General features: G+C 48.2%; 17 protein-coding genes across 24 annotated transcripts in view; 12 read left to right on the top strand and 5 right to left on the bottom strand.

Annotated features, from left to right (window-relative positions):
- Window positions 1–3,092: 3,092 nt before the first annotated feature.
- Window positions 3,093–19,364, top strand: LOC104066213 (feather beta keratin). Of its 2 annotated transcripts, XR_008447334.1 has the most exons (3): window positions 3,093–3,299; window positions 3,598–4,284; window positions 19,300–19,364. XR_008447334.1 is itself a non-coding variant. In XM_009568787.2 (2 exons), exons 1-2 carry the CDS (start codon window positions 3,108–3,110, stop codon window positions 3,910–3,912), a joined length of 507 nt encoding a protein of 168 aa, XP_009567082.2. In that variant the 5' UTR covers window positions 3,093–3,107; the 3' UTR covers window positions 3,913–4,349. The 2 variants fall into 2 exon arrangements, 1 of the variants encoding a protein (XP_009567082.2); XM_009568787.2 differs by lacking the exon at window positions 19,300–19,364 and having other exon boundaries at window positions 3,598–4,349.
- LOC104066212 (feather beta keratin) lies at window positions 6,102–7,284 on the bottom strand. The gene is made up of 2 exons (XM_054050697.1): window positions 7,129–7,284; window positions 6,102–6,856 (listed from the first exon to the last, which is right to left on the bottom strand). Exon 2 carries the CDS (start codon window positions 6,833–6,835, stop codon window positions 6,542–6,544), a length of 294 nt encoding a protein of 97 aa, XP_053906672.1. The 5' UTR covers window positions 6,836–6,856; window positions 7,129–7,284; the 3' UTR covers window positions 6,102–6,541.
- On the top strand, window positions 7,825–9,049 carry LOC104066211 (feather beta keratin). Its single transcript, XM_054050694.1, has 2 exons — window positions 7,825–7,978; window positions 8,290–9,049. Exons 1-2 carry the CDS (start codon window positions 7,847–7,849, stop codon window positions 8,602–8,604), a joined length of 447 nt encoding a protein of 148 aa, XP_053906669.1. The 5' UTR covers window positions 7,825–7,846; the 3' UTR covers window positions 8,605–9,049.
- LOC128849330 (feather beta keratin-like) lies at window positions 10,929–12,157 on the bottom strand. Its single transcript, XM_054050693.1, has 2 exons — window positions 12,004–12,157; window positions 10,929–11,691 (listed from the first exon to the last, which is right to left on the bottom strand). Exons 1-2 carry the CDS (start codon window positions 12,151–12,153, stop codon window positions 11,377–11,379), a joined length of 465 nt encoding a protein of 154 aa, XP_053906668.1. The 5' UTR covers window positions 12,154–12,157; the 3' UTR covers window positions 10,929–11,376.
- On the top strand, window positions 13,259–14,481 carry LOC128849332 (feather beta keratin-like). 2 transcript variants are annotated; one of them, XM_054050698.1, is made up of 2 exons: window positions 13,259–13,412; window positions 13,723–14,481. In XM_054050698.1, exon 2 carries the CDS (start codon window positions 13,744–13,746, stop codon window positions 14,035–14,037), a length of 294 nt encoding a protein of 97 aa, XP_053906673.1. In that variant the 5' UTR covers window positions 13,259–13,412; window positions 13,723–13,743; the 3' UTR covers window positions 14,038–14,481. The 2 variants fall into 2 exon arrangements, with proteins under 2 accessions (XP_053906673.1, XP_053906674.1); XM_054050699.1 differs by having other exon boundaries at window positions 13,289–13,408; window positions 13,720–14,481.
- LOC128849331 (feather beta keratin-like) lies at window positions 16,232–17,454 on the bottom strand. 2 transcript variants are annotated; one of them, XM_054050695.1, is made up of 2 exons: window positions 17,305–17,454; window positions 16,232–16,986 (listed from the first exon to the last, which is right to left on the bottom strand). In XM_054050695.1, exon 2 carries the CDS (start codon window positions 16,963–16,965, stop codon window positions 16,672–16,674), a length of 294 nt encoding a protein of 97 aa, XP_053906670.1. In that variant the 5' UTR covers window positions 16,966–16,986; window positions 17,305–17,454; the 3' UTR covers window positions 16,232–16,671. The 2 variants fall into 2 exon arrangements, with proteins under 2 accessions (XP_053906670.1, XP_053906671.1); XM_054050696.1 differs by having other exon boundaries at window positions 16,232–16,989; window positions 17,309–17,428.
- LOC104066210 (feather beta keratin) lies at window positions 18,164–19,364 on the top strand. The gene is made up of 2 exons (XM_054050700.1): window positions 18,164–18,310; window positions 18,627–19,364. Exon 2 carries the CDS (start codon window positions 18,648–18,650, stop codon window positions 18,939–18,941), a length of 294 nt encoding a protein of 97 aa, XP_053906675.1. The 5' UTR covers window positions 18,164–18,310; window positions 18,627–18,647; the 3' UTR covers window positions 18,942–19,364.
- Window positions 19,365–21,530: 2,166 nt separating this feature from the next.
- LOC128849419 (feather beta keratin-like) lies at window positions 21,531–22,721 on the top strand. The gene is made up of 2 exons (XM_054051233.1): window positions 21,531–21,666; window positions 21,963–22,721. Exon 2 carries the CDS (start codon window positions 21,984–21,986, stop codon window positions 22,278–22,280), a length of 297 nt encoding a protein of 98 aa, XP_053907208.1. The 5' UTR covers window positions 21,531–21,666; window positions 21,963–21,983; the 3' UTR covers window positions 22,281–22,721.
- A 1,677-nt stretch (window positions 22,722–24,398) lies between these two features.
- Window positions 24,399–25,664, top strand: LOC104066208 (feather beta keratin). Its single transcript, XM_054051122.1, has 2 exons — window positions 24,399–24,566; window positions 24,906–25,664. The coding sequence occupies exons 1-2, from the start codon at window positions 24,414–24,416 to the stop codon at window positions 25,221–25,223; spliced, it is 471 nt and encodes a 156-aa protein (XP_053907097.1). The 5' UTR covers window positions 24,399–24,413; the 3' UTR covers window positions 25,224–25,664.
- Window positions 25,665–27,264: 1,600 nt separating this feature from the next.
- Window positions 27,265–28,466, top strand: LOC128849392 (feather beta keratin-like). The gene is made up of 2 exons (XM_054051123.1): window positions 27,265–27,410; window positions 27,707–28,466. Exons 1-2 carry the CDS (start codon window positions 27,303–27,305, stop codon window positions 28,022–28,024), a joined length of 426 nt encoding a protein of 141 aa, XP_053907098.1. The 5' UTR covers window positions 27,265–27,302; the 3' UTR covers window positions 28,025–28,466.
- Window positions 28,467–30,879: 2,413 nt separating this feature from the next.
- LOC128849424 (feather beta keratin-like) lies at window positions 30,880–32,094 on the top strand. Of its 2 annotated transcripts, none has more exons than XM_054051240.1 (2): window positions 30,880–31,035; window positions 31,335–32,094. In XM_054051240.1, the coding sequence occupies exons 1-2, from the start codon at window positions 30,895–30,897 to the stop codon at window positions 31,650–31,652; spliced, it is 459 nt and encodes a 152-aa protein (XP_053907215.1). In that variant the 5' UTR covers window positions 30,880–30,894; the 3' UTR covers window positions 31,653–32,094. The 2 variants fall into 2 exon arrangements, with proteins under 2 accessions (XP_053907215.1, XP_053907216.1); XM_054051241.1 differs by having other exon boundaries at window positions 30,927–31,031; window positions 31,332–32,094.
- A 1,346-nt stretch (window positions 32,095–33,440) lies between these two features.
- Window positions 33,441–34,619, bottom strand: LOC128849335 (feather beta keratin-like). 2 transcript variants are annotated; one of them, XM_054050762.1, is made up of 2 exons: window positions 34,486–34,619; window positions 33,441–34,200 (listed from the first exon to the last, which is right to left on the bottom strand). In XM_054050762.1, exon 2 carries the CDS (start codon window positions 34,177–34,179, stop codon window positions 33,883–33,885), a length of 297 nt encoding a protein of 98 aa, XP_053906737.1. In that variant the 5' UTR covers window positions 34,180–34,200; window positions 34,486–34,619; the 3' UTR covers window positions 33,441–33,882. The 2 variants fall into 2 exon arrangements, with proteins under 2 accessions (XP_053906737.1, XP_053906738.1); XM_054050763.1 differs by having other exon boundaries at window positions 33,441–34,203; window positions 34,490–34,594.
- Window positions 34,620–35,695: 1,076 nt separating this feature from the next.
- On the top strand, window positions 35,696–36,848 carry LOC104066207 (feather beta keratin). Of its 2 annotated transcripts, none has more exons than XM_054050779.1 (2): window positions 35,696–35,800; window positions 36,103–36,848. In XM_054050779.1, the coding sequence occupies exons 1-2, from the start codon at window positions 35,696–35,698 to the stop codon at window positions 36,418–36,420; spliced, it is 423 nt and encodes a 140-aa protein (XP_053906754.1). In that variant the 3' UTR covers window positions 36,421–36,848. The 2 variants fall into 2 exon arrangements, with proteins under 2 accessions (XP_053906754.1, XP_053906753.1); XM_054050778.1 differs by having other exon boundaries at window positions 35,697–35,804; window positions 36,106–36,848.
- Window positions 36,849–40,895: 4,047 nt separating this feature from the next.
- LOC104066220 (feather keratin 2) lies at window positions 40,896–43,117 on the top strand. The gene is made up of 2 exons (XM_009568797.2): window positions 40,896–41,002; window positions 42,326–43,117. The coding sequence occupies exon 2, from the start codon at window positions 42,347–42,349 to the stop codon at window positions 42,695–42,697; it is 351 nt and encodes a 116-aa protein (XP_009567092.2). The 5' UTR covers window positions 40,896–41,002; window positions 42,326–42,346; the 3' UTR covers window positions 42,698–43,117.
- Window positions 43,118–48,071: 4,954 nt separating this feature from the next.
- Window positions 48,072–48,416, top strand: LOC104066219 (feather keratin 4). Its single transcript, XM_009568796.2, has one exon. It carries the CDS (start codon window positions 48,072–48,074, stop codon window positions 48,414–48,416), a length of 345 nt encoding a protein of 114 aa, XP_009567091.2.
- A 4,363-nt stretch (window positions 48,417–52,779) lies between these two features.
- LOC104066218 (feather keratin 2) lies at window positions 52,780–54,961 on the top strand. 2 transcript variants are annotated; one of them, XM_054050810.1, is made up of 2 exons: window positions 52,780–52,932; window positions 54,128–54,961. In XM_054050810.1, the coding sequence occupies exon 2, from the start codon at window positions 54,148–54,150 to the stop codon at window positions 54,496–54,498; it is 351 nt and encodes a 116-aa protein (XP_053906785.1). In that variant the 5' UTR covers window positions 52,780–52,932; window positions 54,128–54,147; the 3' UTR covers window positions 54,499–54,961. The 2 variants fall into 2 exon arrangements, with proteins under 2 accessions (XP_053906785.1, XP_053906784.1); XM_054050809.1 differs by lacking the exon at window positions 52,780–52,932 and adding an exon at window positions 52,987–53,901.
- Window positions 54,962–63,938: 8,977 nt separating this feature from the next.
- Window positions 63,939–64,222, bottom strand: part of LOC104066216 (scale keratin) — a 1,777-nt gene continuing 1,493 nt past the window's right edge. Inside the window, exon 2 of the mRNA XM_009568792.2 lies at window positions 63,939–64,222. This exon is cut by the window's right edge and continues 733 nt beyond it. The gene's annotated coding sequence lies outside the window, so the exon portion shown is untranslated.

Here is a 64,222-nt window from a genome sequence, read left to right on the forward strand (position 1 = left end):
TAACTTTGAAGTTCTTTCCTTTAAAGAAGCCAGGGGAGAAGCTTCAATCTTGTTGCGCAGCCCTAGGGTGCAGACAGACACACCTCAGTGGCTTCGAGATGGGTAATGGAGGTAAATGAAAGATGAAGATTCATAGAATCATTTTGTTGGAAAAGACCTTTGAGATCATGAATGAACCATACCTATCCACTACTAAACCAGATCTCTGGGCACCTCATCCACCTCTGTTTTAGACACCTCTGGGGATGGGGACTCCATGACTTCTCTGGGCAGCATGATAGCCTTTTTGGTGAAGAAATGGTTCCTGATGTTTAATCTGAACCAACCCTGGTGCAACTTGAGGCTGTTTGGATAACACTAGGTAGAAAACTTCAAATGGAATTGGTGATTCTTCCCCTTTACTCCGCTCTCATGAGACCCACCTGGAGTACTGCGTCCAGTTTGGAATCCCCAATAAAAGAAGCGTATGGAACTGTTGGAACAGGTCCAGAGGAGGCCCACAGGTGATCAGATGTCTGGAGCACCTCTGCTATGAGGACAGGCTGAGAGAGTTGGGGTTGTTCGGTTTGAAGACGAGAAGGCTCTGAGGAGACCTTAGAGTGACCTTCCAGTGCCTGAAGGGGCTACAATAAACCTGGGGGGGACATTTTCCAAGGGCTTGTAGTGACAGGACAAGGAAGAATGGCCTCGAATTGGAAGGGGGAATATTTAGGTTAGACATTAGGAGGAAATTCTTCACAATGAGAGTGGGGAGGCCCTGGCCCAGGCTGCCCAGAGCAGTGGTGGCTGCCCCATCCCTGGAGGGGTTCCAGGCCAGGTTGGATGGGGTTTGGAGCCCCTGATCCAGTAGGAGGTGTCCCTGCCCATGGCAGGGGTGGGACTGGATGGGCTTTGAGGTCCCTTCCAACCCAAAACATTCCATGATTCTGTGATTTTTGAATGAAAGAATGTTTTAGGAAAACATTTCCATTGCTGCTGGAATGGATTCCTTCTTCTACCTCTACCATTGCATTCCAAATGAATTTTCTTTTTCGCTGTACTGAAATCTTAAAATAATAAGCATAAGTATCACCAATCTGGGTGTGATGTTTTGTAGGGTGGATAATTCTATCCCTTCACAGACAGTTTAATTCTTGGTTTGCTGTGGCAGTGGTGCATTAGGCTCTGCTTACATGAATAGAATTAAACACTTCTCTCTTCAGAAACATTTCACACAACAGTATAAAAGATTAAGCGTCAGTCTTCCTTCATCTTTCTTCATTTGGTTTGCCAAAATTACCAACTTAAATTGTATGAATATAGTATAAATGATTGCTTGCTACAGCACCTAAGCAAAGCGTTTGGTTTTCTGTGTTTGGGTATGGTAATAAATCCACCTAAAGTATGTAGCCAAGCAATTGCATGGGGATCATCTCCTCATCTGTTCTCAATTGCTTTAATTTCTTTCCTGAAGGAGAACTGTCTGAATGCTGGAAGTGGACATTCCGGATACCAAATTGTTATCCCAGAACATAAAAACTTAGCATATTACATCCCTAATTAGACCAAGGGAACAAGTTGGGAACAGCTTGTCCGATAGATCCTATCCAGCACCAGACGCTGAACAATGTGTTTCTACTGACAAATGCTTTGTAGAATTATTCTGGTTTGCGTTCAAAGAATCATCAAAGAATCAACAAACAATCATGTTTGTTGTACTAAATTCCTAAGTCAGCATCTCTCAGCACCTGCAGCATTTTTCCCATTGAGTTTCATCTCAAACATTTAATGGGGTGTTTATGGGTCTCGTGCTATCACATTCTTCGCTGCTGTCAGTGCATGGATGATGCAAAGTCCGGTTGTCAAAAGAGTTTTTTCTGTGCTTAGAATCATGGAAAGGTTTGGGTTGGAAGGGACCTCAAAGCCCATCCAGTACCACCCCTGCCATGGGCAGGGACACCTCCCACTGGCTCAGGGGCTCCAAACCCCATCCAACCTGGCCTGGAACCCCTCCAGGGATGGGGCAGCCACCACTGCTCTGGGCAACCTGGGCCAGGGCCTCCTCACCCTCATAGGAAAACATTTCCTCCTAAAATCTCATCTCAATCTCCCCCTTTTCAGCTCAAAACCATTCCCCTGGTCCTGTCCCAGCACTCCCTGACCAAGAGCCCCTCCCCAGCTTTCCTCGAGCCCCTTTCAGTGCTGGAAGCTGCTCTGAGGTCTCCCCAGAGCCTTCTCTTCTCCAGGCTGGACAATACTTCGTAGATGTCTGGACTGTCTAAGGTTTCACAGTGGATTTTAATTGGTATCTTGAATGGGCAATTCACTATGTGCCCAGATGGAAACAACTGACCTTTCTATCTCATTGTCCTTGAACATGAGTTCATAAAGTCTGTAAGCTTTCAGTCTCAGCTCGGTTAGACAGTTCTCAACCTGACTGACGTCAGGAAAGGATTCTCCATTAAAGTAGTTGATTCATTTTCTGAGTCCATGTAAAAACATAAGATTGCCTCCAAGTAGACCTCAGCTTCCTATTGTAAGAAGGAAAAGAAAAAATACTCTGAGTTTCTACAGAAATTACTCTGTGGCTCAAGGGGCAAATATTTCTAAATGTGGCTTGAAGTGAGAAGTTGACTTTGAAGAACACACTTAAAAACATTCTGAAGGGACTGTGTTATGTGTTGAGAATTAAAAGTAGGTGGAGATTCTACAAAATCAGAAGAAAGTGACACAATAAGTTAGAACCCATCACGTGGTTTCTGAAATAAAATGGTTAATGCACACTGAAACTAAATATTTGTTACTATGCAGGGTATGTGACCTATTTAGGCTTTTGTTCTCGACAAGAGATTCAAACTAGACACATAGTGAAATCCTAACAGAGAAAAATACCTGGAAGTGTATTTTCATAAAATGTATGAATTTCCCAACTCTCCACTATTTAAGATGAGCCTCAGGTAATTTGTAAATGACCCTGTGAAAGACAAGCCGGTGACTACAATGACTGAGAAGAAAAAAGGCATCACTTCCTGGGATCACCATAAATGTCTCAATTACCTGAACCAACATGAAATTCATTTAATCTGTATGTCACATAGAAAAAGGCCCTAAGGTGGAGTGGGCATGCCATGGGCAAGGAAATGGGGAGGGAGCATTCCAAGGAGCAAATCAAAGCCTGCTTCAGTAGTAGGGAGCATTTTCCACACATCATTCGCACAAAAGGTGCCCCTTGGCCTGGGGCAGTCTCCACTAGTATAAAAGCCAGTCCAACTGCAGCTCCCTCATCCACTTCTCTTGCCTTCTCCTCCTTGGTGAGCAAAGTAAGTAGCAAGAGCCTTCATCTCTTTCTCTTCTTTGCCCTTTCTGTCTTTCTCTTCTGGCTTCGGTGTAGCTTTTGCTGAGACACCCAATTCCGTACCAAGATCCATCCACTCAGCTCTTTGCCACCATCATGGGAACTGGGAGAAGGTCTTTGGCTTTTGTTTCAAAGTAAAACTTGGGCACCAAGGCTCTGAAATCTTTCTTCTTCCCTATGCAGGCTGACTCTGCGTACAACCCTCTGTGTTTTCTCTCACTAAGCAGGGTGTCAGGTTGTATTTTTGTTACCCTCTCTCCCAGGTGCACCTCCGTCCCACAGCCATGTCCTGCTACGATCTGTGCCGTCCCTGTGGCCCAACCCCACTCGCCAACAGCTGCAACGAGCCCTGTGTCAGGCAGTGCCAGGACTCCCGAGTGATTATTGAACCGTCTCCCGTGGTGGTGACCCTGCCCGGACCCATCCTCAGCTCCTTCCCCCAGAACACCGCTGTGGGATCCACCACCTCTGCTGCTGTTGGCAGCATCCTGAGCCAGGAGGGAGTGCCCATCAACTCCGGGGGCTTCAGCCTCTCTGGCTTTGGTGGTCGCTACGGCAGAAGATGCCTGCCCTGCTAAGGTCGGGCTGGGCGTGCAGTGAACACATCGACCAGGAAGACCAAAGCCACTCACCAGACTGAGGATGGAGCTGCTGGACAGGGTTTCCAGAGTATTTGAGCATCTTCACATCCTCCTATGAAATAGGGAGACAAATACAAGTGTCATCCTGTACTCTCTGGAAACCCAGCCAGCTGATGTTGTCTTCTCCTGCTTTCTTCTCTGCATCATGAGCTCCCCTTGTCTCCTGCTGTCCTGTTCCATGGGTTCATCCTGAAGCAAGTTGAGAAGGGTCCTGTTCATCACCCTCTGTATATGTGTGTGGATTGATGTGTGTCCCATCGCTTTGAAGGGCTGCCTGAGTGTCAGCTGCCCTTGGAGCACCTCGCTCGGGTTCCTTCCAGCACACCCTGCTTTGTCTCTGTCTTTAGACCCATTAAAGTTTATGCTGCATTGTAGCTTGAGTCTCGTTGTGTTCCTTACCTTCTGAGATGCCCAACCAGAACGCTCGATGATATATCACAGTATCACAGCATGACCGGGGCTGGATGGCACTTGCAGAGCTCATCTGGTCCAATCTCCTGCTCAAGGAGGTCAGCCTAGAGCCAGTTGCTCCATATCCAGATGAGTTTTGGATACATCTAAGGATGGAGGTTCCATAATCACCCTGGGCAAGGTCTTCCACTGCTTGGTACAACACACAGTTCAAAAAGTCTTTCCTGGAGCTTTCTGGGTTTCCTTCTGTGCCCATCGCCTCTGGTCCTATCAATGGGCAGCCCTGAAATGAGCCTGACTCCTTCCTCCTTGCACCTTCCTGTGGGGAGAAAGTTCTAGAAACAAAGAATTGTAAGTGAAAACATAGAAAGGGGAATTGTCGTGTAGGAAAATGTAAATGATGTAATTTTGTAAAATGGTGTAAAGTATAAAATGATGTAATGTTGTAAATGTAAGAAAATCGTGGGTTGTAAACAAGAGATAATTGTAGGGCTGCTGAGCTCCTCTAATTGCTGCAGCTGTGGGATCCTGAGAAGTGGCCAATCCCGGGGCAGGTGCTAACGAGGTGATAAGGGTGTAGAAAGCCTGGCATGGCAGGGCAGCTAGGAAAAGCACTCGAAGGAGGAGGAGCTCAGAGTTAGAGCAGCACCCAAGGTAAGATAATTGGCTGCTTCACAAATGGGATCCCATACAGGGGAAAGGTGTGGCTGAATGGATGTGGTGCACTGCTGTGGCTCCGAGGAGATGCCTCACTGAAATGGATTTGTAATCCCTGGAGGAGGCCACAATTTACCTGTGACAAATCCTTCCAAAGTCACCCACGTCCCTCTATCCTGAACTCCAGGCTGGTTGGGTCTCTCCGCAAACCCTTGTGATGCCTTCCGTGGCACCAAAAGGGTTGTGGTGTGCAAGAGAAGCCCAAGGAGCTGCAAAACCAACAACATAGGAGAGAAAAGTAGCCTTGTTTGTAGGTGGAGGTGGCATGTAGTTGGTGATGTAGGAGAGGATGAGCTGCCACATGCTCCACTCCTCTAGAAATGATGTTTAGGCAGTGCATCCCCACTCCTACTTCAAGCAGAGTGAGGGGCACATCATATGCTGCCCCATGTGCTGTGGGAAAGCCTCCAATATCTTTCCCCAGAGCTAAAGCCTTGGCTTGCTAGTCAAGGTTAGCTCCCACCAGGTGTTGATGGTCTTGCAGCCCAGGGCAGAAAGGCAGGAAGACACAGTGGCTTCAGCCTGGATGGATTCTTGCTTTCCTTCCATCCTCTGGTTTTCCAGGGGTGGAGAAGGACTTGTTAAATGGCCTCATTTCGCTGTAATGGGACTTGCAGAGCACTTCAGGGAGGTCGGTGAGTGGCACAGAGAGGTGGTCCGGGTGCAGAAGTGAAGAGTTACAACTCCATGGGAATCTCTCTCACACCGCACATGCATTGAAGCCATGGAGGACATCACTGGGGTTTACAGAGACATGCAACAATCCCGGTGCTCAGGAGCAAAGGAATATGGGTGACTTTGGATGGAGTGGTCACAGGTAAAGGGCAGCTCCCTCCAGGTGACCATTCCAGCTGGACACACACTCCTCATCCACCAAGACTGATGCCAGAGCACCACATCCCTTCAGCCGTGCCTTTGCACTGCACAGCAACCCGGATGCCCCGGGCAGCCCAGGTGAGCGTCCCAGGAGAAAAGGAACACGAGGAGACATCAAGCTCCAATGCAGCATAAACTTTAATGAGTCTAAAGACAGAGACAAAGCAGGACATGCTGGAAGGGACCCGAGTGAAGTGCTACAAGGGCAGCCGGCACTCGGGCAGCCCTGCACAGCAATGGGACACACATCTTCAATCCACACACATATACAGAGGGTGAGGACCCTTCTTGATTTGCTTCAGGATGAACCCACAGAACAGGACAGCAGGAGACAACTGCACTCAAGGACTCAGGATGAAGAGAAGAGAGCAAAAGAAGACAACAACATCAACTGGCTGTGTTTCCAGAAGCAAGGATGGCACCTGGGTTACCTTCCTCTTTTTACAGGAGGGTGTGAAGGTGCTCAGCTCCTCTGGAAACTCTGACAAGATGCTGTGTCCTCAGTCCGGTGAGTGGCTTCGGTCTTCCTGGTCGATGTGTTCACTGCACGTCCAGCCCGACCTTAGCAGGGCAGGCATCTTCTGCCGTAGCGACCACCAAAGCCAGAGAGGCTGAAGCCCCCGGAGTTGATGGGCACTCCCTCCTGGCTCAGGATGCTGCCAACAGCAGCGGAGGTGGTGGATCCCACAGCGGTGTTCTGGGGGAAGGAGCTGAGGATGGGTCCGGGCAGGGTCACCACCACGGGAGACGGTTCAATAATCACTCGGGAGTCCTGGCACTGCCTGACACAGGGCTCGTTGCAGCTGTTGGCGAGTGGGGTTGGGCCACAGGGACGGCACAGATCGTAGCAGGACATGGCTGTGGGACGGAGGTGCACCTGGGAGAGAGGGCAGGGGAAGAACAGGCAGCGTGTGAGGCACAGCCTGACACGCTGCATAGGGAGGAGAAGAGCTTTGGATCTGCAGTCCCCAAAAGTGGCTGCAAATAGAGGCAAAGACCCTCTCCCATGTTGTCCCCCAACAACAGAGAGAACGGAGATGTTTGGCCACCATTTCGGAAGAACAGAACTAAAGTGAAGTCTCGTTTGAATCCAGAAGACAAAGAGTAAAAAGAGAAATAAGAAAAAAGAAGAAGGCTTTTCCTGATTACCTTGTTCAGAAGAAGGAGAAAGCTGGAGAAGTGGATGAGGAAGCTGCAGTGGGACTGGCTTTTATACTGCAGGAGACCACCCCAGGCCCAGCAGCACCCTTTGTGCTTGTAATGTGTTTCCCAACAGGCTCATCTTGCATGCAAAACACAATCATTAAAGAAATGTGGCATTTATTTGTGCCCTGCAATGCTGCCCTTTCATTTCCTTCTCCATGACACATCCTTTCAGCCACACAGGCTCCTTTCAAGTCACAGAATTAGAGTCCTAAATGTTTCCAGGGGTCGTAACACGTCAGCATGGCACAGGCAGAGATGACGAGTGTCCCAAGCAGGAAGGTGGTGCCAAACCCTTGCCTTGAGGGCCTCCAGACCATGAGGATGAGGGACTGATGTTGCTGACCCTTGCATGTGGCAGTCCAGGCTGAACAAGTCTCAGGGTTATGAGGATATGTGCCAAATTCTTCAGGAAAGACTTTAAAGTGAGGCCCTGGAGGCAAGGGTCTGCCACCACCTGCTTGTGTGGGACACTCCTTGGCTCTGTCTGGACCATCCACCTGTGCTGACACGACGTCCCCTGGAAACATTTTAGCCTTTATGAGTGTGACTTGAAAGGAGCCTGTGTGGCTGAACGCGCGTCATGGACAGGGAAATGAAAAGGCAGCTTTGCAGGGCACAAATAAATACTCCTTTTCTTTAATTGTGATGTTTTGCATGCAAGATGAGCCTCTTGGGAAACACATTACATGCACAAAGGGTGCCTCTGGGCCCCGGGGCGGTCTCAATGAGTATAAAAGCCAGTCCAGCTGCAGCTCCTTCATTCACTTCTCTTACCTTCTCCTTGGTGACCAAGGTAAGTAGCAAGATCTTTCATCTCTCTTCTTTCTCCTTTTGCTCTTTGGTTCCTGCCTCCACTGTGTCTTTACCTCAGTTATACCATTCTGAGACATTGCCAGTCTCTTCCTTTCTCTTTGCCACTCTCGGGGGAGAAGGGAGAACATCTTTTTCTCTCTTTGCAGGTCTCTATTGGGGACTATGGCTGTAAAACCTTTTTTCCTCCCTATGCAGCTGTCGCTGCTCCAAGCCCGTGCTCTTTCTCTCACCCATCAGGCTGTCAGGCTGTGCCTCACACGCTGCCTCTTCTTTCCCTACCTTCTCTCCCAGGTGCACCTCCATCCCACAGCCATGTCCTGCTACGATCTGTGTCGCCCCTGTGGCCCAACCCCACTCGCCAACAGCTGCAACGAGCCCTGTGTCAGGCAGTGCCAGGACTCCCGAGTGATTATTGAACCGTCTCCCGTGGTGGTGACCCTGCCCGGACCCATCCTCAGCTCCTTCCCCCAGAACACCGCTGTGGGATCCACCACCTCCGCTGCTGTTGGCAGCATCCTGAGCCAGGAGGGAGTGCCCATCAACTCCGGGGGCTTCAGCCTCTCTGGCTTTGGTGGTCGCTACGGCAGAAGATGCCTGCCCTGCTAAGGTCGGGCTGGACGTGCAGTGAACACATCGACCAGGAAGACCAAAGCCACTCACCGGACTGAGGATGGAGCTGCTGGCTGGGGTTTCCAGAGTATTTGAGCACCCTCACACCCCTCCTATGAAATAGGGAGAGAAATGCAGGTGCCATCCTTGCTTTCTGGAAACCCAGCCAGCTGATGTTGTCTTCTTCCTGTGCTTTCTTCTCTGCATCATGAGTCCCTGTTGTCTCCTGCTGTCCTGTGCCATGGGTTCATCCTGAAGCAAGTAAAGAAGGATTCTGCTCATCAGCCTCTGTATACATGTGTGGAACAAAGACGTGTGTTCCATTGCTGTGAAGGGCTACTTGAGTGTCAGCTGCCCTTGCAAGTAGTCTGGCCCGGGTCCCTTCCAGCACATCTTGCTTTGTCTCTGTCTTTAGACTCATTAAAGTTTATGCTGCATTGTAGTTTGATGTATCCTGTGTTCCTTTTCCCCTGGGGTGCGTAGCGAAGCTCCTGAATGGGACAACACAGAATCACAGTGTGACTGAGGCCTTAAGTGTTTTCTGGAGTTCCTTTGATCCAACAGCTTTGCTCATAGAGGTCAATCTAGAGCCAATTGCTCCAGGTCCAGACAGCTTTTGGTTAAGTCCCAGGATGGAGATTCCATAACACCCCTAGGCAAGGCCTTCCAGTGCTTGGTGCCTCTCACAGTGCAAAGTGTTCCCTGATGTTCAGTTGGAGCTGTCAGTGTTTCCTTCTGTGCCCATTGCCTCTACTCCTACCAATGGATGACTCATAAAAGAGGTTGACTGGCTCCACCTCAAACCTTCCCTTCAGGTATTTAAATACTTGAATGAGGTCCACCTCCCCGAGGCTGCTCTTCCCAGCTCTCAGTCATTCCTCATGGGTGCAAGGCTCCAGTCTTTAATCTGTGTGGCCGTTTGACTCTCTCAAACATGTCCTGCACTGAACATGGCGCAATACTTCTGGTGTGTCCTCATGAGTGCTGAGTGAAGGGGAAGAATCAACTCCCTCAGCCAGCTGGCAAGACATGGCCTAAAGCCGCCCAGGGTACCATAGTCGGCTGCGTTCCAAATGAGATCCCACATGGGGTAAAGGAGTGGCTGAAAGGATGGGGTGCACCTGTAACCTCTTGAGGTGATGCCCAACTGAAATGGTCACCTGGAGGGGACTGGCCTTTATTTGCAACAAATCTATCCAAAGTCACCCACACACCTGAACACCGAGATTGTTGGGTCTCTGAGCAAAGCCTTCAGATGCCTACTGTGGCACCAAGAGGTTTGTGGAATGTCAGAGAAGCCCAAGGAGTTGTAACCATTCACTCTGCTCCCAGGCCACCACTCTGTGCCACCCAACAGTCACTCCTTGGGCGTTCCCACAACCTATGGCCCTCGACAGTGAAGTCACGGCACTTAGCAAGTCCTTCTCCATCCCTGGCACACAGAGGAAAGAAGGAAAGCAAGAAAGGAAGGAAGAAAAAGGAAGAAAAAGGAAGAAAAAGGAAGAAAAAGGAAGAAAAAGGAAGAAAAAGGAAGAAAAAGGAAGAAAAAGGAAGAAAAAGGAAGAAAAAGGAAGAAACCACCCAGGCTGCAGATATTGTGTCTTCCTTTCCTGTCTCCCCAAACTGCAAGACTGTGGACATCAAGGAGGGAGGTGTCCTTGCTTGTGGGTGAAGTTGACATGTAGCTGGTGATGTAGGAGAAGACAAGCTGCCACATTCTCTAGAACTCCACAGGTGTTCTTTTGCCCAGTGCACGCAACTCCTGCTTCAGGCAGAGTGAGGAGCACCTCATGTGCCGCCCCATGTGCTGTGGGAAGCCCTACAGTGTCCTTCCCCCGAGCTAAAGCTTTGACTTTCTAGTCAAAGCATTCACTTCAGTGCCGCGCGTATCAGGTCACAGGAACTCCCGAACAGTGAACGTGCAGCCCTGCCAACATTGATGGGTACTTCAGAAAGGTAGATGGGTGGCACAGAGAGGTGGTCTGGATGCAGAAGTGAAGGGTTACAACTCCATGGGAATCTCTCCCACACCACACATGCATTGGAGCCATGGAAAACATCACAGGTGTTTGCTGAGACATGCAACAATCCCGGTGCTCAGGACCAAAGGAATATGGGTGACTTTGGATGGAGTGGTCACAGGTAAAGGGCAGCTCCCCCCAGGTGACCATTCCAGCTGGACACACACTCCTCATCCACCAAGACTGATGCCAGAGCACCACATCCCTTCAGCCGTGCCTTTGCACTGCACAGCAACCCGGATGCCCCGGGCAGCCCAGGTGAGCGTCCCAGGAGAAAAGGAACACGAGGAGACATCAGGCTACAATGCAGCATAAACTTTAATGAGTCTAAAGACAGAGACAAAGCAGGACATGCTGGAAGGGACCCGAGTGAAGTGCTACAAGGGCAGCCGGCACTCGGGCAGCCCTGCACAGCAATGGGATACACATCTTCAATCCACACACATATACAGAGGGTGATGAGCAGGACCCTTCTTGATTTGCTTCAGGATGAACCCACAGAACAGGACAGCAGGAGACAACTGCACTCAAGGACTCAGGATGCAGAGAAGAGAGCAAAAGAAGACAACAACATCAGCTGGCTGTGTTTCCAGAAGCAAGGATGGCACCTGGGTTACCTTCCTCTTTTTACAGGAGGGTGTGAAGGTGCTCAGATTCTCTGGAAACTCTGACAAGATGCTGTGTCCTCAGTCCAGTGAGTGGCTTTGGTCTTCCTGGTCGATGTGTTCACTGCACGTCCAGCCCCACCTTAGCAGGGCAGGCATCTTCTGCCGTAGCGACCACCAAAGCCGGAGAGGCTGAAGCCCCCGGAGTTGATGGGCACTCCCTCCTGGCTCAGGATGCTGCCAACAGCAGCGGAGGTGGTGGATCCCACAGCGGTGTTCTGGGGGAAGGAGCTGAGGATGGGTCCGGGCAGGGTCACCACCACGGGAGACGGTTCAATAATCACTCGGGAGTCCTGGCACTGCCGGACACAGGGCTCGTTGCAGCTGTTGGCGAGTGGGGTTGGGCCACAGGGACGGCACAGATCGTAGCAGGACATGGCTGTGGGACGGAGGTGCACCTGGGAGAGAGGGCAGGGGAAGAACAGGCAGTGTGTGAGGCACAGCCTGACAGCCTGATGGGTGAGAGAAAGAGCACGGGCTTGGAGCAGGCAGAGGCTACATAGGGAGAAAAAGACCCTTTGGAGCTGCAGTTCCCAACAGGGACCTGCAAATAGAGTCCAAGAGTCCTTCTCCCACCTCCCCCGAGAGCGGCAAAGAGAAAGGAGGTGACTGGCCACAGTCTCAGAAGGATTTCAGAGGAAGAGTTGAGGCCAGAATACAGGGAGTAAAAGGAGAAATAAGAGAAAGAGATGAAGGTTCTTGCTACTTACCTTGGTCACCAAAGAGGAGAATGCAAGAGAAGTGGATGAGTGAGGCACAGCTGGAGAGGATTTTATACTCATCCAGACTGCCTCAGGACCAGGGGAACTCTTTGCACATGTAATGTGTTTACCAACAGGCTCATCTTGCATGCAAAACATCACAATTAAAGAAAAGGGGTATTTATTTGTGCCCTGCAATGCTTCCTTTTCATTTCCATGACATGGCCTTTCAGCTACACAGGCTCCTTTCAAGTCACAGTTTAAGAGGCCAAATGTTTCCAGGGGACATGACCTGTCAGCATAGGCAGATGGTGCAGTCAGAGATGAGGAGCTTCCCACCCAGGCAGATGGCGACAGACCCTTTGCCTCCAGGGCCTCACTTTAAATTTTCTCCTGCTGAATAGGGCAGGTCTCCTCATAACCCTGAAGTTCCAGCTTGGACAGCCACGGGCAAGGGTCAGCAGCATCAGTCCCTCGCCCTCATGCTCTGCTCACTCGCACTGAATTAGGCATCACTTTGCCAAGCAGGGCTCCTCTGCTCTTGGCTTTTAGACTCTTTCTTCAAGCTTGGCTCTCAATAGAAGTTTTCCTCCCTCTTTTGCATCTTCTGTCTTTCCCAAAGACTGGCTGGTCTTGCTGCCCCATGCACTGTGGGAATCCCTGCAGTTCCCCAGAGATAAAGCCCTGTCCGCCTGAAAGACAGCTTCTGCCAGCAACCCCTGCTCTGCCCCGCTGTGCAGGACGGCCCTCAGGAAACACACCCTCAATTGACATCCACAATCTACGCCAAGCTGACATATTCACATCTCATGGGAAGCTTTCCAAGCTTTTTGCAGTGTCTGTGATTGAGCTGGTCTGTCGGCTCAAAGAAGAAGTGTTTGGTACTCTTGAGGATGAAGAAGGAATCACTAGGAGACCTCCACATTGACCTTGGAGGGGCAGAGGGAGTAGGCGCTGTGTGTCATGTGTGCGACGCGTGGCAGTCCAGGGTGAACCCTCAAGGTTACGAGGAGACCTGCCCCATGCAGCAGCAAACACTTGGAAGTGAGGCCCTGGAGGCAATGGATTGGCATCACCTCCATGGGTGGGACACTTCTCATCTCTGACTGCACCATCTGCCTATGCTGACGTGTCGTGTCCCCTGGAAGCGTTTTGGCCTCTAATACTGTGACTTGAAAGGAGCCTGTGTGACTGAATGGGCGTCATGGACAGGGAATGAAAAGGAAGCATTGCAGGGCACTAATAAATACCTCATTTCTTTAATTGCGAAGTTTTGCATACAAAATGAGCCTGTTGGAAAACACATCACATGCCCAAAGGGTACCTCTGGGCCTGGGGTGGTCACTGCCAGTATAAAAGCCGGTCCAGCTGCAGCTCCCTCATCCACTTCTCTTGCCTTCTCCTCTTTGGTGAACAAGGTCAGTAGCAAGATCTTCCATCTCCTTCTCTTCTTTCTCCTTATGCTCTTTGTCTTCTGGCCTTGACTGAGTCTTTACCTCAGCCATAGCCTTCTGAGACCACAGACAGTCACCTCTGCTCTCTTTGCCACTTTGGGGGGAGATGGGAGAGGGTCTTTGGCTCTGCTTGAAGGGCCCTGTTGGGAACTGCAGCTCCTAAGGCTCTTTTCCTCCCTGTGCAGCCTGTACCTTCTCCAAGCCCACGCTCTTTCTCTCACCCATCAGGCTGTGCCTCACTCTCTGCCTGTTCTTCCCCTGCCCTCTCTCCCAGGTGCACCTCCGTCCCACAGCCATGTCCTGCTACGATCTGTGCCGTCCCTGTGGCCCAACCCCACTCGCCAACAGCTGCAACGAGCCCTGTGTCAGGCAGTGCCAGGACTCCCGAGTGATTATTGAACCGTCTCCCGTGGTGGTGACCCTGCCCGGACCCATCCTCAGCTCCTTCCCCCAGAACACCGCTGTGGGATCCACCACCTCCGCCGCTGTTGGCAGCATCCTGAGCCAGGAGGGAGTGCCCATCAACTCCGGGGGCTTCAGCCTCTCTGGCTTTGGTGGTCGCTACGGCAGAAGATGCCTGCCCTGCTAAGGTCGGGCTGGGTGTGCAGTGAACACATCGACCAGGAAGACCAAAGCCACTCACTGGACTGAGGATGGAGCTGCATGTTGGAGTTTCAAGAGAATCTCAGCACCTTCACACCCTCCTGTAAAAAGAGGAAGGTAACCCAGGTGCCATCCTGTGCTGTCTGGAAACACAGCCAGCTGATGTTGTTGTCTTCTTTTGCTCTCTTCTCTGCATCCTGAGTCCTTGAGTGCAGTTGTCTCCTGCTGTCCTGTTCTGTGGGTTCATCCTGAAGCAAATCAAGAAGGGTCCTCACCCTCTGTATATGTGTGTGGATTGAAGATGTTTGTCCCATTGCTGTGCAGGGCTGCCCGAGTGCCGGCTGCCCTTGTAGCACTTCACTCGGGTCCCTTTCAGCATGTCCTGCTTTGTCTCTGTCTTTAGACTCATTAAAGTTTATGCTGCATTGTAGCCTGATGTCTCCTCGAGTTCCTTTTCTCCTGGGACGCTCACCTGGGCTGCCCGGGGCATCCGGGTTGCTGTGCAGTGCAAAGGCACGGCTGAAGGGATGTGGTGCGCTGGCATCAGTCTTGGTGGATGAGGAGTGTGTGTCCAGCTGGAATGGTCACCTGGAGGGAGCTGCCCTTTACCTGTGACCACTCCATCCAAAGTCACCCATATTCCTTTGCTCCTGAGCACCGGGATTGTTGCATGTCTCTGTAAACCCCAGTGATGTCCTCCATGGCTCCAATGCATGTGCGGTGTGAGAGAGATTCCCATGGAGTTGTAACTCTTCACTTCTGCACCCAGACCACCTCTCTGTGCCACTCACCGACCTCTCTGAAGTGCTCTGCAAGTCCCATTACAGCGAAATGAGGCCATTTAACAAGTCCTTCTCCACCCCTGGAAAACCAGAGGATGGAAGGAAAGCAAGAATCCATCCAGGCTGAAGCCACTGTGTCTTCCTGCCTTTCTGCCCTGGGCTGCAAGACCATCAACACCTGGTGGGAGCTAACCTTGACCAGCAAGCCAAGGCTTTAGCTCTGGGGAAAGATATTGGAGGCTTTCCCACAGCACGTGGGGCAGCATATGATGTGCCCCTCACTCTGCTTGAAGTAGGAGTGGGGATGCACTGCCTAAACATCATTTCTAGAGGAGTGGAGCATGTGGCAGCTCATCCTCTCCTACATCACCAACTACATGCCACCTCCACCCACAAACAAGGCTACTTCTCTCTCCTATGTTGTTGGTTTTGCAGCTCCTTGGGCTTCTCTTGCACACCACAACCCTTTTGGTGCCACGGAAGGCATCACAAGGGTTTGCGGAGAGACCCAACCAGCCTGGAGTTCAGGATAGAGGGACGTGGGTGACTTTGGAAGGATTTGTCACAGGTAAATTGTGGCCTCCTCCAGGGATTACAAATCCATTTCAGTGAGGCATCTCCTCGGAGCCACAGCAGTGCACCACATCCATTCAGCCACACCTTTCCCCTGTATGGGATCCCATTTGTGAAGCAGCCAATTATCTTACCTTGGGTGCTGCTCTAACTCCGAGCTCCTCCTCCTTCGAGTGCTTTTCCTAACTGCCCTGCCATGCCAGGCTTTCTACACCCTTATCACCTCGTTAGCACCTGCCCCGGGATTGGCCACTTCTCAGGATCCCACAGCTGCAGCAATTAGAGGAGCTCAGCAGCCCTACAATTATCTCTTGTTTACAACCCACGATTTTCTTACATTTACAACATTACATCATTTTATACTTTACACCATTTTACAAAATTCCATCATTTACATTTCCCTACACGACAATTCCCCTTTCTATGCTTTCACTTACAGTTCTTTGTTTCTAGAATTTTCTCCCCACAGGAAGGTGCAAGGAGGAAGGAGTCAGGCTCATTTCAGGGCTGCCCATTGATAGGACCAGAGGCGATGGGCACAGAAGGAAACCCAGAAAGCTCCAGGAAAGACTTTTTGAACTGTGTGTTGTACCAAGCAGTGGAAGACCTTGCCCAGGGTGATTATGGAACCTCCATCCTTAGATGTATCCAAAACTCATCTGGATATGGAGCAACTGGCTCTAGGCTGACCTCCTTGAGCAGGAGATTGGACCAGATGAGCTCTGCAAGTGCCATCCAGCCCCGGTCATGCTGTGATACTCTGATATATCATCGAGCGTTCTGGTTGGGCATCTCAGAAGGTAAGGAACACAACGAGACTCAAGCTACAATGCAGCATAAACTTTAATGGGTCTAAAGACAGAGACAAAGCAGGGCGTGCTGGAAGGAACCCAAGCGAGGTGCTCCGAGGGCAGCTGACACTCAGGCAGCCCTTCAAAGCGATGGGACACACGTCTTCAATCCACACACATATACAGAGGGTGATGAACAGGACCCTTCTCAACTTGCTTCAGGATGAACCCATGGAACAGGACAGCAGGAGACAAGGGGAGCTCATGATGCAGAGAAGAAAGCAGGAGAAGACAACATCAGCTGGCTGGGTTTCCAGAGAGTACAGGATGACACTTGTATTTGTCTCCCTATTTCATAGGAGGATGTGAAGATGCTCAAATACTCTGGAAACCCTGTCCAGCAGCTCCATCCTCAGTCTGGTGAGTGGCTTTGGTCTTCCTGGTCGATGTGTTCACTGCACGCCCAGCCCGACCTTAGCAGGGCAGGCATCTTCTGCCGTAGCGACCACCAAAGCCAGAGAGGCTGAAGCCCCCGGAGTTGATGGGCACTCCCTCCTGGCTCAGGATGCTGCCAACAGCAGCGGAGGTGGTGGATCCCACAGCGGTGTTCTGGGGGAAGGAGCTGAGGATGGGTCCGGGCAGGGTCACCACCACGGGAGACGGTTCAATAATCACTCGGGAGTCCTGGCACTGCCTGACACAGGGCTCGTTGCAGCTGTTGGCGAGTGGGGTTGGGCCACAGGGACGGCACAGATCGTAGCAGGACATGGCTGTGGGACGGAGGTGCACCTGGGAGAGAGGGCAGGGGAAGAACAGGCAGCGTGTGAGGCACAGCCTGACAGCCTGATGGGTGAGAGAAAGAGCGTGGGCTTGGAGAAGGTACAGGCTGCACAGGGAGGAAAAGAGCCTTAGGAGCTGCAGTTCCCAACAGGGCCCTTCGAGCAGAGCCAAAGACCCTCTCCCATCTCCCCCCAAAGTGGCAAAGAGAGCAGAGGTGACTGTCTGTGGTCTCAGAAGGCTATGGCTGAGGTAAAGACTCAGTCAAGGCCAGAAGACAAAGAGCAAAAGGAGAAAGAAGAGAAAGAGATGAAAGATCTTGCTACTGACCTTGTTCACCAAAGAGGAGAAGGCAAGAGAAGTGGATGAGGGAGCTGCAGCTGGACCGGCTTTTATACTGGCAGTGACCGCCCCAGGCCCAGAGGTACCCTTTGGGCATGTGATGTGTTTACTAACAAGTTCATTTTGTATGCAAAACTTCACAATTAAAGAAATGGGGTATTTATTTGTGCCATGCAATGCTTCCTTTTCATTTCCGTGTCTGTGACATGCCCTTTCAGCCGCTCAGGCTCCTTTGAAGTCACAGTAGTTGAGACTGAAATATTTCCAGGGGACATGACATGTTGACACAGTCCAATGGTTGGAGACAGGGCTGGAGCTCTGGGGAAAGGCACAGCAGGGATCCCACAGTGCGTGGGGCAGCAAGACCAGCCAGTTTTCAGGAAAGAGGGAACATCCGAAAGAGGCAGGAAAACTTCTGCTGAGAGCAATGCTCAATCTCAGAGAGAAAGTCTAAAAGCCAAGAGCAGAGGAGCACTGCCCAGCAAGGTGATGCCTATTTCACTGTGAGTGAGCAGAGCGTGACAGTGAGGGACTGATGTTACTGCACGTGGGAGTCCAGGCTGGAACCTCATGGTTAGGAGGAGACCTGCTAAATTCAGCAGCAAACATCTTAAAGTGAGGCCCTGAGGGCAAGGGTCTGCCACCAGCTGCCCAGGTAGGACATTCCTCATCTCTGTCTGGACCATCTGCCTTTGCTGACATGACATTTCCCCTGGAAACGCTTTGGCCTTTATTAATGCGACTTGAAAGGAGCCTGTGTGGCTGAATGAGCATCACGGACAGGGAAATGGAATTGCAGCATTGCATGAAACACAAGCTATGTCCCCATTTTTTTAATTGTGATGTTTTGCATGCAAGATGAACTCGTTGGTAAACATATTACATGTGCCAAGGGCAGCCTCTGGGCCTGGGGCAGTCTGGACGAGTATAAAAGCCAGTCCCGTCGCAGGATCCTTCATCCTACTGGCTTGTCTTCTCCTCCTTGGTGAACAAGGTGAGCTACAACATTCTTTGCCTGTTTCTTCTCATTCTCCTCCTCTTCTTTATCTTTGAGACCGAACTGGGTCTTTGCATTTGTGTTGCATTTACTAAGAGCATTTTTCCTTGGTCCTGATTCCAGCATCTCTGACAAGAGATGGTGTGAGAAGGTCTTGGGCTTTCTTTGCAGGGGAACCATGGGGTCAGGGCTCCTAATCCAATCTTCTTCCCTGCACAGCATGTCCCTGCCTCCCATCTTGTTCCCTTTCACCCATCAAACTGTCAGGCTGTGCCTCACACACTGCCTGTTCTTCCCCTGCCCTCTCTCCCAGGTGCACCTCCGTCCCACAGCCATGTCCTGCTACGATCTGTGCCGTCCCTGTGGCCCAACCCCACTCGCCAACAGCTGCAACGAGCCCTGTGTCAGGCAGTGCCAGGACTCCCGAGTGATTATTGAACCGTCTCCCGTGGTGGTGACCCTGCCCGGACCCATCCTCAGCTCCTTCCCCCAGAACACCGCTGTGGGATCCACCACCTCCGCTGCTGTTGGCAGCATCCTGAGCCAGGAGGGAGTGCCCATCAACTCCGGGGGCTTCAGCCTCTCTGGCCTGGGTGGTCGCTACGGCAGAAGATGCCTGCCCTGCTAAGGTCGGGCTGGACGTGCAGTGAACACATCGACCAGGAAGACCAAAGCCACTCACCAGACTGAGGACGCAGCTTCTGGTCAGAGTTTCCAGAGGAGCTGAGCACCCTTACACACACCCTCCTTTACAGCCATCCTGTGCTGTCTGGAAACACGGCCAGCTGATGCTGTCTTCTTCCTCTACTTTCTTCTCTGCATCAAGAGCCCCTGTTGTCTCCTGCTGTCCTGTGTCATGGGTTCCTCCTGAAGCAAGCTGAGAAGAGTCCTGCTCATCACTCTCTGTATAAGTGTGTGGAAGACGTGTGTCCCGTTGCTGTGCAGGGCTGCCTGAGTGCCACCTGCCCTTGGAGCACCTGGCCCAGGTCCCTTCCAGCACGCCCTGCTTTGTTTCTGTCTTAAGACTCATTAAAGTTCATGCTGCATTGTAGCTTGATGCCTCCTCATGTTCCTTTCCTCCTGGGACGCCCAGCCAAGCTGTGCAGGGGAAAATGGGGTGTTTTGGAAGGGAGAAGGGTGGGCTGATAAGGGCCTCCATCATGCCTGAGTATGGAAAGGGTTGCCAGAAGCTCCTCAAAGGGACACGTGAGGAAGAAGTGAGGTTGGAAGCTTCCAGTTGATGAGGGAAGCCTTTGATGTGCTGGAAGCCAATTCTGTTCACACTAACACCCTCCTGCCCAAGGCTCTGATTGCGCGTTACCACTCACAATACGCTCTTGCTCTTCACTCCTCCGAGCATTCCTTCAACATCCTGGAACTGGAGGGAGTTGCAAAGGAGTTGATGGGACTGCTGGCAGCCAGGGCAACTGTGTAAAAGGAAATATAAGTTCTGCTTTTGAATTTTCTTCTCTTTCCCTCCTGTCTGTGGTCTTTTTCTCCACTGTGCACGCTTTGCGCCTGGCCCTGCAGTCCCGCCTCCGACAGAGTGAAAGGCTACTCTTGTGCACTGTCCTTTGATTAAAAACATTTGTTTGCACCAGATGGCTACCTCCTTTTCTTCCCTGAAAGAAAGCTATCCTTCAAAATATCCCCATGCCTTTATCCTCTTGGTAAGCCTGTGGAAATGCATCCATACTTGTGAGCCATGCTGCGTCATCAGGAGAAAGAAGTTCAAGATCAAACTAGGGAAGGAAGAGATGAAGGAATCATCCACGGTACATGATCTGAGGGAGCAGAGTGTGTCAGGATGCTCGAGCCTTTATGTAGACCCTGAGTATGGGGGGGTTGAGTCAGTGGGAATGGAGAAATGGTGGGAACTGGTTTCTTTGTATTTAGTATTTTGCTCGTGGAAGAGTTTTAACTGCAAGTGTCATGGATAGAAAACTGATGTGCAGTATGGTTTGAGGGTAATAACCTAAGCTGGAAGGAAATCTTTCCGTTACACACAGGGCTGCTGTGTTGCAGTCATAGAATCATAGAATCTCCAGGTTGGAAAGGACCCACTGGATCATCGAGTCCAACCATTCCTATGGGATTTCTTCTGCACGCACATTTCCTTAGATCAACAACTCATGTCAGCCTAGACACTGCCTTCATCCTCCTGAATGAAGAATTTGCTTAGGTCTCTGTGGTCAGAGCATTGCCTGTCTCTGATGGACTCTCAGCGTCACTGGGAGAGCGGTTTTACCCACTCTTTGCAAGGAGGTCCCAGCTGGGGTGTCAGAGGAGTACAGATGGTGCCCCAAGCTGAGGTGTCATTCCCCTTGGGGACACTCAGGTCCTCTTTTGTCTCAGGAAATGCAATGCAGATCATTGAATCCTTCCCTTGGGTGCATCCCTGGGGAGATCCCGACCCCTGCTGCTCTCCAGGCTGGTTTTGTTGGCACTGCCACCCTCCCATGCTTTTGGGAAGACTTATGTGTTGCATGGAAGCTTTACTGCATATTTGGAACTGTGTGTGTGGTCCTCTCAGGTTATAGGACCAAAATAGAAGCTGAGGTATGGACATGAAGGATGGAAGAAGGAAGAGTTCTGAAGCCAGAAGATGTTCTTAGGGTGTGATTTCTGCAAGGTGTCAGCAGTAGCTAAATAAAAATTATGGGAAAGCAGCATCATTCTTTCTGAAACATTCCTGCACTGATGAGTGGGGTACTTCAGTCAACGCTGAAAGAGGGGGAAGGAAAACCAGATGGGCTAATTTGTTCTAAGGGCAATGTGAGATACCAAAGAAAGTTCAAATTCCCAACACCTTAGTCTCTCTGACAAAGAAAACGATGACTAAGAAAGCATAGAAGGCCTTGGAGGCAGAAAGAAAAGTGGATTCGGCCAGTCTCTGCTGAAAGAAAACACGTCCTTTAATCCTGGGTTGGTAATGAAAAAAACCCCCTGCGTTCATTATGACAAAGGCTAAAAGAAAGCCTCAGGAGGGCAAGACGCTGACACCACCTGAAAATATGACACAACTCCACCCAGTTGGCTGAAGCATCTGCCTGATTTTTGTTGTAAACTCCCCTGGAAATGTTTTAGCCTCTAATGGTGTAACTTGAAAGGAGTCGGTGTGGCTGACTGGGCACGTCACGGACAGGGAAATGAAAAGGCGGTGTTGCAGGGAGCATAAACAATATCACCACTTATATAGGTGGGATTCTTAGCATACAAAATGAGCTTGTTGGTAAACATATCACATGCAGAAAGGGAGCCCTTGAGCCTGGGGCTGATCGGACCAGTATAAAAGGCAGTCCAACTGCAGGTCCCTCATCCACTTCTCTTCCTTTCTTCTCCCTGTGAACAAGGTGAGCTGCAACTGCCTTTGTTTCCTTCTTTTTCTCTTATTCTCCTCTTTCCTTATGGCCTCGGTAGAGGTTTTACCAAGAGCCTTGCACGTTCACAGTCTCTTTTTCCTTGTTCTCTGCTGGGAGAAGATGGGAGGTCTTGGAGTCTTCTTGCAGGGAAACTATAGGGACTGGGGCTCCTCGTGCCTTCTTCTCTTATCAGACTGCATAGCCTTCTAAGCTCATGCTCTTTCACCCATCAGGCTGTCAGGCTGTGCCTCAATTGCTGCTTTTTCTTCCCCTGCCCTCTCTCCCAGGTGCACCTCCGTCCCACAGCCATGTCCTGCTACGATCTGTGCCGTCCCTGTGGCCCAACCCCACTCGCCAACAGCTGCAACGAGCCCTGTGTCAGGCAGTGCCAGGACTCCCGAGTGGTGATCCAGCCCTCTCCGGTGGTGGTGACCCTGCCCGGACCCATCCTCACCTCCTTCCCCCAGAACACCGCTGTGGGATCCTCAGCTTCTGCTGCTGTTGGCAGCATCCTGAGCCAGGAGGGAACCCCCATCAACTCCGGGGGCTTCAGCCTCTCTGGCCTGGGTGGTGGCTACTGCGGCAGAAGATGCCTGCCCTGCTAAGGTCGGGCTGGACGTGCAGTGAACACATCGACCAGGAAGCCCTAAGTCATGTGTTGGACTGAGGATGGAGCTGCTGGCTGGGCTTTCCAGAGGAGCTGAGCACCCTCACACCCTCCTGCGTAGGAGCGAGGGAAGCTCAGTGCCATCCTGTGCTGTCTGGAAACACGGCCAGCTCCTGCTGTCTTCTTCTCCTGCTTTCTTCTCTGCATCATGAGTCCCTGTTGTCTCCTGCTGTCCTGTGCCATCAGTTAGTCCTGAAGCAAGATGAGAAGAGTCCTGCTCATCGCCCTCTCACTTGTGTGTGGGAGGAAGATGTGTCCCCCATTGCTGTGCAGGGCTGCCTGAGTGCCGGCTGCCCTCGGAGCACCTGGCCCGGGTCCCTTCCAGCACTCCCTGCTTTGTCTCTGTCTTTAGACTCATTAAAGTTTATGCTGCATTGTAGCCTGATGTCTCCTCATGTTCCTTTACTCCTGGGATGCCCGGCCAAGCTGTGCAGGGGGGAAAAAAAGGATGCCCTGGAAAGGAGAAAGGTGGGCAGGTGAAGACAAATGGTGAACCTGCCTCGTGCCTATCAGAACACCCTCAAGGGTCACTGGAAGAGACATGTGGAGGTGAAGGAATGTGTGGCACTATCTGAGCATGGAAAGGGTTGCCAGAAGCTCCTCAAAGGGACATGTAAGGAAGAAGTGAGGTTGGAGACTGGCTTCCAGTTGATGAGGGAAGCCTTTGATGTGACAGAAGCCAAATCCGTTCAGGCTAACACCCTCCTGCCCAAGGCTCTGTTGCATGTTACCAATCACAATGTGCCCTTGCTCTTCCCTCATCCAAGTGCTTCTTCCACACTCTGGTACCGAAGGGAGTTGCAAAGGAAGTGATAGGACAGTTGGCAGCCAGAAAAATCGTGTAAATGCAGATGTGAACTCTTGTTTAGATTTTGGAACAATGGGAAATGGGTGTGTAAGGGACAGGAATGCACACGCAGGGCTCATCCTCTCTCATCTTCAAGAATTGGCAGCATTGGTGACATGTCCTGGAAACTCTGTGGAGTGATAGATGGAGCAGGAAAGTCACCTTAACCTCCACTGGTACCTTCTTATGGTGAAAAAACATTAAGAGTTGTGGAGTCCTCCTGTATGCATCACTGTGTCCCAAAGAGAAGTATGTCTGGAGCAAATATGATCATATCCTCCAAAAACCTCACTCAGCTGCTGTGCAGCCTCTTCCTAGAGAGGTCCCAAGCAGTCATCCTTTTGTCCCTCCAAGCAGGCCTGAAGATAGGGAGACTGAGAGATTTATTGAACACCCAGCCGTGTTCTCAGTTCCTCCTTCCCATCCAGGCAATATTGCTCCTGGTGCTCTGGTTGCACTTTAGGTAGAGCAGGAGGCATCTCTTGCGCTGCACTTCTCCAACTCTCCTCACAAAGACCTTGTGGCCACTGCTTGCTGCTGAGCCGGGGAGGATGTCCTGTGGAATTCCTGCCAAGTGTTTGGTCGTGCCTGGTGTGCTGGTGGTCTGGGTGGCCAAAGCAGAAGTTGTAGCAAAGACACGGGCATGAAGAAAGACACTTATGGCTGGCCCAGCACAAGCCTCGATCACTGCCTGGTGCGCCTCCAGCAGAGAGCGGCCGGAGGGGAATAGCTTTCTTTCTTAAACACTGGTAATCGTTTGCTTAAGGTGGGATAAAGGAGAGAAGGAAGGTGCAAAAGAGGCAAACTTCTGCTGAGAGCAAAGCTCAGCCTCAAAGAGAGTCTGAAATGCAGGATCAGAGGATCCCTGCCAAGAAAGTTGGTGCCTAATGCAGAGTGAGCAAGCAGACCGTGAAAGGGAGGGATGGATGCTGCTGACCCTTGCATGTGGGAGTCCAGGCTGGAACCTCAGGGTTACGAGAAGACCTGCCCCATGCGGCAGGAAACGCTTCAAAGTGAGGCCCTGGAAGCAAGGGTTTGGCACCATGCTCCTCATCTCTGACTGCACCATCGGCCTGTGCTGACGTGTTGTGTCCCCTGGAAACATTTTGGTCTCTAATAGTGTGGCTTGAAAGGAGCCTATGAGGGTGAATGGGCGTCATAGACAGGGAAATGAAAAGGCAGCATTGCGGGGAACATAAGCAGTGTCCCCTCTTCTTAATTGCAATGCTTTGCATGCAAGATGAGCTTGTTGGTAAACACATCACATGCCCAAAGGGCTCCTCTGGGCCTGGGGCAGCCTCCACCAGTATAAAAGCCATTCCATCTGCAGCAGCTCCCTCATACACTCCTCTTGCCTTCCACTCCTTGGTAAATAAGGTGAGCTGCAACCTCCTTTGTCTGTATCTCCTCTTTGTCTTGTTCTGCACTTTGTCTTTTGGCCTTAACTGAATCTTTTTCTTGACAGAATTTTGTCTGATAGCCTTACTCCTCTTAACCAATCCCATCATCTCTGTTATTCTTGTTCTCAACTGGTGGAAAAATCAGGACAAAGGGTCTTGGGCTATCTTTGCAGGGAAACAGTAGGGCTAAACCTCCTACGACACCCCTTCTCCCTGTGCAGGCTGTCCCTGCTCCCACCCAGTACTTTCTCAGTACAAGCAGGTTGTTGATCTGTACCTCACTCTCTGCCTGTTCTTCCCCTGCCCTCTCTCCCAGGTGCACCTCCGTCCCACAGCCATGTCCTGCTACGATCTGTGCCGTCCCTGTGGCCCAACCCCACTCGCCAACAGCTGCAACGAGCCCTGTGTCAGGCAGTGCCAGGACTCCCGAGTGGTGATCCAGCCCTCTCCGGTGGTGGTGACCCTGCCCGGACCCATCCTCACCTCCTTCCCCCAGAACACTGCTGTGGGATCCTCAGCTTCTGCTGCTGTTGGCAGCATCCTGAGCCAGGAGGGAACCCCCATCAACTCTGGGGGCTTCAGCCTCTCTGGCCTGGGTGGTGGCTACTGCGGCAGAAGATGCCTGCCCTGCTAAGGTCGGGCTGGACGTGCAGTGAACACATCGACCAGGAAGACCTAATTCATGTGCTGGACTGAGGATGGAGCTGCTGGCTGGAGTTTTCAGAGGAACTGAGCAACCTAACACTCTCCTGCAAAGAAGGGAGATAAGCCAGGCACCAGTTGGTGCTGTCTGGAAACACGGCCAGCTCCTGCTGTCTTCTTCTCCTGCTTTCTTCTCTGCATCACAAGTCCCTGTTATCTCCTGCCGTCCTGTGCCATGGGTCTCTCCTGAAGCAAGTCAAGACGGGTCCAGCTCATCTCCATCTGCCATGTGGTTGTGAGGAAGACGTATGTCCCACAGCTGTGAATGGCTGCCGGAGTGCCGGCTGCCCTCGGAGCACCTGGCTCAGGTCCCTTCCAGCACTCCCTGCTTTGTTTCTGTCTTTAGACTCATTAAAGTTTATGCTGCATTGTAGCTTGATGTCTCCTCATACTCCTTCCCTCCTGGGATGCTCATCCGAGCTGTCCAGGGGAATCTGGGGTCACTATACAGTGGAAAGTTGTGGCTGAAGGGTTGTGGTTCTCTTGCATCATTCCAGTGGGTTTAGGAATGTGTGTCCAGCTGAAATGGTCACCTGGAGGGGACTGCCCTTTCCCTGTGACAAAGCCATCCCAAAGTCTCCCCCATCCCTTTGTCCTGAACACCAGACCTCCTGGGTCTCCCAGCAAACCCCTGCGATGACTTCCATGGGTTCATGGTGTATGCTGAGGGAGAGACACCCGAGGAGTTGTAACCCTTCACTTCTGATCCCAGATCATCTCTCCAGGCCACCCAGCTCCTGTTCTGAAATACTCATCAATGTTGATGTCACTGCTTGGAAGTTCCCATCCTTTGTTGTCCATGGCAGTGAAGTGAGGCATGTAGCCAGCCCCTCTCCATCCCTGGAACACTGCAGGAAGGAAAGGAAGAACCTTTCCTTGTGTTTTGTGTTTTCCTGCTGTTCTGCTCTGAACCTCAAAGCCTCTGAGATCAGGGAGGGGAGTAACTGTTCTTGTGGGTGAAGATGGCATGAAATTGGTGTGCCCTGCTCCGGTAGGATATGACTGTTGCTTCTGCCGCAGGGAATGTAGGAGAGGACAAGCTCTTTATCCTTTCCCACCAACTGCTCTTGTCCTCCACGGGTGATATTAATACTGTGCACTCTTCTCCTGCTTTCGGTGGAAGGGGGACACCTCTTGTACTGCCCTATGTGCTGTGGGAGCCCCTGCAGTGCTTTTCCCCAGATGTAATGCTCTGTCCTGCCTGCAAGACAAACGCTGTCAGCAACACCTCCTGTGCCCAGCTGTGCAGGAAGGCCCTCAGGAGGTGTAAAATCCATCAACATCCACAAACCACACTGAGCATTTCTATTTGGATGGATTTTACTGTCATCATCAGGATAGCACAGAGCACCGTCTAAGCTGTCCTCATCATCCTCAATGAGGAATTTGACCTGAGAGCGTTGTCTGTCTCTGGTGGAGTCCCACGTAATTGGTGAAGGTGTTTCGTCCGCCCATTGCAGTGTGGACCTTGCTGGCTGTTAGAGGAGGGTGGCTGGTGCCCCAAGCGTGGCTGTCATTCCTTTTGGGGACACCCAGTTGCTCTGCTGTTCCCAAAAAATGCTGTGCAGAGCATTTAGTCCTCGGCTTGGCTTGGCAAGCTGGTGCCTGAGGCAGCCTGAACTGGTCAGCAGGGAAAGCAGGGGATGAAGCTGGTCCTCACACAGGACCTTTGTTGAGAGTCTGGCTTGTAATGATGGGTTTGAAAGGAAATAAGCCCATTCAGGAATGACAAAACCACAAAACAAACACCTAGAGGGTAAGAGTCTGGCACCACTAGGTCAGGTGTTCCATCTCCTTGTCTTTACTTTCATCTTCTTCCTTCCCTTCTGTGTCATTTCCCTGCAAGCATTTTGATCTCTAATAGCGTGACTTGAAAGGAGCCTCTGAGGCTGAATGAGCGTCCTGGACGGGGGAAATGAAAAGGCAGCATTTCAAGGAACATAAGCAGCGTCTCCATTTCTTTAATGTTGATCGTTTGCATGCAAGATGAGCTTGTTGGTAAACACCTCACATGCCCAAAGGGAGCCACGGGCTGGAGGTGGTCTGGAACAGTATAAAAGGCAGTCCAACTGCAGGTCCCTCATCCACTTCTCTTCCCTTCTTCTCCCTGGTGAACAAGGTGAGCTGCAACTGTCTTTGTTTCCTTCTTTTTCTCTTATTCTCCTCTTTCCCTATGGCCTTGGTAGAGGTTTTACCAAGAGCCTTGCACATTCACAGTCTCTTTTTCCTGGTTCTCTGCTGGGAGAAGATGGGAGGTCTTGGAGTCTTCTTGCAGGGAAACTATAGGGACTGGGGCTCCTCGTGCCTTCTTCTCTTATCAGACTGCATAGCCTTCTAAGCTCATGCTCTTTCACCCATCAGGCTGTCAGGCTGTGCCTCAATTGCTGCTTTTTCTTCCCCTGCCCTCTCTCCCAGGTGCACCTCCGTCCCACAGCCATGTCCTGCTACGATCTGTGCCGTCCCTGTGGCCCAACCCCACTGGCCAACAGCTGCAACGAGCCCTGTGTCAGGCAGTGCCAGGACTCCCGAGTGGTGATCCAGCCCTCTCCGGTGGTGGTGACCCTGCCCGGACCCATCCTCACCTCCTTCCCCCAGAACACCGCTGTGGGATCCTCAGCTTCTGCTGCTGTTGGCAGCATCCTGAGCCAGGAGGGAACCCCCATCAACTCCGGGGGCTTCAGCCTCTCTGGCCTGGGTGGTGGCTACTGCGGCAGAAGATGCCTGCCCTGCTAAGGTCGGGCTGGACGTGCAGTGAACACATTGACCGGGAAGCCCTAAGTCATGTGTTGGACTGAGGATGGAGCTGCTGGCTGGGCTTTCCAGAGGAGCTGAGCACCCTCACACCCTCCTGCATAGGAGCGAGGGAAGCGCAGTGCCATCCTGTGCTGTCTGGGAACACGGCCAGCTCCTGCTGTCTTCTTCTCCTGCTTTCTTCTCTGCATCGTGAGTCCCTGTTGTCTCCTGCTGTCCTGTGCCATGGGTCTCTCCTGAAGCAACTCAAGACGGGTCCAGCTCATCTCCATCTGCCCATGTGGGTGCAAGGAAGACGTATGACCCACAGCTGTGAATGGCTGCCTGAGTGCCGGCTGCCCTCGGAGCTCCTGGCTCAGGTCCCTTCCAGCACTCCCTGCTTTGTTTCTGCCTTTAGACTCATTAAAGTTTATGCTGCATTGTAGCCTGATGTCTCAGTGTTTTACTACCCAGATGGGATGCTCACCCAAACTATCTGAGGGGGAATACAGTGGAAGGGTGCAGCTGAAGTCATGTGGTGCTTTTGCAGCATTCCAAAGGAATCAAGCGTATGTTTCCAGCTGAAATAGTCATCTAGAGGGGACTGTCCATAGCATGTGACAAAACCATCCAAAAGTCACCCAGTGCCCTTTCTCCTAAGCACCAGACTTTCCAGGTCTTTCAGCAAACCCCTGCAAAGTCTTACTTGGCAGCAATAGGTCTGTAGTGTGCAACAGTTGCCCAAAGAGTTGGAACCCTTCACTTCTGCCTCCAGACCTCTCTGTGCACTCCGCTCCGGTTCCGATGTACTTTGCAATGGTGACAGGCTTGCACAGACCCCGCTTAGGAGTTCCCATGACACTGAACTGAGGGCACGCATGAAGTCCCTCTCTGTCCCTTTCACACGTGAGGAGGGAAAGAAAGAACCCTGCAGGCTGCACCATTGTGTCTTCCTACCATTCTGGTCTGAACTGCAAGACATGAGGGAGGGAAGTAACCTTGCCTGGGGGTGTAGATGGCACGTAGTTGGCATAGCGTGTTCCAGCAGGTTGCAGTTGTTGCTCCTGCCGCACGAGGTGTAGGAGAAGACAACCTCACTGCCCTTTCCTGCCACATGCTCTCATCCTCCACAGGTGATGTTTTTCCTAAGCACTCCACTCCTGCACTGGGTGGAAGGTGGGGGCACCTCTTGTTCTGCCCCATGTGCTGCGGGAAGCCCTGCAGTGCCTTTTCCCAGATCTAAAGCTCTCTCCTCCCCGAAAGGCAGCTGCTGTCAGCAGCACCCCCTGTGCCCATCTGTGCAGGAAAGCCCTCAGCAAACGCACTCTCCACCGACATTCAGGAGCTGTGACAACCTGAGAGCAGGAGCAGGGTCTGGGCAGCATCTGCAGCTTGTGATCCGAGAGAAGAGGGTGCAGTGGGGATCTGGAGCCTTTGGGCAGAGCATCACCAAAGGTGATTGGTGTGGGACTGTCAAGGTCAAAGAGGAGCCTTTCTGTGGGTTTTCTGAGGCAGGACATTGATAGAAAGAAACTTTTGAAGAAAAGACTGATTTTGTACTCACCAAATATACGTAAGGTTCCTTTCTGGGAGGAAGAATCCCTTCTCCTTACTTTCATGATCAATGCACTTGGGGTCCTGTTTCCCAGGTGCACAGGAAATTTCCTCTTCTTGCACGTCATTGGCCTGAGTGAAGTAACAACAGGCTAACGACCCTGATAAGGCTCACCTGCGGTCCCTCACGCCTCCCTCTTCCCTTTGACCCAGGGCTCTACTTAAGTTCTGTCCTGAGGTCTTGCCCTTTTCTTCAGTTTGATGTCTTGAGTGTAAACCTCCTGATCTTTTGCAGATGAGCCCATTTGATCTGGACCCTGAGCTGCCTGCTGAATTCCCAGCCTCTCCTTGGATCTCTCTGGTGATCATGGGCAGCAATTGGTGGGCTCTGTTGACCCAGCTTGCCATCACAGGATCTGAGTGCCCGGCTGGACATCAGTCTTGCTCTGTCATCACGATCTTGATCTTTGAAGTGGGCTCTGTGCTGTATTTCTCTCTCGTTTCTGCGTTTTTCCTTGCTCGGGTACAGTGCAACGCGGCTGCTGCCCTCCTGGTCTTGTAATCATGTTCACATTCTGACTCTGGTCCTGTGGAGAACAGTCAGCTCTTGCTGAGGTTTGACAACATTTCTCATCGGGTGGACTTCCACTCTTCTCCATGGGTTAGCACGGTGCACATTCTAGGCTCTCCTAATCATCCAAAAAGAAAAAGAATTTGGCCTGGGCCTCTGTGATCAGAGCATTACTTCTCTCTAGTGAAGTTCCAATATAATTAGGGAAGGTGTTTTGTCCAGCGTTTGCAATGAGGACCCTGCTGGGTCTCAGAGGAGTGCGGCTGGTGCCCAAAGCATGGCATCACTCCTCTTGGGGACACCCAGGTTCCTCTTCTGTCTGAGGAATTACAGTGTAGAGCATTTAGTCCTTGGCTTGGGTTGGAAAGCTGGTGCCTGAGGCAGGCTGAGCTGGTCGACAGGGAAAGCTGAGGATGAGGCTGGTCCTCACATAGGAAACTTGTTTAGAGTCTGGTCTTTAATGATGACTTTGGAAAGAATGAGGCCATGCGTGGTATGAATAAACTTCAAAACAAACAACTAGAGGGTAGGAGAATGGCATCATTGGGTGAGGTGTTCCATCTCCTTGTCTTTGCCTTCATCTTCTTCCTTCCCTACTGTGTCATTTCCCTGCAAGCATTTTGATCTCTAATAGTGTGACTTAAAAGGAGCCTCTGAGGCCGAATGGGTGTCCTGGATGGGGAAATGAAAAGGCAGAGTTGCAGGGAACATAGGCAGCGTCCCCATTGCTTTAAAGTTCATTGTTTGCATGCGAGATGAGCTTCTTGGTAAACACCTCACATGCCCAAAGGGAGCCTCAGGGCCTGGGGCGGTCCCGATCAGTATAAAAGGCAGTCCAACTGCAGGTCCCTCATCCACTTCTCTTGCCTTCTCCTCCCTGGTGAAAGAGGTGAGCTGCAACTGCCTTTGCCTCCTTCCTCTATTTCACTTACTCTCCTCTTTCTCTATGGCCTCAGTATAGGTTCAACTGAGAGCTTTGCTCTTTCATAGTCTGTTTTTCCCTTGTTCTCTGCTGGGAAAAGATGGGAGGTCTTGGGCTATCTTTGCAGGGAAACTATGGGGGACAGACATCCTGATCCTCTCTTCTTCTATTATTAGGCAGTACTCTCTTCCAAGCTCATGCTCTTTCTCTTGACACTCAGGCTGTCTCTCACTCTCTGCCTGTTCTTCCCCTGCCCTCTCTCCCAGGTGCACCTCCGTCCCACAGCCATGTCCTGCTACGATCTGTGCCGTCCCTGTGGCCCAACCCCACTCGCCAACAGCTGCAACGAGCCCTGTGTCAGGCAGTGCCAGGACTCCCGAGTGGTGATCCAGCCCTCTCCGGTGGTGGTGACTCTGCCCGGACCCATCCTCACCTCCTTCCCCCAGAACACCGCTGTGGGATCCTCAGCTTCTGCTGCTGTTGGCAGCATCCTGAGCCAGGAGGGAACCCCCATCAACTCCGGGGGCTTCAGCCTCTCTGGCCTGGGTGGTGGCTACTGCGGCAGAAGATGCCTGCCCTGCTAAGGTCGGGCTGGACGTGCAGTGAACACATCGACCAGGAAGCCCTAAGTCATGTGTTGGACTGAGGATGGAGCTGCTGGCTGGGCTTTCCAGAGGAGCTGAGCACCCTCACACCCTCCTGCATAGGAGCGAGGGAAGCTCAGTGCCATCCTGCGCTGTCTGGAAACACGGCCAGCTCCTGCTGTCTTCTTCTCCTGCTTTCTTCTCTGCATCATGAGTCCCTGTTGTCTCCTGCTGTCCTGTGCCATGGGTCTCTCCTGAAGCAACTCAAGATGGGTCCAGCTCATCTCCATCTGCCAATGTGGGTGCAAGGAAGACGTATGTCCTATGGCTGTGAATGGCTGCCTGAGTGCCGGCTGCCCTCGGAGCACCTGGCTCAGGTCCCTTCCAGCACTCCCTGCTTTGTTTCTGTCTTTAGACTCATTAAAGTTTATGCTGCATTGTAGCTTGATGTCTCCTCATACTCCTTCCCTCCTGGGATGCTCATCTGAGCTGTTCAGGGGAATCTGGGATGACTATAGAGTGGAAACATGTGGTTCTCTTGCATCATTCCAGTGGGTTTAGGAATGTGTGTCCAGCTGAAATGGTCACCTGGAGGGGACTGCCCTTTCCCTGTGACAAAGCCATCCCAAAGTCTCCCACATCCCTTTGTCCTGAACACCAGACCTCCTGGGTCTCCCAGCAAACCCCTGCGATGACTTCCATGGGTTCATGGTGTGTGCTGAGGGAGAGACACCCGAGGAGTTGTAACCCTTCACTTCTGATCCCAGATCATCTCTCCGGGCCACCCAGCTCCTGTTCTGAAATACTCATCAATGTTGATGTCACTGCTTGGAAGTTCCCATCCTTTGTTGTCCATGGCAGTGAAGTGAGGCATGTTCCACTCTCCATCCCTGGAACACTGCAGGAAGGAAAGGAAGAACCTTTCCTTGTGTTTTGTGTTTTCCTGCTATTCTGCTCTGAACCTCAAAGCCTCTGAGATCAGGGAGGGGAGTAACTGTTCTTGTGGGTGAAGATGGCATGAAATTGGTGTGCCCTGCTCCGGTAGGATATGACTGTTGCTTCTGCCACAGGGAATGTAGGAGATGATAAGCTCTTTATCCTTTCCCACCAACTGCTCTTGTCCTCCACGGGTGACATTTTGCCCTGTCCACCCTACTCTTTCCATCGGTGGAGGAGAGGGCAGCTCTTCAGTTGCCCCATGTGTGTCTTCCTTATAGCTAAAGTCCTGCCTTCCCTGAAAGACAGCTGCTGTCATCTACACGGGAGGACACAATGGCTGCAGCCTGGAGGGAAGTTCTTTCCGTGTGCAAAGCACAGAAAGGGAGTTGCTGTATGCCCTCACATCAGTGTCATGAACAAGAAATCATGGAAGCTCCCAAGGAGGGAACGTGCAGGCCCACCAGCAGAGCGAAGTGCTTCAGAAAGGAAGTTGGGGACCGCAGGCTGATGGTCTGTGAGTAGAAGTAAGGGTTTATAACTCCTTGGGAATCTCTCCCACCTGACACACTACATGGAGCCATGGAGGGCATCATAAGGTTTTGCTAAGGGATTCACTGAGCCTGGTGTTCAGGACAAAAAAAAATGTGGGTGACTTTGGGATGGCTTTGTCACAGGTAAAGCGGAATCCCCTCCAGGTGATCATTTCAGCTGGACACACACTCCTAATCCCACTGGAATGATGCAAGACCACCACATCCCTTCAGCCATGTCACTGTATAGTGACCCATTTTCACCAAGAAAGCTCAGGTGATCATCCCAGGAGGAAAGGAATACAAGGAGACATCAAACTACAATGCAGCATAAACTTTAATGAGTCTAAAGACAGAAACAAAGCAGGGAGTGCTGGAAGGGACCTGAGCCAGGAGCTCCGAGGGCAGCCGGCACTCAGGCAGCCATTCACAGCCGTAGGACATACGTCTTCCTTGCACCCACATGGGCAGATGGAGATGAGCTGGACCCGTCTTGACTTGCTTCAGGAGAGACCCATGGCACAGGACAGCAGGAGACAACAGGGACTCATGATGCAGAGAAGAAAGCAGGAGAAGAAGACAGCAGGAGCTGGCCGTGTTTCCAGACAGCACAGGATGGCACTGCGCTTCCCTCGCTCCTATGCAGGAGGGTGTGAGGGTGCTCAGCTCCTCTGGAAAGCCCAGCCAGCAGCTCCATCCTCAGTCCAACACATGACTTAGGGCTTCCTGGTCGATGTGTTCACTGCACGTCCAGCCCGACCTTAGCAGGGCAGGCATCTTCTGCCGCAGTAGCCACCACCCAGGCCAGAGAGGCTGAAGCCCCCGGAGTTGATGGGGGTTCCCTCCTGGCTCAGGATGCTGCCAACAGCAGCAGAAGCTGAGGATCCCACAGCGGTATTCTGGGGGAAGGAGGTGAGGATGGGTCCGGGCAGGGTCACCACCACCGGAGAGGGCTGGATCACCACTCGGGAGTCCTGGCACTGCCTGACACAGGGCTCGTTGCAGCTGTTGGCGAGTGGGGTTGGGCCACAGGGACGGCACAGATCGTAGCAGGACATGGCTGTGGGACGGAGGTGCACCTGGGAGAGAGGGCAGGGGAAGAACAGGCAGAGAGTGAGAGACAGCCTGAGTGTCAAGAGAAAGAGCATGGGCTTGGAAGAGAGAACTGCCTGATAATAGAAGAAGAGAGGATCAGGATGTCTGTCGCCCAAGATAGCCCAAGACCTCCCATCTTCTCCCAGCAGAGAACAAGGATAAAAGAGACTATAAAAGAGCAAAGTTCTTAGTAAAACCTATACTGAGGCCATAGAGAAAGAGGAGAATGAAAGAAAGAGATGAATGGGGCCGAGGCAGTTGCAGCTCACCTTGTTCACCAGGGAGAAGAAGGCAAGAGAAGTGGATGAGGGACCTGCAGTTGGACTGCCTTTTATACTGATCAAGACCGCCTCTGGCCCTGAGGCGCCCTTTGGGCATGCGATGCTTTTACCAACAAGCTCATCTCGCATGCAAATGATCAACTTTAAAGAAATGGAAAAGCAGCTTATGTTCCATGAAATGCTGCCTTTTCATTTCCCCTTTCATTTCCCCGTCCAGGACGCCCATTCAGCCTCAGAGGCTCCTTTCAAGTCTCACTATTAGAGGGAGAAAATATTTCTGGGGAAATGACACAGTAGGCAAGGAAGAAGATGAAGGCAAAGACAAGGAGATGGAACACTTCACCCAGTGATTCCAGACTTCCCCTCTAGTTGTTTGTTTTGAAGTTTATTCATACCATGCATGGCCTCATTCCTTCCAAACTTATCAGTAAAGACCAGACTCTCAACAAGTTTCCTATGTGAGGATCAGCCCAATCCTCAGCTTTCCCTGTTGACCAGCTCAGGCTGTCTCATGCACCAGCTTTCCAACCCAAGCCAAGGACTAAATGCCCTGCAATGCATTTCCTCAGGCAGAAGAGGAACCTGGGTGTCCCCAAGAGGAATGACAGCCACGCTTGAGGCACCACCTCTTTTTGTCCACCCTTTGCGCAGAGGACAGAGCTTGGATGTCACGGGACTGTGGCTTGTGCCCCAAGCATGGCTGTCATTTCTCTCGGGTGTAGACTGTTGCTCCTCTATCCTGAGGAATGAAGAGCAGAGCATTGAGCCCTTGGCTTGGTGTGGAAAGCTGGCACCTGAGGGAGCCTGAGCTGGTCAACAGGGAAAGCTGAGGATGAGGCCGGCCAACACATAGGAACCTCGCTGGGAGTCTGGCCTTTAATGATACTTTTGGAAGGAATGAGGCCCCATATGTTATGACAAAACCTCAAAACAAACATCTAGAGGCTAAGCGACTGGCATCACCGGGAGACACTTGTGATCTACTCTTTGCTTTCATCTTCTTCCTTCACTTCTGTGTCCTTTCCCCCAGAAATATTTTCTCCCTCTAATAGTGAGACTTGAAAGGAGCCTCTGAGGCCGAATGGGCGTCCTGGAAGGGGAAATGAAAAGGCAGAGTTGCAGGGAACATAGGCAGCGTCTTCATTTCTTTAATAGTGATTATTTGCATGCGAGATGAGCTTGTTGGTAAACACCTCACATGCCCAAAGGGAGCCTCAGGGCCTGGGGCGGTCTTGTTCGGTATAAAAGGCAGTCCAACTGCAGGTCCCTCATCCACTTCTCTTGCCTTCTCCTCCCTGGTGAACAAGGTGAGCTACAACTGCCTTTGCCTCCTTCCTCTATTTCACTTACTCTCCTCTTTCTCTATGGCCTCAGTATAGGTTCGACTGAGAGCTTTGCTCTTTCATAGTCTGTTTTTCCCTTGTTCTCTGCTGGGAAAAGATGGGAGAAGGACTTGGACTCTCTTTGCAGGGAAACCTTGGGGGCCAGAGATCCTTATCCTGTCCTTTTCCCAGGCTGTCCTCTCCCCCAAGCCCATGCTCTCTCTCTCTGATAAGACTGTCAGACTGCCTCACACTCTGCCTGTTCTCCCCCTGCCCTCTCTCCCAGGTGCACCTCCATCCCACAGCCATGTCCTGCTACGATCTGTGCCGTCCCTGTGGCCCAACCCCACTCGCCAACAGCTGCAACGAGCCCTGTGTCAGGCAGTGCCAGGACTCCCGAGTGGTGATCCAGCCCTCTCCGGTGGTGGTGACCCTGCCCGGACCCATCCTCAGCTCCTTCCCCCAGAACACCGCTGTGGGATCCTCAGCCTCCGCTGCTGTTGGCAGCATCCTGAATGAGGAAGGAGTGCCCATCAACTCCGGGGGCTTCAGCCTCTCTGGCCTGGGTGGTCGCTACGGCAGAAGATGCCTGCCCTGCTAAGGTCAAGGTTGGACGTCCATTGAGCTCAACGCCCAGGAAGCCCAAAGCCAGATGCTCGAGTGAGGATGGTGCAGGTGGCTGAGGTTTCCAGATCTGTTTTGCACCCTCATGCCCTTCTTCAAAGCAGGGAGAGAAGCAAGATACTGTCTGGACACACGGCCACCATATGTCTTATTCTTGAAATTCCTTCTTTGATGACTGTGCTTGCATCTGTGATTTTGAATTTCACATTGGCTTTCTATTATGCTGTACTTTCAAGTAATCAGTAGAGGGGTTTTACTCTGGAATTATGGAAAAGCAGAGTCTTTCTTGCTGTCTTTCAGTTGGGATGGTTAAAATGGCTTCTTTACCTTATATAAATATGTATATTCATTTTGTTTTGCAGAACACTACTTGACTTTTTATCATTAAACTGTATTGCATCTGGATTTTTGTTTCCTTGTGGTTTTCTTCTTTCTTTTTTTTTAACCCCCTTGGGGTGGAATGTGTCAGTATTTATAAAAAAAAAAAAAATCTATGGAGAGCACCTTCTTAGTCGAAAATGTAAATTCAGTCTTCACCATTATCCACTTGATAAAAATACTTCCATTGTTTTTAACACTCTTGTGTAGCATTAGACAAGTTTACATATATTTTTCTTCCTAGTTTTTGCCCCAATTTTTTTCACACAGCTGCATAAAAAGTAAAGTTTTGATATTTTGGATTGGGAGCTTTCCGATCCTGCCACTTATTTGGCATCTTTGATACTCTGAGTATATCAAAGCATGTAATAAATTTTTCCGAAGCAGTATTTAGGTCTCCATTTTTTGTTTAAATTGAGTCCTACCAGACTCAAGTTTTAAACACGATGCACTTCGAGTGATCACTTGATTCAATGCTTCAAAAGGTGAAGTGTTTAAATTTCACCAGAGTTATAAGGCTTCTTAAATGATTAGCACATTAATTTATTTTTATAATAATGTCACACTTTAACTCCAGCCCGTTCAATTTTGGCAGCTAAAACTAAGAAATTTGGGTCACAATTCTGTTCTCCAGAGGAGAAGGGGGAAGGGAAATGAGAGGAAAAAGACTTGCGGGTCGGAAACTAAACTAAAACAGCTTTAGCAGAATATTACTACTACTAAAAATACAATTAAGAAGAGAATAACACTAAAATATAAACAAATATATGACATTGCAATCTCACCCTTCAACGACTGTGTGAAATCACAGATGGTGCAGGGTAGGCAAGATCCTGCGCTCAGGAACTGGATTCAGGGACACACGGATCCAGGACTGGGGCAAAAAGATAGACAAGGTCCTCACTTGATGTTTGCCATTGAAGAAGAGAGCAAGACCCTTGTGACCTCTCAGTTTTATACTGGATATGACTTATACGGGAGGGAATTGCTCAGCACAGGATCACCTGTCCGCCCCTCCCTGCAGGTGTGACCTTTTATCATCTTTTGAAGCATTCTATTGGCTCCAGGATGGCCTCAGTTGCTATAGGAACAAGTGTAAACAATGGCCTTTCTGCATCCCAGTGTGATCGCTGCTAGAAACAAACACTGCCTGAAAAACATGCAGTTAATGGTCAGAAAATGAAGTTACTTAGACGAGACTGAGCTGAAGTTAGAAGCCTGATTCTACTGTAGCTCAAACCAGAACGGATGGGCTTCGATGTCCTCTCACTCCATCCAGAAGAATCCTGTGCCTTAGATAATCCACACAAGAGCTCTCATAATATAGAGGAACAATTATTACGTGACTGAAGAACTAGACAAATAGCCATAGGCATTTCCATGAAGAACAGTTTGGGTTTAATCCTGTTACTGACTTTAATTCAGAATTAATATTCGCAAAGCCACCCAATTAAGGGGGAAAAAAAATAGTTTAAAGATGGGTTATGTCCCCTTTTAGGCCGTGGCTTGAGGCAATAAAAGCAAATAATGAAGATGGTAAATCAATAGGCAGACTGAGTGGAGCAAGATGGACTGAGTGGAGTCTCTGCTTAAAAATTGGTTGACATGATTGAAGGGACGGGAACGCACACACAAACTTACAGTGCCCCATTGCCAGGACTGGTATGACTGAAGTAATTAGTTATTCACTCAGATCTGTGAGGAATCACTGATCACACCCTGATGTACATCAAAGCATGGCTTCGTGCTTGGTGGCAGGAAGGCGCCTTTCTCTGATGCAAATGGAAACGTAGCATAAAGAGTACCGAAACGAATTTCAGGAGAATGAAAGGTCTGGTTAAGTGGCCTGGGTCCAAAACCAGCATGATCTGAAAGGTACATCTGTGGCGCTTGCTGTGAATAAAAGATCTTTGAGAACTACTCTCTGCCTTAAGCCCCTAAGTCTGGGCTGGCTCGTTTAAAAGAAAAAAGAAAGCAGTCTCCTGGAACAGACAACGTGGCATCACGGAGTGTTCCTGCAGGATGTTGAAGCCTTTATTAAATGTATCATTAGAGGTACAGTTCCCGAAGACTTTCAGCATTAATTTGAAAGCCACGTCCCCCTTGTATGTTACAAACTAAGAAATGGGTGCAATAACTCTGCACAGGGATGTCTACAAATTTTTAAGACTATTGAGACATCTTTTTTTCATGAATTAGTTCCTACATGAATTTTTGCAGGTAGGACCTTTACTTGACAATGATTTTGTTTTGTCTTGTAGTCTAGATGCACCCTGGCTTTGAATGAGAAGCTACTCATTAGAAATTCTTTCATCTTCACAAGTTATAGGTACTTTTAATTTCTGCTACTTTCATACTGACTCTTAGGGTTAATATGAAATTACTCCAAGCCCAGCCTAATAACACCATTTTTTCCAGCTCCTCAGTAATTTGTTAGCTTGCAGGTGTCTCAGGAGCATAATCTAAACTCGCACTCAAGACGTTTACTAAAGCCCTTTGTTCCCTGCCTGACCCACTTAAGAACAATTACCAATTAACTTGTTCACTGTCTTTAAATAAAGTGAGGAGAGTTTCAAGTCTCTTGGATGAGTTCTTTAAGCCATCCAGACCAGTCTGGAGTGGAGCCACAGTCAGGAGACGGTTCAGGAGGCTTTCTGAAAACACTACAGTGATCTCTGATGAGCTTGTATTTAAAATAGAAGGTTGTATACCAAATAGAAGATCTTGTATTAATAGAAGGAGGCAGAACAGAAGTGTTGAAAACTTTGGGGTACATGTTCTCCAGGAAAGTTAATTCTCCAGGTTTCCAGAAAGCACCGATTCATTAAGTTCTAGTCCTTCAAGGGGGTCTACAGGAAATCTTGGGAGGGGCTTTTGATCAGGGAGGGCAGGGATAGGATAAGGGAGAGGAATAGTTTTCAGCTGGAAGAGAGGAGATTGAGATGAGATCTTAGGAAGAAACATTTTGCTGTGAGGGTGGGGAGGCCCTGGCCCAGGTTGCCCAGAGCAGTGGGGGCTGCCCCATCCCTGGAGGGGTTCAAGGCCAGGTTGGATGGGGCTTGGAGCCCCTGATCCAGTGGGAGGTGTCCCTGCCCATGGCAGGGGTGGGACTGGATGGAATTGAGGTCCCTTCCAACCCAAACTATTCTATGATTCTGTAATACCTCAAAATAGTTTAAAATTCATATGTGTCCTCAGGATTTATTAGTTTTAGTAGGCACGGTGGGGTTGGGCTGGTGGTTGAACTTGGTGATCTTAGAGGTTTTTTTCAAAACTTAATGATTCTACGATATGAAGATGACTTGTGAAATGCTATTCATATTTGTGGTCGGAGGTGGTATGGAAAGGAGTTGTAGGTTCCCTTCATAGAAGAACTCAAACATCAGGGGTAAATGTCCTCTGTTTGCTAGCAGCCGTGCCTCAAACTGTATTATCAAAGTGTAATAGGGTGATATTAATAAAATTTGATGTAACGTGATAGTATATTTCTTTCCGTTTCATGCAGGGGTCTGACTCTTTCTCACTGGATTCAGTGGGATTTCAGATGTGCATACACTTGCAGTTCCTTTCAGGGTCTTCCCAAAACATTTAAATTTAGTTTAGACTCATAGAATCCTTAAGGTTGGAAAAGACCTCTACAATCACCAAGTCCTACCATCAACACAACACCAGCGTGCCTCCTAAACTGCGTCTGAATTGTTCTTCTCCTGGGCTGGAGTCACAGCTTTGTAAACGCCCGTAGAGACCAGAATTTATTAAGGATTTACACTCATAATCTTAATAAAAGGACACCTTTGAGTGATGAATTATGTATTGTACACATTCTTCTAAGTATTTTTCCTTATGACTCAAGTGAAAGATGCACTGGAGCTTGAATTTTTTTGTGACTGAAAGGTGGCATTGGAATAAATTTGGTCCATAATGCCAGAAGATGAGAGAATCCTGTATGACAGAATATGTGTGTCAGAAGATAGGGAAATGAAAACAAAGTAATGAACAGTAAGGAAAAGACATTTAATCAGCTGGAAGCATTTTGCATTCAGGACGTACTCATTGGTAAATAATTCCATGCACAAAGGATGTCTGTCGTCCTCAGGCCATCCAAGACAGAGTATAAAAGCTAACTCATCTCGTGGTCCTTCCTACCACTTCTCTTTCCTTTCTCCTCTTCTGGGAACAAGGTTAGTCCAAACCTACTTCCTTTTTCTATTTGCTGAATGCTTTGCCTTCTTAACAATTTGTTTGCTGTTCTTTTTTCTCTACAGTATTCTGCTTGTGGCTGGGTTGGTTCTGGGGAAGACTTTTTCTCTTTAAAAAGATGGATTTTGCTGTTAGTGTTGCAGATATTTCTGGAGTCTCAATTTGGCGGTATAGATCCTTGAAACAGGGATATTTATCCACTTATGAGCTTTCAGATGTGATAAATGACTTAGCAAATAATAATAATGAATTTGTAGAATACCTGTGCAACGGGATTGGACCTAATCTGTAAAGGTCCCTTCTAACTGAAACCATTCTGTGATTCTATGATCACGAATATCTACGTGCTCAATCATCTTTCAAGTGGCAACGTGCATTGCTGCTTGAGGAGAGACATTATTGCTCTCTACAACTACCTGAAATGAGGTTGTAGTGAGGTGGGTGCTGGTCTTTTCTCCCAAGAAAATTATGGCTCTAATCCCATATCCTCAACCTTCTGCTCTGGTAATTGATGCGGACCTCAATCTGATAGACATCGTCAAAACGTTCTTCTTGGGGACTTGCAGTTGCCCCATTTTTAAATGATCCTATAGGTGTAATTACACCTCCTGCAGGTTTAGAGACATTATTTCAAAGACTGTGAGAAGCAAAAATAGAGGAGAGCTGAGGTCCCAGCAGGCTGAGATGGGCAAAGGAAACAGGGAGCTTTATGTTTATTCATGTGTGGGAACAAGACACAAAGACTACAGAGGGAATTCCTGGCTTTTTCATGGATGGCACATCTGCAGAAAAGCTGCCTGGAAAACGTCTCCAAAGACCTCACCTTTGAGGATGTTTAATCGTATTGAAATGTATACCTCTTCACAGGTGAAGGTGGAACCTGGAAAATGATTCTTCATTTCATTTTCCAGCTGTCTATTAAACTCTATCCATAAATACATTTCTGGGTAGGCATTACTCATAATTACTATGTCTACAATGCTCTGAATACCTGGAGCTGGATCTTGGTATTGTTTTTCCAGACACAGAGCCAATCAAAATACTAAAATTATAGTAATGATAGAGGTACGCGTCTTTTTGTTCTGCTGCCAGCTATTTATTCCTCTGGATCACCAACAATGGAGACGGGATGATTTCAGCTGTCCTTTTGTTGCACATTTAAGAATTCAGTCTCCTTCTCAACTCACACATCAGCCAATCTAAAAGGATCCCTAGGAAGCTCCTGTTGTCCTGGTATCGGAGCCTAGTAAATGTAAGTGCAATACGACTCCTAGACTGCATTCATTTCTCATCCTGTATTTCAGACTTACCTGCATCCCACAGCCATGTCCTGCTACGAGCGGTGTCCACCCACATCCTGTGGTCCAACCCCACTCGCCAACAGCTGCAACGAGCCCTGTGTCAGGCAGTGCCAGGACTCGACAGTGGTGATCCAGCCCTCTCCGGTGGTGGTGACCCTGCCTGGACCCATCCTCAGCTCCTTCCCTCAGAACACCACTGTGGGATCTTCAGCATCTGCAGCTGTGGGGAGCATCCTTAATGCTGAAGGAGTGCCCATCTCCACTGGTAGCTCCTTGGGATTGGGGAGCTTTGGCTATCCGGGCTTGGGCAGTGGCTACAGCCGACCCTACCGTCGCTACAACTCCTACCGCAGTGGCTTCTACGGGCCGTGCTAAAGTGTGAGGAGCAAGCATGGAGAAACAACCAGGAATGCTGAAGCATGACCCGACACAGGACTGAGCTCATGGCCATGGTTTCCAGAAGTGATGTTAGATACCCACAACTCCACTTGAAGTTAATGGAGCAGTGGGAGCCTGACATCCCCTAAAATCCGACCCCTACTTTTGTGATACCACTTTATATTTCTAATTGAGTACGTAGTTCTGCTGCGCTGTATTTGATACTGCCTGGGGTAAAACTTCTAATTTAGACAGTAGGTGGGACTTGATTGTCAAGGCAGAATGCAACACGGAAAGAGCGGCTCTGTCCATGGAACACATCACCATAAGATGTACCATTCTTCCTATATTGAAACCTATTGCTTTGCAGTATTTTAACCTACTCTTTGGCATTATTAAAGTTACGCTTTTATCATATCTCCAGTTCTGTTATTTTTTCTTCCCTCTCCTACCTTTCTTTGAAGACTTTTCTGGGTGAGATTAATCATTGCCAGATAGAGACAGGATAAGAATGCTACTGGGACCACTAATCAGAGGAGAAAAACAGGTTTAAGGCTCAAGATTTGATTTCGCATCTGACATGCATATTTATTCCACATTGACTCACCATAATATTTGGCTTTCCATATCTCTGCCAAGAAACTACTCTTAAGGCTGGAAGTGCTCTACGATCTGACAGAATGTCAGGGTAGCTAATCTAGCACAAATGAGCCAGCAACGTGCACTTGCAGCCAGAAACCAACCACGTCCTGGGGTGCATCCAGAGCAGTGGGACCAGCAGGGAGGGAGGGGATTCTGCCCCTCTGCTCACTCTGGTGTGACCTCACCTGGAGCCCTGCATCCTGTTCTGGAGTCCTCAGCACAGGAAGGACATGGAGCCATTGGAGCGAAGCCAGAGGAGACCACGGAGATGATCCAAGGGCTGGAGCACCTCCTGTACGAGGGCAGACTGGGATCGTTGGGGTTGTTCAGCCTGGAAAAGAGAAGGCTCCTGGGAGAGCTTAGAGCAGCTTCCAGTACTGAAAGGGGCTCCAGGAAAGCTGGGGAGGGGCTTTTGATCAGGGAGTGCAGGGATGGGATGAGGGGAAATGGTTTTCAGCTGCAAGAGGGGAGATTGAGATGAGATCTTAGGGAGAAATGTTTTATTGTGAAGGTGGGGAGGCCCTGGCCCAGGTTGCCCAGAGCAGTGGTGGCTGCCCCATCCCTGAAGGGGTTCAAGACCAGGTTGGAGGGGGTTTGGAGCCTCTGATCCAGTGGGAGGTGGAACTGGATGGGCTTTAAGGTCCCTCTCAGTCCATTCCATGATTCTATTCTATGATTCTCATCCTAGCATCAGAGGAAGAAACTTCCTCAAAGGTTCTTTCATCTCAAAGACCTTCGGGTCATTTGAATGCCTTGTACTACTGCACTCAAGCATCTGAAGTCACCGTAAAGATGTTACAAATTTCACTTTATGTAAGAAATTTGTCAGCTATTTGGCAATTTGGTAGCTCACCATCCTGTCATGAGAGCATTCAAAGGGTTCTAATTGAGTGTGTGGGTTATGAAACTCAATTAGTGATCCATAAGTGAGAGCTATTACGTCCTGCTTCATCAGCCTAAACAATCCCAAAAAGCAAAATCCAAAAGCTCTTAATGGTTTGGGTGTTAATTAGACTAAACTGGCAGAATATCAATGAAAACATTCCCAGGCTGTTAACGAGGCTGTTTCTAAAATATTATATACCCTCTGAGAAAGAACACTTTACATCCCTAGAGGGGAGAATGAGGAAAAGTTAGTAGTAGTTGACTATCTCAATTTAAAGATGAAAGGGATGTGAATTCTCGAGGTGAGTGAAAGCTTTCACCTACTATAAGGAAATAAGTTTTAAAAGATACAAAAGGACCGTGGGTTGTATGTTGCGTAGTAGAGATTTTGAGGAAAGGGAAGAAAAACAGAAAGGAAAAGAGAGAATTTTCTTGTAGAGAATCATTAAAATCCGTAGAGTTGTGGGATTTTGCAGAAGATGAAGATTTGGCTTTATTTTTTAAGTCAATTATGAAAATTTTTAATAAAATAATTAAAATTTCTGAAGATGTTTACTTGGTATTAGTCTGTGAAGCCTTTTGAGCGATCTTGACTCAGACACTTTGAAATTAGGTTATTAGCCTGGTGATGCTGAGATCTTGTCATGTACCTTGAACATTAGACAGCATGAAACTTTGCATAGTTGAGCCATTAGCAAAAAGCTCTTCTGAACTTCCAAGTTCTTTGTTCTTCTGAAGACCAAGGCCAATGTGTGTATAAAGACACTCTTCATTTAGAGTTAATTTGCGTCTCTTGTTGAGGGACACTGGTGCTAAAAGGAGACACCTGATCCCTGCTTTTTGCATACTTTCCATCTGTGCAAGTATTTCCAGCAGGCGCAGGGCAGGCGACTGGAGAGGTAAAACAAATAATGTAGTGATAAATGTGATGGAGAACTGCTGGGTGGAATTTCTATCATTGCCATAATTTGGCTCATGCGGACCACTGTCTCCAAGAACCAACACTTCCGAGCACCTCCCATCCGAGGACAGACTGAGAGAGTTGGGGTTGTTCAGCCTGGAGAAGAGAAGGCTCTGAGGAGACCTTAGAGCAGCTTCCAGTGCTGAAAGGGGCTCCAAGAAAGCTGGAGAGGGGCTGTTCACAAAGGCTTGGGGTGACAGGATGAGGGGAAATGGGTATAAACTGGAGAGGGGAAGATTTAGACTAGGCCTAAGGAAGAATTTCTTCACTCTGAGAGTGGTGTGACACTGACATAGGTTGCCCAGGAAAGCTGTCACTGCCCCATCCCTGGAGGTGTCCAAGGCCAGGCTGGATGGGCGTTCGGCCGCCTGATCCAGTGGGAGGTGTCCCTGCCCATGGTGGGGAGGGGTGGAACTGGATGATCTTTAAGATCCCTTCCAACCCAAACCACTCTATGATTCTATGCTTCTATGATTCTATGACTTGAAAGTAATACTTAAGACGCACATTAGCACTTCATTTGATGTAGAAATTGCTGCACATCCTGGGGGCTTCCTGGAATAATGGTGATTCCTCAGATGAGAGATTGCAAGAAATTGTCTTGAGAATTCGAGGCAGTTAATCATAGAATCATAGAACGGTTTGGATTGGAAGGGGCCTTAAAGATCATCCAGTTCCAACCCCCCTGCAGTGGCCACGGACACCTCCCACTGGACCAGGCTGCCCAAGGCCCATCCAACCTGGCCTTGAACACTTAATAAATGCCACAAAGAATTAAGATCAAGCAGTCAACCTCTTTTAATTATTAAAAGTCTCATTGTTTGGCTTTGGTATGGAAAATGAAGTGAAAATTTATGACTGGATAAAGAAACGCAGGCTTCTATGTGTTTGAATTGGCTATATTCATACAAACTGGGAAACCTGTGGGTTAGCCCAAGTGGTAGAATGTGCTTTATTGTCTCTGGTCAGCAGTTCTCATCAGTCTTAATTGTCTTTGGTGCTGGAAATTTGGTGCTCTTCTCAGTAGGTTTGTGGGGAATCAAAACAGTGCAGAAGAGTGAAACTGGGGAAGATCTATTGCACATCTTCATCTTGTGGTAAAGCTGAGTCCTTGAAATTGAAATGCTTGTGAATGCCCCCACCTCAGAGCTAAATGATTGCTGACCTAAGGAGTGAAGTCGTGGATAAGGACTGTGTATCACATCCACTCCTCCTAAGCAATGTCTTGATGACTAAAATGAAGCAGAAGATCTACATTGCCCTTAGCAGGCATCATAATTGCTGCTGTAATTCCAACAAGTCACCGCAGTCCTCCGAGCAATTAAGTGGGTGCGCATCGGTGAAGATGAAAGCTTTGTCCATGCTGGTATGAGAATATAATAAGGGAAAGAAAATAGAGCAATACTAAAAGAGATTTCAGAAGGAGGAAAAAGATCAGAGTTGATCAGTTTGGTGGATTTTGCATGCAAAAGTACAGATCATTAAATAATCTCATTCATAATAGGTGTCTGTGGTCTGCAGGTAGTCTGGAACATGGTATAAAAGCCTATAGAACACCTGGAGCTTCCATCCACTTCTCTTGCCTTACTCACCAGGTGACCAGGTAAGTCTGAATCTTCCCAGTGTCTTTTTAAATGCTAAACTGGTACTTTGATGACTGATTCTGGTTTTTTGGTTATTCTTAGTTCTTTATAAATATTGCTAGCTCTTTATTTCCTCTCAGGAAGGAAAATTAGAAAGGTTTACTTCTATGAAAAAGAAAGGCTTTATTTACTTGTGAAACAGGGTGTAGTGAGACAGAATTCTGACAATATTGGCTGTCAAAACATCTTTATGCTCCACTTTAGAGACCGACCAGACCAGAACTCTGTTGGAAATACAGTCTCACCTTAAGAAACTGAGATCAGCAAAACCAACCAACCAAAAATTTGTGCTGAGTTCCATAATCTGTCCCCAAATTACATTTTCCACAGGCAGAAGAGCAGGGATCCCAGCAGACTCAAATACATTGAATTCAAATCAAGACAGAAACCTCTGACTGAGAAAATGTGTCTTCTTCACATGCCAAGTCTGCCTGTTCTGGTCATGCAACCTTTGGGAACAAAGGATGCTCCTCAAATACATTCAATAGTCTGCAAATGCTGCTGTTTGAGCTGTTAAGACATGTAGAGATAGGACAAGGGGGAACGGCTTCAAACTGGAAGGGGGAAGTTCTAGATGAGACATCAGGAACAACTTCTTCACGATGAGGGTGGGGAGGCACCGACACAGGTTGTCCAGGGAAGTTGTGGCTGCCCCATCCCTGGCGGTGTTCCAGGCCAGGTTGGATAGGGCTTGGAGCCTCTGATCCAGTGGGAGGTGTCCCTGTCCATGACAGGGGAGTTGGAACTGGATGGGCTTTGAGATCCCTTCCAACCCAAACCATTCTATGATTAAGGTACTTACACCCATTTATGTGTCAATACACAGCTCAGGGCCACTTTCTGTGCCTGATGTGAGCTCCTGCTACTGTTTTCCATCTCCTGGTACAGTCACAATTACACCTTCTCCAGAGAGATGGTACAAAGAGAAACTACCAAAGAAAAATGAGAAAAAAAGAGAAAAGCCTTTGCTGATAAGGATTAGGACAAAGGAACTTTCACCCCAGTTCAGGAGGCAGCTGCGAGGCAGACGCATCCTTCCGTAGCCTTGTAAAGAGGAGAAGCTTCTGTGTTATTTCCAGACTGTGGATAATGGTGTAATAAACGTTTACCTCTCTGACCATCTTCTCAAGGTACATTCACATATGTTAACCTTTTACCTGGATTTTATAATCTTAATACAGCTTTTATATTGAATTTACTTTCTTCCCTCTCTTTTCAGACTTCCCTCTGTCCTCCAGTCATGTCTTCTTACGACCTCTGTGCTCCCACCCCCTGTGACCCAACTCCGTTGGCCAATAGCTGCAACGAGCCCTGCGTCAGGCAGTGCCAGGACTCCACGTATGCCATCCAGCCTCCTGCCGTGGTGGTGACCCTGCCTGGACCCATCCTCACCTCCTTCCCCCAGAACACCGCTGTGGGATCCACCACCTCCGCCGCTGTGGGCAGCACCCTCAGTTCTGAGGGAGTTCCCATCTCCACCGGCAGCTCCTTGGGATTGGGGAGCTTTGGTTATCCAGGCAGTGGCTCCAGCCGGTTCTACCGCCGCTACAACACCTACCGGGGTGGCTTTAATGAGCCATGCTAAAGCGTGAGGAGCAAGCAGGAAGAAATGACCAGGGATGCTGAATCACGACCTGACGCTTACCTCCTGGCCATGGTTTTCAGATGTACACTCACAACCTGGAGCTGTGGGAGCTTGGGATCTCCTAAAATCATGCTTTTGCTTGTTTTATTCTTCGAATACATCACAATTCTGATGAAATATATTTTTCTTTTGCTGTAGATGGGACGTTACTGTCTCGGTTCACAGCAGCACTAAGGAAAGAAACTCAGGATGAAAAGACAGATTACCTGCTGTCTTACTGAACCCTGCAAGTCTATACTTAATACTCTGTATTTTTTATTCCACTTTTTGCTGCCATTAAAGTTATACCGCACCATAATCTGAGCCTCCTGGTCCTCGTTTGAAAAGGTTTTAGCTGCTCACTTTTTTGTAAAATTTCTTCCTATTCCTCTGTTTTATTAATTTACAGCTTTTTTTTTCACTAGAAATAATGATTGGGCTTGATGACCTCTGTACTGAGAAAGGAAACTTGGGGAACAGTGTATATGTAAGGTAGATTCTGGTGCCTCTGTGTGGATCTTCATGGGCTGGTACTGACATAGGTGGGGTTTGTCATATACCCTTAGCAGTTTCAGGTGTCTGAGGGCTGAATTTTCACCCCACGCAAAAGTCTGTAATTTCATAGAATAGAATGGTTTGGGTTGGAAGGGACATTAAAGACCATCCAGTTCCACCTCCCACTTGCATCAGGGGCTCCAACCACATCCAACCTGGCCTTGAACCCCTCCAGGGATGGGGCAACCTGGACCAGGGTCTCCCCACCCTCACAGGAGAACATTTCTCCGCAAGATCTCACCTCAATCTCCCCTCTTTCAGCTCAAAACCATTCCCCTCATCCTATCCCTGCAGTCCCAGCTCCTCCTCCACTTTCCTGGAACCCCTTTCCATACTGGAAGCTGCTCTAAGGTGTTCCTGGAGCCTTCTCTTCTCCAGGATGAACAACTCCACCTCTGTCAGCCTGCCCTCTAAACTTTATTGAGCATATGAAAACCTTTCTCTTCTTACTGGGATGGAAAATCTTTAAATGAGTGGGTATTAGTTCTGAATCTCCAGCTCCAAAGAAGTAGGCTGTGATCTTTTCCTTCCTGAATGACTGATGGAATTAAACGTAAAATCAGGGACCAAGTATGTAATTGCAGCAAAATGCAGATGAGTAGTGTCTCATGTAACCCTCGGCAGTAAGAAACAATGACTTATGAAAATGGTTTATACCAACGATTATAGGTGATCCTTTGCACTGAGGTGATGGATTGCAAGTTCACACTCATCAGTCTTGGTGGCACCAAGGCATCCTTCCGCAAGGAAGGTGGATCTGACCCACAGGGCCATGAGTAGAAAAGTACTAATTGCACTTTCACAAATTGAATATAATTACAACCTGCTTTAGAAAAATTATTAGACAAATAACTGAAGTCCATCCATTCTGGTGAGTAAATAATTTCTTCCCTCTGGCATAATTCGATTTTTGTTGTTTTCTTCTACTGTTCCCCACTGGATCCACTGGAATCTATGACTCCAGCAGAACGACCATGCCACGCCTGACTCTTTGCAGAAATACTACACAGACCACTTGGAGGTGTTCAAGACCTGGTTGGATGGGACCTTGGGCAGCCTGATCCAGTGGGAGGTGTCCCTGCCCATGGCAGGAGGTGGAACTGCATGGGCTTTGAGGTCCCTTCCAACCCAAACTGTTCTATGATTCTATGAATCAGCAAAAAAATAGATCTGAAATAAAAGCAAGAACTATCAAAGGTGGTGTGAGTGGTGAGGAAAGGGAATAGCGTGGGAGGTCTCTGAGCTGCAAGAGCTTCTACAGACTTTTTCAACTGCTCGAAGCCTCTGAGGCATCCATTTCTTTATAATTAAGCAATTATTACAACTAAAAATTGGTTGCAGGTGGCATCCTTCTTGCCAGGGAGACTTCCAATTTCTGTGGGTCTGTTCCTCCAAGCAGAGATTTTTGGGGTCATTTTTTGTGCCAGAAGCCATGATGTGGGAATTACTGTGAGTAAGTGTCCATTTCCATTTTGATTTAGACTTTTTTCCAGACCTTTAGTCACTCAGAGGTGTCTCAGGAAGTGGTTCTCGCATCATGCAAAGTGTTTTAATTGTAATCTGAATGTATAGGTATGCCCTTGATGATTGAAAAAAAGCCATGAAAATCTGATTCAATTATTTTAGTTCACCTCAAAGATCAGGCCACTAAATCACTCTGTTTGTAAAAGAAAGTGGCTGGAATTGGAACAACAATTATTTTAATTATTTTAAAGGAAAGACACTTCTAGATCCTTTTTTTTTTTTAATAACTGATCGTCTGATTTTTAAAGCATTTTCTGTTTCCTAAGCGGAGCTGGGATGAAAGAAGAACAGTAAATAGTGTTGAAAGTAATCATAGTCATGGAATTGGTTGGAAGGGACCTCAAAGCCCATCCAGTCCCACCCCCTGCCATGGGCAGGGACACCTCCCACTGGATCAGGGGCTCCAAACCCCATCCAACCTGGCCTGGAACCCCTCCAGGGATGGGGCAGCCACCACTGCTCTGGGCAACCTGGGCCAGGGCCTCCCCACCCTCACAGGAAAACATTTCTCCCTAAGATCTCATCTCAATCTCCTCTCTTTCAGCTGAAAACAGAAATCTATGATTGCTGTTATGCAAATTAATCCCTCAAAGAGCTGCTAGATACCAGCTGCCATGGAGGAAATTCTCTTTGAAAAAGCCTGCTAATCCCTTAGAATGGGGACGAGTACTGAGGAATGGACTAAAAAAAAGCTAAAAATGGATAAAATAGCTAAAAAAGCTGAGGCTAATTGATTTGAGAATCTCCTTGAAATAGGACATGGCTTAAACTAAACCGTGCGCGTTTTTTAAAGGAGTGTTTACGATTCGTCATCCTGTGATTCTACGAAATTAAGCCTATAATCGCTGTAATTCCAATGACACAAATTTTAGGACCCACTGACTGACCTGCCCTTCCAAATCTTAATAATATGTCATTCCAGAAGTGATATAAGAATCCAAATATGGGTCACGTATCCTCAATTTGCACATAATATTCTCCTTTGCGTGCCTAGCAATTTAATAAATGCTTCTGATAAACTTTGAAGTTCTCAGGAACCCATGACCAAGCTAAACCAGTTTCTTTTCCCAGGGGATCTTCGCAAAGACACCTCTAATTTAAAGGCGATTTACATGTCTCCATGAAGTGCCAAGAGAGCAAAAACCTCAGTGTTAATCTCTGTGTCTAGGATTGCTTATGGATTTTAGTCATTTATTGTTTATTCTGCAAGCCCCCCCAGTAGAAAAAGCTCAGTTTTGGTGTGCAATCCAAAAGCTGGACAGAAAATTGACTGCAAGTGGAGAAATTATTGACATTTTATGTACTTTTAAGTCTCCAACTGGTTCCCCTTGGTCTACGACACATCTGTATCAGACACTGCAGGGATATCTGGATGCTGTAAAAGGAAAGAAAGAACCCTTGTGTGTGACTTCTGCCTCCACAGCTGAGTTTTGTGAAGCTTTACCTATTCCAGAACTCCTCCTGGAGAAAAAAAAAAACCTCACCAAGCAATATTTATGCATGTGGAATTCAACCTAAAAGCAGTTGCTGATGTTTTGAGGTCTGAGATAAGAATAAAAGTGGATTTGGGGATTCTTTAGAGAAAGAACTCAGGCCCAGAATTAGACACAGCCAGGAAAGATCCTGCATTGATAAGAATTGTGCTTCAGACTCTTTTACAGTGCTATAATTTGATATTATCCTGTTAGACTGGACTGCTAATGCTCTTTTTTCCTCTTCCATGTTAAATAAAGAGTATCTTATGTGTTTTTCCAGTACAGCTCAGCCTTTGTACACAGCTATAACATCTTACCTCCTCTCCATTCTTCACTGGGCTCTTCAGTGTCCTTTTTTTTAGCAGTACTTGTGCTTCTTCTCTCATTTTGGGTGAAAATTATGTGCATTCCTGACCATTTTCTGAAAAAAATCAAGTCTCTTCTCTTTTCCCTGAAAGCAGCTTGAATCTCCAGACTACAAGCACTCATGGGTTGACTTCCAAAAGCTGCAATTCTTCATGATTTCCAACAGTATTTACCTTGCAGAAGAGGGTGCAAGGGACTGCATTATGTAAATTATGCTTAATCTCATTTAATGACGCCAGGAAGATCCAAAAGGGTTTTGAAGGCAGAATAAATTCTTCTGATTTAATCATTCCAGTGTTCCCATAAATTAACCTAGCCTGGAATATTTTAAGATGAAAGAAACTTGTGGTCAGATATACATGCCGCAAGATAAGGAAGTGAAACAGGAATAAACACAAATAGAGAAGGCAACCCCCCCATGTAATCAGTAGTGGCTCATAAATATCTTCATGCAACAAAGGATGCCCTGAGTTGTTGGGCAACTTGGAACTCAGTATAAAAATCTGAGCAACTCCAGGTCCTTCCATCCATTTCTCCTGCCTTCCTTGGTGAATAAGGTAAGTCCGAACCCAATTATTCTCTTATTTATTGTATGTTGAGCTGTCGCCTTGATGATTTTGTAGCTTTTCCTCACTAATTTGTACACATTCGGCTTCTTTCTTTGAGGAAGGAAGGGGTTTTCATAGGAAAGAAGAAGTTTTCTCTTGATGGTCAATTAGAAAAACCATTGAACGGGGTCACAATTAGCCAGTCAGGTCTACTTATTCAGTTCTGGGATCCAAACAAGTTTTCTGGTCCTGTACCTGAACATAAAATATTCGTGGTGAATTCTTGAGTCTGTTCAGAGCAGTGAGTTATGGAAAACTCAACTAAGGCCAGAAGAGCAGAAGAAGACAGGGATATTGGCCAGTACTGGCAGTCCTGGGTCACAAGCTCTCCCCATAGAAAGGATTCATCAGTCCCTGCCTGTCTTTGGAACTCAATTTGACATTATTCCACAGGCAAGGAGCGACTTTTAGCCACTAAACTACTATGGACAGATTTGCACTGTAGCCTCTGAAATCTGCTGATGATTTTTATATTTAATAGCAATACACGAAAATAGAAGTTTTCCTGAATTCAGCTGCGTGCTTAAGCTTCTATTTCCCACTTTCTAAAACCGGGACAAAAGACCTCCAAGATGGAACATGCATGAGACGAAGCGATAGGAAAGACACGGGAAAGATTATTTGCTGTATTAGAATTAGGTAGGATGTTTGTCGTTATTGACTGTTTAGCAAAGAAGCAAGCCTTGGGTGAGGAATAACAAGTTGAGTCTTACCTGTGCTGGCAGAGCACCTTCATCTGAAGGCTGCAGAATCGTCCTCCATTTCCCAAGGACACACACAGCCACAATGACAAGGGAAAGTGTTGAACGTGCCTTTTCCCAGGGCAGCGTGTGTGGTAGGATGCTTTGCAATGTCAACAAAGAGGCTTTGAGAGCCAGCGTGTCCCCTGGTTCCTGGCTGAGCCACAGATGCTTCAGGGTAAGTTCCTGACTGAGAGTGTCACCTTCCCTAGATGTCTCCTTAAAGAAAATGCAAACTCAGCCCTGTTGACAAAGTACTTCCTCTGGATCTGGTGAAAAATATCATCTTGCTCCCCATGCCAATACGTAGCAATTTGTTATCTACTCCCCTTATTAAAGAATTCCACGTATGCAAGTAGAGTTTTATTTAAATTATTTGCATTTATTTATTTGTTGCATTTCAGAGTTACTGCGTCCCACAACCATGTCCTGTTATGACCTGTGTCCACCCACATCCTGTGGTCCAACCCCACTCGCCAACAGCTGCAACGAGCCCTGTGTCAGGCAGTGCCAGGACTCGACAGTGGTGATCCAGCCCTCTCCGGTGGTGGTGACCCTGCCTGGCCCGATCCTCAGCTCCTTCCCCCAGAACACCACTGTGGGATCTTCAGCATCTGCAGCTGTGGGGAACGTTCTCAGTGCTGGAGGAGTGCCCATCTCCACTGGTAGCTCCTTGGGATTGGGGAGCTTTGGCTATCCGGGCTTGGGCAGTGGCTACAGCCGACCCTACCGTCGCTACAACTCCTACCGCAGTGGCTTCTATGGGCCGTGCTAAAGTGTGAGGAGCAAGCATGGAGAAACAACCAGGAATGCTGAAGCATGACCCGACACAGGACTGAGCTCATGGCCATGGTTTCCAGAAGTGATGTTAGATACCCACAGCTCCACCTGAAATTAGCAGAGCAGTGGGAGCCTGACATCCCCTGAAATCAAGCCTTTGCTTGTCCGATTTTCTGTTATGCTTTACTTTATATTTCTGATTGAATGTCTTGGTCTCTTATGCTTTTTTTTTTTTTTGTATTTGACAGTCGCTAGGTAAAACATGTAATTACTAGAAGTTGTTCTGCATGACTGAATTGACACAGTCCGCTTAAATAACAAAGATCTCATTGTACTGAGCACATCATTGTGAGAGGGATGAGTGGGTACGGTCCTTAGCGGACCATGGAAATGTATTCCTTACACTTTACATTGCTTCCTTCCATTCCTCGGCCTCATTAAATTTGTGTTGCATCATACTCTGAGTCTGCCTCTGCTTCTTTCTTCTCCCATCCCCCCCTTCCAGCTTGTCTGTGATGAAACAGGTCCCTCTGCAAGTCATCAGGTCCAGAAAATATTGGGCCAATAACTTCATGCCAATTTGCAAAGGAGGATGACTCATGTTTCTGTTGTGGAAAAAGTTTTTCTTTTGTCTGGACAGGGTAAATCAAGCCCAAGAAAATTTATTACAGCTAGAAAGGGCCTTTATCAGGGAATGCAGTGATAGGAGGAGGGGGAATAGTTTTAAGTTGAAAGAGGGGAGATTGAGATGAGATCTTAGGGAGAAATGTTTTCTAGCAAGGTTTCCCAGGGCAGTGGTGGCTGCCCCATCCCTGGAGGGGTTCCAGGCCAGGTTGGATGGGGTTTGGAGCCCCTGATCCAGTGGAAGGTGTCCCTGCCCATGGCAGGGTGTGGGCCTGGATGGGCTTTGAGGTGCCCTCCAGCCCAAAACATCTATGATTCTGTGATGTTCACCCACAATGGGTGAGTCTCCTGTTGTAGCATAAGCAGAGAATCTTAAAGTGAGAAACCTACTTCTGTTTACACTTTAAAGACTCTTCACCTTCTGTACCACAGAGATGGAAAAAAGCCCTTTACCTGCTTAAAGATTACTCTTCTATGAGAAAAAGTTTGTTTTGAAATGGATGTCTTTGAAGAAGGGTAAGAACAGGGCTTGAATTCTCAAGCTGATTTGAGAATTGGGAATAGCTCCCCTTCAAAGAGAAGTGGCTTAGCCTAGTTTCAGGGAAAAGCTAACCGAGGGGAATACTATTTCTCCTTATCCTTCTGTAGGTGTAATAGACGAGAATAGCTGGGTAGAAATGAGGACAGAGAGATGCAGCAGGAAAAACTACAGGAGGAATGCTAGAAACTGTAGGGATAAACCTTTTTCTGAGCATTACCTCCACTTCTCTGTTCTAAGCTTCCTGCAGGAGCAGGATATATGTGCTGTTACCTGGGCAACTGGAAAGAAGATTGTGGTTTTCTTTTCCCTATCCATGATATTTAGAAAGACCCCTTTAAAAGAAGAGGAAACCTCATACAGTTAAAGACATCCCTGCTCCTGCAGAGTGGGAAGAGGTTGGACTGGATGACCTCTAAAGGTCTCTTCCAACCCAAAGCATTCTCTGATTCTATGGTTATGTTTTTCCTCATCACATCTGAGCTTGCTCAGGACAGAGGTGGTGGGAGAGAGGCAGGTGCACCCCTTTGAGTGCAGCTCAGAGTTTTCTGGTGGATGCTGCACCTCTTGGCATCTGAGATCAGGCTCTGGTAAGTCTCGAAGGGAAGGAAAGGATGGCAAGGGAATGGGGCTTTGAAATTTGCCGCCTGGGAAGCATGTCTGGAAGCAAGACACTAGTAGATTAGTAGATTTGAAGTTCTCACCCTTCCCTAGTGTGTCTTTACAAAATGTCTCCTATTTGTTGTGCCTAGCAGATTGGAATTTTATCAGGCATCGCTTTGTTCTAGTGGATCGTGTATGTTGTAATAAAGACGGAGTTTAAAGACTGGGGGGTTTGTCCCTGAAGGAAGAAGATTTGAAAAGCTCTACCTGAAGGCTCTGGGTGATTCAATGTCCTGTCGGTCCATGCAACTCACAGCCTGATATCTGACATTTATTGCTTGGAGTCTTTGTGTCTGTACAGAGTGATGTTGAACTATAATTAAAGCCAGGGAAAGATGTTGAGAGAGTTATATGGACTACAGTCATTAGTGGAGCTAAATTAAAGGAGGTGCATCAGTTCCATGAAAGAATTAATAATTTTGAGGAGCAGGTTTTCTTAATGAACAACAAGAAAATGGAAAGTTAGCAGTCTGATATTATAATAAAGGAGAAAGTTGGTCTGAATTAAATGTATAATATGTTATTTGCCATCTCAACTGAAGCTACTCCTTGATCAAAGAGATTGCATTCCAAAGAAGTCACCATTCATTTGCAGCTGTTGCAAAATAGCTTTCTTTTATGGAGGTCAACCTGTGTATTGAACACAACTGAGATGATAAGATTCCACAGTGTCCAAAGAACTGCAAAGAGTTATGGCTGAGGTACGACAGTGAAAGTATCTCCAACATATTCATGTGGACAGATGATAGTTCTCATTACAAAGTACATTTTCCTACCCTTGCAACCCTCTTCTGCAATTCTCTGTTAAGCTTTCTTCTAGTCACTATGCCAAATCTCTCTGCAGCAGCAACTGTTGTGCATGTCCACTCTTTCCAAAGTTGGGATCTTTCCTTCAAGCATTCAAAAACTGTAGCAGAATCATAGAATCATTGAATAGTTTGGGTTGAAAGAGACCTCAAAGCCCATCCAGTTCCAACCCCCCTGCCACGGGCAGGGACACCTACCACTGGTACCCTCCTTCAGGCGCTGGAAGGTAGCTACAAGATCTCCTCAGAGCCTTCTCTTCTCCAGGCTGAAAACCCCAACTCTCTCACCCTTTCCTCATAGCAAAGGTGCTCCATCCTTGTAGCCTCCTCTGGACCTGTTCCAACAGCTCCATCTCCTTCTTACGTTGAGGATTCCGGAACTGGGCACAACCCTCCAGATGAGGTCTCACATCCCAGGAGCCTGTAGAGACCCCCAGGACCTTTCAGTATCCCCAGGAGGAACAGCGGGGCAGAATCAGCTCCCTCGACCTAAAAGCAGAAAGGTCTGGCATGGTGCTCACTTCCAAACCAAAACCAAAACTAATCCTCAAGCATAATTCGCCTCCCTCCCCAACTTCATTCCTGTCCCAAATGGCCACGTTTGGGTTAAAACTTATCACAACAATAAGTATATCTCAGTCCCAAAGGAGATGGTTTCTCTGTTTGGTTTTGTAGTTAATCTGAAAGTGTTTTATTTGCTGCTGCAGAATAAGAGCTGGATTATCACATTACAAAGTTTTCTAGGCAAGACCAGCTCAGGCACTGCCTCTCAAGTTGTTACTGTGTTTGCTTTGGAAATGTCATACCCTGTTAGACCGGGGTCTAAATCGTCAAGCAGCACGTGTGGAATAACACACGGCACTAGGCAAGAAACCAGCGGCGCAAAAAAAAACCAGTGCCTGGCAGAGCACATATGCTGTGAACAAAAGAACTCCCTGTATCTTCTCTCTCTCTCAATTTATGAATTTGGATCTGTGGATATCTATCACAGAATAGCTGGAGCAAAGTGGTCGCATAGAAAAAGGAATAACATGAGGTGGAGCATCTACCATAGGAAGGCAGGCTGAGAGAGTTGGGGTTGTTCAGCCTGAGGAAGAGAAGGCTCCGAGGAGACCTTAGAGCAGCTTCCAGTGCCTGAAGGGGCTACAAGAAAGCTGGGGAGGGGCTGTTCATAAAGGCTGTGGGGATGGGATGAGGGGGAACGGGGATAAACTGGAGAGGGGAAGATTTAGGTTAGACATAGGGAAGAATTTCTTCACCATCGGACTGGTGAGGCCCTGGCCCAGGTTGCCCAGGGAAGGTGTAGCTGCTCCATCCCTGGAGGTCTCAAGGCCAGGTTGGATGGGGCTTGGAGCCCCTCATCCAGTGGGAGGTGTCCCTGCCCATGGCAGGGGGTGTGGAAGTGGATGATCTTTAAGATCCCTTCCAACTCAAGCTATTCTATGACTCTATGATTCTATGATTTTGCAGGATACCAAGCATTTGCTACTGCTGTCAGTAAAAATGTATTTCAATAGTCAGTTCTGTAAAGTTGAAACTAGAATTGTAACGTCTGCTGTGCATACAGGGAAAAGGGAAGAGGCAGGAAGGCTCTGAAGAGCTTTTATAGCTTTCTCAGGCTGCCTGGAGGATCTGAGACATTCTTGTACATTTACCAACTTGCATTCATTTCTTTTTTTTTTGTTGTTTAATATGGCTGAGTTCCCACCAGTCAAATTGTTTTGTTTACTGTTTATGTTTATTGCCTGGACTTATCCTGGCTTCGGATGAAAACCAGGATCCGTGACGTCTCTTTCATCTTTTTTTTTTTTTGCATCCATTAAATATACCTGGCTCTTTATACCGACTCCACCTTCCCGAAATACAGATGAGTCAAAATTCAATTTGGTTAGGAATTTTGTCTGCTCTTTAGCATTTTAGTCACGCTGGCCCATGGGAGCATCACTGCTGGCACAGCAAGAGCTCTAATTTAAGTTCTGAGTGTGCAGTTTCACCCAGATAAGTGACTCTGAGATTTAGGATCATTACTGTTTGTAGTGTTCCAATGAGCAATATCCCAAAGCTTTCAGCTCCTGGGGTGAGGAGGTTAAGCCAGACCCACTAACTTGACATATGATCACCTTCATATGAGTGGGGAGCATAGAAAAGCTGGGGAGCGGTTCTTGATCAGGGAGGTTAGGGAGAGGATGAGGGGTAATGGTTTTGAGCTGAAAGAGGGGAGATTGAGATGAGATCTTGGGGAGAAATGTTTTGCTGTGAGGGTGAGGAGGCCCTGGCCCAGGCTGCCCCGAGCAGTGGTGGCTGCCCCATCCCTGGAGGGGTTCCAGGCCAGGTTGGATGGGGTTTGGAGCCCCTGATCCAGTGGAGGTGTCCCTGCCCATGGCAGGAGTGGGACTGGATGGGCTTTGAAGTCCCTTCCAACCCAACTCATTCCACGATTCTAAGATTCAAGAGAGGATTTGTAATTTTTTTTTGTCACTGCTATACATTTGGATGAGTTTATTTTCAAAACTATATTTATTTTAAGCCAATAGATAGCTCTTGCTATAAAAGAACATGATATTTAACATTTTAATACTGCAGTATTTTGTCTGTGTGTGTGTACAGGAGAGCTTCAATGAGTAGCGTCACTGATGGAGGTCATCGCATGCCTAAGGACATTCAGTGGTTGAAGGATGGAATGGGATTTTTAACATGTGATTTTGTACAAATACGCATTTGTATTTTAAGTTAAAAATATGGAAGGACTCCAATTTGTGACACTGTATAATATGAGGTTTCTGAAATACATTAGTTCCAAATTTTAGACGCTGATTGTGTTCAAACAGCGTCACACAACTTCAAATTTCCTGATAATACTTTATTTGCATGTCTGAGCCATTGAAGAAAATGTGTTCTGAACTTTGAAGGTTTTTTGTTCTTCAAAAGTGTACAGTCAGCATTTATTTCCTGGGCGATCCTCATGGAGATACTCACAGTTCAGAGGTAATTTGTGCGTCTCTACCTAAAGTGATTTAAATACTAGGAGAGGAGCGATTGGAGTACTGATCTCTGCCCTATAGCTTATTTATTCGTTGTATATGATTACTTTTCAAGCTAGAAATTGACTTTGAAAAAGAAATTGAATGGTTGCAGGTTCCAATGTTCTTGAAGTCCACATAAAATGAAGACAATGTTATTTGCTTTCAAAAGGGTTTAAAAAACACAAGAATATTATAAACTCCTGTAAGCTACTACCAGTAATTTGGAGCATAATTTTGGATAATAGTGCAAGGCGCAGTAGGGGAAAATAATAATTTAATGGCAAATGTAAAATTGTTTGGCGTCTTCTTGTGCAAGACTTTCAGTGTCTCTCACTAGCTGAAAATTCAGATGCATCCTCAATCTGATCTGAATTGTGTTCCTGGAGTTTGATGTAGGAAGAAAGGTAAACCAGCAGGCTCCTTAATCTAAGGTCTTCGACATCCAGCTCCCAAATTGAAGAGCTGTGTCTCAAATTCCTTCATGGATGTGTAGTAGTTTAATATTAAACAAACAGACCAGACAGCTGATAGTCTTTCATCCTGCCTTCTGAGTCAAGAAAGTAAAACAATATTTTCCATCAAATAATGTATTTTCTTTGTGCAATCAGTAAACAATTTTATTTTCTGACTCTTTCTGGCTGTCTGAGAGAAATTTGGTGAACCTACAGTCCAGCTCAGACTCAGAAATTGTAATTTCTGGCTTTTTGGGAGTGAAATGTGTCAAAACACCTGCTCTCCATGAAGAGGGAAGGGAGATTTCACAAGGGAATTCACTTATGTCTTTCCTAATACATATATTCATCTGTGTCAAATGACGCACATTGCTTATATTGTTGTTAGGATGCAAAATAATTCCTTTAGTAACTCAGATGAATCAGTCGATCTGACCAGGAATTGCCTGGGCTCATAAGATTTTAAGATAAAAGAAACCTCTAGAGTGGTATGCATACATTATAGTGAGGAAATTAAATCAAAGCAATAAATATAAACAGTGAGGAAAAAGTAAATCACCAGCTGGGAATATTTTGCATACAAGAAGTCTTTAGCAATTGGCTGGGAAACAGCTACGTGCACAAAGTATGTCTCAGATCCTCAGGCACTCTACGATACAGTATAAAAGCAGCGCAGAGAGAGTTGCTGCCATCCACTTCTTCTACTTCGTTCTCCTTGGTGGAAAGGGTAAGTCTGAATCTGCTCAATGGTCTGAATTGTTGCCTTCATGTGTTTTATCTTTGTGCTCTCTTGTCCATAGAAGTCTAAGGTTCATATTCTTTATCAGGGTGTTTGGGACGCTTGCAAGCAGCTTTCTCTGGGAAGGATAACTGTCCTTTGAATGCTGGCGTTTGCTGGACACAGAACTTCAGACTAATTTTATTTGTGTCATCAGATCATTTGGTTCCAAGATGTTAAAATCTCTGCATGTGAATTTCTCAGCAACCAGAATTGTAGAAGCGTAGAATGGTTTGTGTTGGAAGGGACCTCAAAGCCCATCCAGTCCCACCCCTGCCATGGGCAGGGACACCTCCCACTGGATCAGGGTCTCCAAACCCCATCCAACCTGGCCTGGAACCCCTCCAGGGATGGGGCAGCACCACTGCTCTGGGCACCCTGGGCCAGGGCCTCCTCACCTTCCCAGAAGTGCATGTGGAGAATCAGTACAGAGACTTCAGCTTTCTTGAAGCTTTTAATTTGTATCTTGCTTCCCACTATTGCAGTACTGCAGGCATCTTGGAGGAGTGTTGTGGGAAATGAGCTATCAAAGGCTGCTCAGAAGCAGTTAGAGCTGCCCTCTGTGGCACAAATGAGTTTGGGTTTCATCGAATTCTCCTTTCAATCTAAAACTTACACATTATTCCATTTGCCACATAGTCTCTGGTTAGTTTCTTGCCTTCCTCATCTTAGCAGATTAATTACATGACTGTAATTACAACTTCTTTCTTGTATTTACTTTCTTCCCTGTGTTTCAGACTTAGTTCCAACCCGCAGCCATGTCCTGCTACGACGTCTGTGCTCCCACCACCTGTGGCCCAACCCCGCTGGCAAATAGCTGCAACGAGCCCTGTGTCAGGCAGTGTCAGGACTCGACATACGTGATCCAGCCTTCTCCTGTGGTGGTGACCCTGCCTGGCCCGATCCTCAGCTCCTTCCCACAAAACACCACCGTGGGATCCTCAGCATCTGCAGCTGTAGGGGATGCTCTCAGTGCCAGCGGGGTCCCTATCTCCTCTGGCAGCTCCTCAGGACTTGGAAACCTTGGATATTCAGGTCTAGGTGGCCTTTATGGGAGGTCCTACCGTCGTTACAACCGGTGTGGGCCATGATTAAGCCACCACAAAGGAACCACCAGAAGCTTCAAAGCATGATCCGGATGCAGGACTGAGTTTGTGACCACGGCCATACGCTTGCTGACCACTCTCAGCTTTTCCCTAAGCTAATGGGACTGCAGAAGCTTGGCTTTTTTTGATTCGATGCCTTTCTCTGTTATCAATGAGGTGAAAAATTTAACTATTATTGTTGCGTGTAGCAGCTGGGTGTCCAGCTGTAAAGCATTGCCTTCAAATAAATAATTAGTTTTATCCATATTCAAATCTACTGCTTTCTTATGCTGTATATTTTTTTTTAATGTTACTTCTCAGTCATTAAATTTATGGTGCATCATAATATGTGTCTTGCAATATTCTTTTTCTCTCTCTCCCTCTTTGCAACCTCCTCTGGGAGAAATTTGCCTGTGCATAATATGTCAGTACCAGGCAGATCTTCATTTAAATCACATCATACCAATTCGTAAGAAGGTAATCATAGAATCATGGAATGGTGTATGTTGGAAGGGACCTCAATTCCATCCAGTCCCACCCCTGCCATGGGCAGGGACACCTCCCACTGGATCAGGGGCTCCAAACCCCATCCAACCTGGCCTGGAACCCCTCCAGGGATGGGGAAGCCACCCCTGCTCTGGGCAACCTGGGCCAGGGCCTCCCCACCCTCACAGCAAAACTTTTGTACCTAAGATCTCATCTCAATCTCCCCTCTTGCAGCTGAGAACCATTTCCCTCTCAACCATCACTACAGTCCCTGACCCAGAGCCCCTCCCCAGCTCTCCTGGAGCCCCTTTTTCTACTGGAAGCTGCTCTAAGGTCTTCCTGAAGCCTTCTATTTTCCAGGCTGAACAACCCCAACAGTCTCAGCCTGTCCTTCTTTGGGAGGTGTTCCAGCCCTCGGATCGTCTCTGTGGCCTCCTCTGGACTTGCTCTAACAGATCTATGTCCCTCCTGTGCTGTGAATGATTTGGTGAGTTCGTGATTCATCAAATCCCAGCCACTTCTGGTATTAGTTTCATACTCCCTTTTTAGACTATAAAGAAGATTTTCCTATTAACAAAGAATGGCAGAATATCAAGAAAAACATTTTAAAACCAACAAATTAATGAAAAAAATCACATATAATTCTTTCTGGGTTGGTTCCCCAGGTTAGGAAGGCTGCAATTATGTGGTAATTGGTTGCTAAATTATGTAGTGATGTGGGGGCCTTTGGGCTGTCACCAGAAATCCTCAGAGCAGTAACAATTACCCTGACAGTTCTGAGCCTTTGGGAAGATGATGACTACTAAATTGCTAAACAAACACTCATTTACAACGCTGTTGAGGCCTTCAGGATCCCAATTACCCTCTCATTACACATTTTAAGGAGAGATTGATTAGGACAGGCTGTTAAGTTAACTCAGCACACCAGGAAGATCTTCTCCCAGAGGAGGCTAAAGGACAAATGAAAACCAAAGAGGCTCTTGTGCAGCACCACAGGGTTTTAATGGGAAAGAGAAGCACAACAGCCAGCTACAGAGGATCAAGACAAGGCAAGGGGAGATGCATCGAGCAGATGTCATGCTCTGGTACCGGTGCCCTGCTCAGGAACCAGGGAACAGCTGAGGTGATGGAGGAATGAGGGGATACTGAGCTTCAGCCGTGCAGCCAGGGCACACGATGGCACAGGGTGGTGGGCTGCTGGGCACACGCAGCCTCCTTTTCTCCCCATGCCAGGGTAGATGATGGATGCTCCTCATGGCTCTCG

The sequence above is a fragment of the Cuculus canorus genome, chromosome 28 (assembly GCF_017976375.1).
Source record: "Cuculus canorus isolate bCucCan1 chromosome 28, bCucCan1.pri, whole genome shotgun sequence".
In the NCBI taxonomy this organism is placed as follows: Eukaryota; Metazoa; Chordata; class Aves; order Cuculiformes; family Cuculidae; genus Cuculus; species Cuculus canorus.

Coding starts and splice junctions, on each gene's coding strand:
- LOC104066213 (XM_009568787.2), top strand. CDS start 3,108: ATGGGCAAGGAAATGGGGAGGGAGCATTCCAAGGAGCAAATCAAAGCC. Junction 3,300..3,597: donor TCTCCTCCTTGGTGAGCAAA/GTAAGTAGCAAG, acceptor CCTCTCTCCCAG/GTGCACCTCCGTCCCACAGC.
- LOC104066212 (XM_054050697.1), bottom strand. CDS start 6,835: ATGTCCTGCTACGATCTGTGCCGTCCCTGTGGCCCAACCCCACTCGCC.
- LOC104066211 (XM_054050694.1), top strand. CDS start 7,847: ATGAGCCTCTTGGGAAACACATTACATGCACAAAGGGTGCCTCTGGGC. Junction 7,979..8,289: donor CCTTCTCCTTGGTGACCAAG/GTAAGTAGCAAG, acceptor CTTCTCTCCCAG/GTGCACCTCCATCCCACAGC.
- LOC128849330 (XM_054050693.1), bottom strand. CDS start 12,153: ATGTTTTGCATGCAAGATGAGCCTGTTGGTAAACACATTACATGTGCA. Junction 11,692..12,003: donor TCTCCTCTTTGGTGACCAAG/GTAAGTAGCAAG, acceptor CCTCTCTCCCAG/GTGCACCTCCGTCCCACAGC.
- LOC128849332 (XM_054050699.1), top strand. CDS start 13,304: ATGCCCAAAGGGTACCTCTGGGCCTGGGGTGGTCACTGCCAGTATAAA. Junction 13,409..13,719: donor GCCTTCTCCTCTTTGGTGAA/CAAGGTCAGTAG, acceptor TGCCCTCTCTCC/CAGGTGCACCTCCGTCCCAC.
- LOC128849331 (XM_054050696.1), bottom strand. CDS start 17,413: ATGCCCAAAGGGTACCTCTGGGCCTGGGGCGGTCACTGCCAGTATAAA. Junction 16,990..17,308: donor GCCTTCTCCTCTTTGGTGAA/CAAGGTCAGTAG, acceptor TGCCCTCTCTCC/CAGGTGCACCTCCGTCCCAC.
- LOC104066210 (XM_054050700.1), top strand. CDS start 18,648: ATGTCCTGCTACGATCTGTGCCGTCCCTGTGGCCCAACCCCACTCGCC.
- LOC128849419 (XM_054051233.1), top strand. CDS start 21,984: ATGTCCTGCTACGATCTGTGCCGTCCCTGTGGCCCAACCCCACTCGCC.
- LOC104066208 (XM_054051122.1), top strand. CDS start 24,414: ATGCTTTGCATGCAAGATGAGCTTGTTGGTAAACACATCACATGCCCA. Junction 24,567..24,905: donor TCCACTCCTTGGTAAATAAG/GTGAGCTGCAAC, acceptor CCTCTCTCCCAG/GTGCACCTCCGTCCCACAGC.
- LOC128849392 (XM_054051123.1), top strand. CDS start 27,303: ATGCCCAAAGGGAGCCACGGGCTGGAGGTGGTCTGGAACAGTATAAAA. Junction 27,411..27,706: donor TCTTCTCCCTGGTGAACAAG/GTGAGCTGCAAC, acceptor CCTCTCTCCCAG/GTGCACCTCCGTCCCACAGC.
- LOC128849424 (XM_054051240.1), top strand. CDS start 30,895: ATGCGAGATGAGCTTCTTGGTAAACACCTCACATGCCCAAAGGGAGCC. Junction 31,036..31,334: donor TCTCCTCCCTGGTGAAAGAG/GTGAGCTGCAAC, acceptor CCTCTCTCCCAG/GTGCACCTCCGTCCCACAGC.
- LOC128849335 (XM_054050763.1), bottom strand. CDS start 34,594: ATGCCCAAAGGGCGCCTCAGGGCCAGAGGCGGTCTTGATCAGTATAAA. Junction 34,204..34,489: donor GCCTTCTTCTCCCTGGTGAA/CAAGGTGAGCTG, acceptor TGCCCTCTCTCC/CAGGTGCACCTCCGTCCCAC.
- LOC104066207 (XM_054050779.1), top strand. CDS start 35,696: ATGCCCAAAGGGAGCCTCAGGGCCTGGGGCGGTCTTGTTCGGTATAAA. Junction 35,801..36,102: donor GCCTTCTCCTCCCTGGTGAA/CAAGGTGAGCTA, acceptor TGCCCTCTCTCC/CAGGTGCACCTCCATCCCAC.
- LOC104066220 (XM_009568797.2), top strand. CDS start 42,347: ATGTCCTGCTACGAGCGGTGTCCACCCACATCCTGTGGTCCAACCCCA.
- LOC104066219 (XM_009568796.2), top strand. CDS start 48,072: ATGTCTTCTTACGACCTCTGTGCTCCCACCCCCTGTGACCCAACTCCG.